General features: G+C 36.1%; 5 protein-coding genes across 5 annotated transcripts in view; 4 read left to right on the top strand and 1 right to left on the bottom strand.

Annotated features, from left to right (window-relative positions):
* Nucleotides 1–10,217: 10,217 nt before the first annotated feature.
* Nucleotides 10,218–11,618, top strand: LOC140828518 (F-box/kelch-repeat protein At3g23880-like). Its single transcript, XM_073191454.1, has one exon. The coding sequence runs from the start codon at nt 10,252–10,254 to the stop codon at nt 11,359–11,361; it is 1,110 nt and encodes a 369-aa protein (XP_073047555.1). The 5' UTR covers nt 10,218–10,251; the 3' UTR covers nt 11,362–11,618.
* A 2,021-nt stretch (nt 11,619–13,639) lies between these two features.
* Nucleotides 13,640–15,996, top strand: LOC140827719 (F-box/kelch-repeat protein At3g23880-like). The gene is made up of 2 exons (XM_073190503.1): nt 13,640–15,677; nt 15,882–15,996. The coding sequence occupies exon 1, from the start codon at nt 14,532–14,534 to the stop codon at nt 15,537–15,539; it is 1,008 nt and encodes a 335-aa protein (XP_073046604.1). The 5' UTR covers nt 13,640–14,531; the 3' UTR covers nt 15,540–15,677; nt 15,882–15,996.
* On the top strand, nt 13,802–14,356 carry LOC140827407 (uncharacterized). The gene has a single exon (XM_073190072.1). The coding sequence runs from the start codon at nt 13,802–13,804 to the stop codon at nt 14,354–14,356; it is 555 nt and encodes a 184-aa protein (XP_073046173.1).
* A 311-nt stretch (nt 15,997–16,307) lies between the features above and the next one.
* On the bottom strand, nt 16,308–19,319 carry LOC140827718 (putative late blight resistance protein homolog R1A-3). The gene has a single exon (XM_073190502.1). The coding sequence runs from the start codon at nt 19,229–19,231 to the stop codon at nt 16,538–16,540; it is 2,694 nt and encodes an 897-aa protein (XP_073046603.1). The 5' UTR covers nt 19,232–19,319; the 3' UTR covers nt 16,308–16,537.
* A 49,202-nt stretch (nt 19,320–68,521) lies between these two features.
* LOC140827717 (putative late blight resistance protein homolog R1A-3) overlaps nt 68,522–69,156 on the top strand; it is a 3,284-nt gene continuing 2,649 nt past the window's right edge. Inside the window, exon 1 of the mRNA XM_073190501.1 lies at nt 68,522–69,156. This exon is cut by the window's right edge and continues 713 nt beyond it. Within this exon, the coding sequence (XP_073046602.1) occupies nt 69,095–69,156 (62 nt within the window). The 5' untranslated portion in view covers nt 68,522–69,094.

Here is a 69,156-nt window from a genome sequence, read left to right as displayed (position 1 = left end):
CCTGGTATGACGAGACCTGCTGTTCCTGTTCCATCTTTTCAGCAGTCGAGTGTCCCACGATATCGAGGACCGGGTGGTCAGAGTGCCCATGTTCCTCCTCAAGTGAGAGTGTATGCCATGACTGAGGATCAGGCGAGAAAAGCTCCTGGAGGCGTGATTGCAGGTATTTGCACGCTTTTCGATTATCCTACACGTGTATTATTTGATACAGGAGCATCTCATTCATTCATATCTCATGTATTTGTTGCATCTCACGATATTGAGTGTACCCCGTTGTATGATACTTTGTTGATAGCCACACCAGCAGGGAAGATTATTATGTCTGAGCAAGTTGTGCATAATTGTGTATTGATATATGAGGATAATGTGGTATTTCTGAATTTGATTGTCCTCCTAATGCACGACTTTGATTGTATTGTTGGCATGGATATCTTGACGACAAATCGAGCTACTGTTGATTGTTTTCATGAAGTGATTCGATTTCGACCAATTGATGGACCCAAGTGGAATTTTTATGGCAAGGGTTCCCAAGCCAAAATTCCATTGGTATCTTCCTTGGAAATGTCCCGATTGTTGACTAGCGGAGATGAAGGTTATCTTATCTACGCTATTGATATTTCGAAGAAGGAGTCTTCTTTATCTGAGATTCCTGTTGTGAAAGAATTCCCAGATGTATTTCCCGATGAGATTCCTGATTTTCCTCCTCATCGAGAAGTTGAGTTTTGTATTGATCTTGTGCCAGGGACTGCGCCTATTTCTAAAGCTCCTTATCGCATGGCACCATGGAAATTGAAAGAACTGAAAGAACAATTACAAGATCTTCTCGATAAGGGATATATTCGACCGAGTGTATCACCTTGGGGAGCTCCAGTTTTATTTGTTCGAAAGAAAGATGGTACTATGTGAATGTGTATTGATTATAGGCAGCTGAATAGGGCTATTGTGAAAAATAAGTACCCACTTCCTCGTATTGACGACTTGTTTGATCAGCTTCAGGGTACTTCTGTATACTCGAAGATTGATCTTCGTTCTGGGTATCATCAAGTACGAGTTCGAGATGAATCGGGTCTTTCGAGATTATCTAGACCGATTCGTTATTGTATTTATCGATGATATTCTTGTCTATTCGAAATCGAAGAAGGAGCATGCTGAACATCTGAGACTGGTACTTCAAACTCTTCGTACTAGTCATTTATACACTAAATTGTCCAAATGTGAATTTTGGATGGACAAAGTGGTATTTTTAGGCCACGTCATTTCGAGACATGGCATGTCTGTTGATCCTGCGAAGGTCGAAGCTGTATTGAATTGGCCGAGACCTACAAATGTTCCTGAGATCCGTAGCTTCATGGGTTTAGCGGGATATTATCGTCGTTTTATTGAAGGATTTTCGAAGATAGCTAAACCTATCACCCAACTGACACAGAAGAATCAGCGATTCATTTGGTCAGATGAATGTGAAGCTAGTTTTCTTGAATTGAAGACGAGATTGACCACATCACATGTGCTTACTATTCCTTCAGGTACCGGAGGATTTGTGGTGTGTACAGATGCGTCTGGTAAAGGTTTGGGCTGTGTTCTTATGCAACATGGCAAGGTGGTTGCTTATGCGTCTCGTCAATTGAAATCTCATGAAATACGTTATCTTGTTCATGATCTCGAATTGGCCGCCATTGTATTTGCTTTGAAGATTTGGCGCCATTATTTGTACGGAGAAAAGTTTGTTATCTATTCGGACCATAAGAGTCTGAAATATATCTTTTCTCAATCTGATTTGAATATGAGGCAACGCAGGTGGATGGATCTCCTGAAGGACTTTGATTGTGAGATTCAATATCACCCTGGATCGGTGAATGTTAATGCGGATGACTTGAGCCGTAACGTTTATGATTCTGTTTAGCTTCTCTCAGTGTCGCCAAGGTACATGAGGATATATGTACTTCTGGCTGGACTTTTCACTCGAATTGGAATTCTGTCACTGTCTCAGCATTGCAAATTGAGCCAAATTTGATATCGAAAATACGAAAGGCCCAACGAAGCGATGCTCAGATCCAAAATTCGAAAGAACTTGTATCTGCAGGACATCAGTCGGGATTTCAGATTTCTTCTGATGGTTCCTTAGACTTAATGGTCGGCTGATAGTTCCTGATGATTCTGATTTGAAATATGCCCTTCTTCGTGAAGCACATTGTAGCAAATACAGTATTCACCCTGGAGGTCGAAAGATGTATTTGACATTGAGACCTCAATTTTGGTGGAGACATATGAAGAAGAACATTGCTGAGTTTATTTCGAAATGTCTTGTCTGCCAGCAAGTGAAAGCCGAGAGAATGAAACCTGGAGGATTACTCCATTGTCTCGAAATCCCGAAATGGAATTGGGAACATATTGCTATGGATTTTGTGACTCATTTACCTCGTTCGCCCAAGGGCTGTGATGCTATTTGGGTTATTATTGATCGGCTTTCGAAATCTGCGCATTTCATTCCGTATGAGCGAACTTATCCTTATAAGAGAATGGCCCGTTTATACATTGAGAATATTGTGAGACTGCATGGTGTGCCAGTCTCAATTGTATCTGATCGTGATCCCATGTTTGCTTCTAAATTCTGGGGTAGTTTCCAAGAAGCTATGGGTACGCGTTTGGCTATGAGTACTGCTTATCACCCTCAAAGTGATGGCCAAACTGAGCGTACGATTCAAACGTTGGAAGATATGTTGCGTGCTGTTGTGATGGACTTCAGAATGAGATGGCAAGATGCCTTACCATTGGTTGAATTTTCGTATAATAATAGCTTTCAAACGAGTATCGGTATGGCACCGTTTGAAGCTCTACATGAGAGACGATGTAGATCACCGTTATTCTGGGATGAGATTGGTGAGAAACAATTGAATAGACCTTCAAATGATACAGGAAATGAATGATAAGGTTCAGTTAATTCGGCAGCGGATGAAAGCTGCTCAGGATCGTCAAACAAGTTATGCGAACAAACGAAGACGACCCTTGGAATTCCAGAAATGTGACAGGGTGTTCTTGAAAATATCTCCCTTTAGAGGCACTGTTCGATTCGGCATGCGAGGGAAGTTATCTCCTCGATATGTTGGTCTATACGAGATCCTTGATCGAGTTGGTGATCTTGCGTATCGATTGGCATTGCCACCAGCTCTATCTGCCATTCATGATGTATTTCATGTTTCTATGTTGAGGAAATATGAACCTGATCCATCACATGTACTTACACCTGATGAGGTTGAACTGGATCCTTCTCTTTCCTATGTGGAACAACCTGTTCGCATTATGGATCGAAAGGAAAAGATATTGAGAAACAAATCAATTCCTCTAGTTCGAGTGCAATGGACACGACATGGTGTGGATGAATCAACGTGGGAATTAGAGAGCAAAATATGAGATTCGTATCCGCATTTATTTGATGTTATTCCACCTGTTCCATTGTATTCAATGTATAATGATCTATTTACTGATTTTAGTTTTGATATGTACTATAACTGGTGACATATATATGTTTGCCAATGTTATGTTTATGGATATGTTTGAGATTTCGAGGACGAAATCTTTTAAGAGGGGGAGAAATATGAAACCCCGAGACTAAAATAACTTTGATGGCATTTTGGTAAATAAGTTGAAAAATATTCAATTTATTTTGATGGCATTTTCGTGAATAAGTTGAAAAATAATGAATTAATTTTAAGGGCAAAATGGTAAATAGTAACATATCTTTTTCATATGAAGTCCAAATGATTTGAAACTTGGATATGACATAGAAAACTCAAAGATATAGAAGTTTCATGTTTTGAGTTTTGAAAATTTTGATCGTTTGAGTGGTCTAAAGGGACGTACCGATGTTAAAATGTTAAATAGTATATATTATATTAATATTAATATTAAAAATTAAAAAAAAAAAAAAAGGAAAAAAGATAAAGATGAAACTCATGTTTCACGTGAGTCTCATAAGTCATTCTCGAAGAAGGCAAGAGAGAGAGATGAGAAATAATAGAGTTTGATTTTCTTTTCGATCGTGCGATTTATCGGTTTATCCAATCGACGAACCGATTTTAGTTTTGGGATCGTTGACACGAGGTCTTTGATTTGAGGTATAAATTTTATATTTTTGGTGATGTTTGAAATTCGTCGATTTTTGGATAAATCCGATAAATTGTTAAATCATACAGAAATTGAAGATTGTTGAATAGTGTATGATTTTAACGAAGAAGAGATGATTATAGTGATGTTATTTTGAATTATTCCTAATTTATTATTATTAGAGAATTTTAATCGTTAGATTGAGATTGAAGAATTGTTTGCCTGCTATATATGCGGTAGAATAACTGACAAGAAACTAAGTTTTGAAGTCGGAATGAAATTATGTTATGATTTGAATTTGATATGAATTTTCAAGTTTCAAAAGATATTTGAAACTTGTATTATTGAATTTGAATGGTGTTATTGATTGGAATTAGTATGTTATTGATGTAGATAAAGTATTATACTGATATCTTCAAGTTACATCAACTGGAACGAAGAATTGAGGTATGTTGCGACCGGGTAACATACGACAAGTATCTGTATTATATGATATATGTCGGATTGATTTGATTGATTGGAATGAGAATACGTGTCTATATGCCTTATTCGCTGATTGACGTGGCATACATGACATTATGATTGGAATATCGATGTATAAAATAAATGTTTTGTTAACACACATCATTTGATGCATACATCGATACATGACATGCACGTTGAGCTATGATCCTTGGATACCCTGATATGATTTGATTGGATTCTGGGGTTCGTGAACACAATTGCTATGCTGGTATTATATGACCCGTAAAGCATAGACATTTGTGGTCCCGATGATTGGATATGAAATTTGGGATTTGATGGCGCTTTGTCGACGCTATCATACGAGTATCCTTTATTAAGGTCGGTGTGCCAGCTCGAGTTTATATATTAAAAAAAATTATTTTTCTTAAATAAAAAGTCAATCCAATCGTCCAAATATACTTGATGTCCAAATAAAAAAAGTAAAAAAAATCTCCTAAATTCCGCAAAACTCACTCATCATTCAACCGATAAATATTTTCTCCAACCATTGAAAGAGCTGCAGCCTGCAGTAAAAAAGATAGAAAAATATTTTGTATCTTAAAACATAAATTATATATAGTTATTAAAAATATAATAAGTTTAAACCTAATCTTTTACGTTGGGAATTCATTTGGCCAAATTATGTTCTATTATGTAACCAAATCCGTAGTAATACCAAGCATAACAATAATGTGTGGGATCATATGAGCATTCAACTTAATTTACTCATGCAATGTATTGTCGCTCCTGTCCGCACTGTGATTGGAATTCATAATAATTATCTTCCTTGTTCTAGGCACACATTTCAACAAAATCCAATCGTCGAGAAGATGAAAGGGGATCGAAATCAGCTTGGCCTTTACCCAATGAAACTATTGGCGACTCAATATATTCTGCTCTTGCATATTGCATCAAATTTTCTATGTTGCTTCGCCCGCCCTCGTTGAATGCACGCAAAACTAGCAGGTGGAATTTGAGGTCATCAATGGCACGTCCTGTGAAAAGAAATACGGGTAAGTCTTCGCAATTCAATCAATCTCTGTGATTGTTCTTGGATATTATTAAAAAACATAAAGGTAAATATGTTAATTTCTAAATCCATGTGTAATAAGCCAAAAAACAAAAAAATTCACATAATTACACAACCAACTACCGGGTGATCTAAGTCAAGGAATCGTTTCTTATTGTAAGATGATATCCACTCAGATTTCGTCGTTATTTCTGTAGCATGATTAATCTCAGCCTTACATCATGCCCATGATCTATGATGAATCGTCGTATTCTTTTCTCCAAGGACATTGACAACATATCTCTCAAAACAATCTCATGTACCTCCTATAGTCTCTCAAACGGCTCTTCCCTCTCTTCATGTACTGTGACTAATGTCTCATTACCACCTGCTGTTTATGCACCTCTATATCTTACTGTTGTATCCACCTCCTCATCTACTCTCTCAACCCTCTCTACCGACATTTCCCTCTCAAAAAGCTCTTCCCCCTCTTCATGTATTGTAAAAAATCTCATCAACAACAGTTATATTTGCACCTCTGTCTCTCAATGTCGTATCCACATCCTCCTCTATTCTCTCAGCCCTTTCAAATGGCCCCCCTCTTTATGTACTCTAAACGACATCTCGACACCATTTGACAAAAAAAACTGTTACCGAATTAAACATATACAATATAGACTCCAACAATATTTGTAAAATATTTTAAGCTAAACATATAGTTAAAAATTATACCAATATTGGTAAAACTTATCACTGACAAATCTCAATCTTGGGCTCCCTCTAAGGGGATTTTGTCCTTCACAGGCTTTCACATGCGCCATTACACATAGGACTTCTTCAGCCCAGGCACTTGAGTTTTTATCTTCCCAAGATTCAAACTCAATACCTCCTGGACATATATAGTTCTTGGAAAAATCCTTGTACCAGTTGAGCTACTTATACCGACCATGAGCTATCCCGATCTTAGGCATTTTTCCCTCACGGGCTTTCCCATGCGCTATTATTCATAGGATTTATCCAGCCCAGGCACTGGAGCTTTTACCTTACCAAGATTTCTTTGCCAAGATCTATATGTCTAGAAGGTCTTGGATTCGAATCCTGAGAGGTAAAAGCTCCAGTACCTAGGCTGAAGAAGTCCTATGAGTAATGGCACATGGGAAAGCCTGTGAGGGAAAATGGCCTAAGATCGGGATAGCCCATAGCAGTCTCCCCATCATCTGTTTTAAGATCGATATATCTCTCTGGATGTGTCTCAGTACATCCATGATATGTGAAAATCCATCGGCTTGATCCTTTTGTAGCACCATAAGTCTATCCTCCAAAATTGTGAGCAGACTTCACACATATATGTACGAAATGGACGAGTTTTGTCTGTGGGTAGGGGAAATACACGAGTTTTATGTGTGCCAAATGAAAACAGAGTAAGCTCTATTAGTCTGTGCGAGCGAGTCAATACTCTATGTCACCGAGAATATGTATGAGACCTATTTGTAGATGGCCGACGAGATGTATGACCCTTGTCTCTAGAGATAGATGGCCGGGGAGATGGTCGATCCTCATCCACATCATCGCTCTCTGAATTGACCAATGAATATTGGCTACACATGACTTTGACACCTTGACTCATCAACTCCGTGGTGCGAATGGTCAATACATCAGGAGTCGAATCGACCAAATCTCCAAAAAAATAGTGCACAGACAACAGCTCTGCCGGAGTGGAAGTAAGCATGCCCATGATAGCCTACATTATTTATTAAATATTTTAGCTAATGCAACAGTAAATAAATTGGATTCTTCATACTTACCTCGTCTGGAACACTGCTGAATGATTTAATGACATCATCAATCGAAGGGAAACGATTCTTACTCCATTTCTTTGTCATCCAATGATACATCAGAGATATCGGGATATTTGCACCCTCTCTAGGAGTTACAAATGTTTCACCAACAGATGTAAAACAATCATATTCAAAATCTAAAAAAAAAAAAACACCTTACACAAGTATATTAGTATGATTCCAGCCTTAGAAGTAACTTAAAAAAAATACAATATTTATTCATCTGCAAATGATGAATAAATACATTAATGTAGAAGCTACAAAATCACTAAAGTCTGGATCATTCTTACGTCATTCGGCCAAATTTTCATAACTTTTAAACTTATTAAGTCATCAACTAATCTAATCCACTCCGGTCCAATATATCATACTTGCTTTTATGTTGAGGACCCAATATAGCTGCCACAAAATAGAAGTTGGCCAGTTTCAACAACATTCACTTCTTCACCTTCACCATTTTCGTACTTATCAATCTTAGTCTTCAAATTACGCAAACATAGGTTTATTCCCCCACAAAAATTCTTAAGCCTAAATCCATCTTCCTCATATATGGTGGGATAAGTTTTCGAGCAATTGAGGCCAGTGAGCAAACAATAATCCAACTATGAAAAGCGTCTAGGTTTCTTGCGATACACCATCCAAAATTCATCATTCCCACTATCATAGCTAATTGATATTAAAAAACTGGGTCGTGTGTTTATTCTGAGTCTAGTACGATACACCATCCATGTAGTGACCCGTTCCAGAATCACCTACTAATGAAGAACTAAGCATGCAATTAACTTAATTAATAATAATCAGAGATAACAGCGGAAAACTGACACCAAACGATAGTTATACAACCCAATCGAAAATCCAGAACAACTCAACTAAACTGAAATATACGGTACAACCATATCGAATCAAAAAGATACCGAAGAACTAAACCAACCAGCTACTCAACGTCCTCCTCCTCCTCCTCCTGAGCTGTCCAACCTGAGGCCTGCCCCGTGGGAATGGGGTGTCCAAGATAAACAAAACCGAGGACGTGAGCGATAAGAACGCCCAGTACAAAAGCATGAGTATACAAACCTATATGAAATGCACATGCTATGATATGATACCAGGGTAGTCAAGAAATAGGAGTCACAAAGGATCTCAAAATGCTCAGTCTAGAGGCGCCAAGTGGATAGTGCCGCGCGGTACTCCTCTGGGTCACTGCATCCACTACAAGAACAGACGTGGACCTAAAATGTCCCGGATCACCGAAGCCCTCCCGACCCGTCGGCCACTGTGTACTCTCGGTGTCCATGCGTCCACAAGATATAGCTTATCTCGAAAGAGATACAGCTCAACAGTAAAGGCTATCTCGAAGGAGATACGGCTCAACATGAAATGCAACATGCATCATAAAACGTGACATAATAGCATGCATCATATGACATATATCAATGCACCACATAATCATGCAACACATATAAGGATGTATACTCGACCAGGATATCTCGGATAGTACTTTCGTACCTCTATCACAGCAAGCCTAGCCTTACGCAACACCGCTAATCAGGTCTAGAACAAGCCTACGCATCAAAAGCATACCCAATGAACAATACTACCATGCTCGACTAGCAAAACCAGTACTACCAAAGGTTTAGGGTTTACCTTCGTCCGTCGACAGCCCTTTGATGTCGATTGCCTCGTAACTCAGGCGTCGCTACGCTACCAATCCTGGCAGCTCTTGGCTATCGCTCGACCAACAACTAACCCTAGAAACCTTCCAAACCTCTCAACTAGGAGACACAACTTCAAGAATTTGCAATCCAAAATGAGGAATTCCGAGCACTATTTATAGGCTATGTTCGGATCCACCGAACACACTTCGGAACGTCCGAACTCCTACGTGTCCATCGGCTCTTGACACCTCATGATCGGATCCACCGAACCTACACTTCGGATCATCCGAACTTGCATGTAAACTGACGTGTCGATCAACTCTTGACACCTCATGATCGGATCCACCGAACCCACTTCGGATCGTCCGAACTCTTCGGTGCTACCGAACCATCTTCGGTCCGTCCGATCATGACCACGGTCAAAATTACACATTAAACCTTCTTAATCACCATTAATCCGTTAATTACCCAATTTGGAATTCAGGCTACTACAATCCAAAATTCATCATTTCAAAAATGTGTCGGTTGTTTGTAATATCTGGTCGAGTGTTTATGAATCTAAAACACGAACATATTCATGAAATCTAGACCCAGATTCATAAAATATCGTCCCCACACACAATCAAAACACAAATCAAAACACGACCCAACATGCTAGGGATTTCTTGGGTTTCGATAATCTAGGAGTACACGATCAATTTAAAAAAAAAATAAATCTACTATAATAAGAACAACAAATTGAAATGTTTGAGGTTGTACCAATACTTTATCCCTCATCGTATTATCTTCCAACTCAATCTCGAAAAATTTCCTCTTCGTTATTCTCCAAGTAATTAGTTCATATTGGACTCGAAAATGATGCTTCGTGGAGGTGAAGAACATACAACATATGATGATTATTTTGGAATACAATAGATTTTAAGAATGATAATAAACTGAAAAATACTCTAAGAAAATAACCTTTGATTCATATTTGTAAATTTTTTAATGTTATGAATAAATTGAAATTCTGTTTTAATTGTCTCTAATCATATTATTATGATTAAAATGAGTTTTAATAGTTGGGCAAAACGATAAAATTCACACGCTCTTTTTTTTTTTAATAATATTTATGGAGTCCTCCCCTGAACAATTCAGTCTTTCTCCCATGGAGACCCAAAAATCAACTCGGCAAAGTGCAAATCCATGGACAAATCTCCCGCAAGAAATCATCACAGAAGTCTTTTTGAGGTTGCCGGTGAAATCCCTTCTCAGATTCAGGTGCGTTTCGAAATCTTGGCATTCCGTCATTTCCAGCCCCCAATTCAGAAAGACCCATCTCGAAATTTCAACTAGAAACAACATATATTCCCATAAAAATCTCATCTTTGGCTCAGGTGCCCCTCCCACAGTTTTCTACACTTGTTCACTGTACCCTAAGGTAGATGAAGATCACTCTATGGATACTGTGTCTTTTGATTATCCTTCGAGTGACCCAGATGATGAGATTCGGATTGTGGGTTCTTGTAATGGGTTGATTTGTGTAGCTTTAGACCCATGTAATGTCATTCTTTGGAATCCAGCTACCAGAAAATATAGGGAGTTGCCTTTTTCTGGTGTTACTATGTTTAACAGGAGCTATGGGTTTGGTTACGATGTCTTTAATGATGATTACAAAGTGACTTGTATCGATCATAATCCAGCAGCAGATCCAGCTCAGGTTCATATTTATAGTTTGAGAAATGATTTGTGGACGTCTAAGGATTGGTCCCATGGTAAAGTATATGATGATCCAGGTGTATTTTTTCATGGGGCTGTCCATTGGAAAGTTTACTACGATGATTTTAGGGGTGACTGGGATGTAATCGCTCAAAATTTGACTACGGAGACTTGTTCAAATGTTGCACTTCCTGTACCTAGAATTGGCTCAGGAGTTGAGGTCAAGTTGGGAGTTTCTCGGGGGCTTTTATGTGCGTTCCATGACCGTGGTTCTTACATGGATATTTGGGTATTGAAAGAGTATGGTGTTCAAGGATCTTGGATCATAATGGTTTCGCTCCCCTACTCTTTCCTAACGAGGCATCCTCGTCATATTAGGCCGAAAATTCTCTTTGTTTCGGAGAATGGAGGTATCTTGGCGCAACTTGGTTCCAACTTGATCATGCATAAGCATCATCATTGTCTTGAGACTTATCCCTTAATCGACAATATCGAAGTTGAAGCTACAACCTACATCGAGAGCTTTATTTCCCCTGATTTTGACCATATGTGGAGCTGAACATCAGGTTAAAGGAATAATGATAGTTTGTCCTATCGATAGATCAATAATCCCTTTAAAGAATTTTTTCTTCATTGTGCTTATGGTGGAGCTTTATCAAAATTTAGATAATATTGTCTCTTTGTATATCAATGCCGTTGGAGTCTTTTGTTGTAGCTGTCTGTATGAAATTGGTCAAATCTTGGTTATTGATCAATCCTTCTGTAGGATCGAATTTCCCAGAAAATTTGTGTCGAAATGGTACTCTTTTGTCTATACATGATTTTTGTTATTTTCAAATTATCAAATCAATAATTTATATATATATATACACACACGGCAAAAACTTGTGTGAGACGGTCTCATGGGTCGTAGTTTGTGAGACGAATATCTTATTTGGATCATCCATGAAAAAAATATTATTTTTTATGTTAAGAGCATTATTTTTTGAGTGAGTCTTATGTGAGACCGTCTCACGGATCATAATCTGTGAGACGGGTCAACCCTACTCATATTCACAATAAAAAGTAATACTCTTAGCATAAAAAGTTATATTTTTGCATGGGTGACCCAAATAAGAGATACGTCTCACAAATAAGATCCGTGAGACCGTCTCACACAAGTTTTTGCCTTATTTTTTTTATTGTGAATATAGGTAGGGTTGATTCGTCTCACAGATAAAGATTCGTGAGACCGTATCACAAGAGACCTACTATATATATATATATATTATTAAGTATGCGGACATGATAATAACTACATAGAGAGGAAATCAACTTTTTTTTTTCAATTTTACCCTTATATGATATTAATATTATACTTTTTTTGTTTTTTTTTTTTAAATTTCAATACACACTTTTATTTTTATTTTTTTTTATTTCAATCATTCAAATATTTATTTAGTTCCTCCATAATTTGTCAGATTTCACTTTAGTTCATCAATAATGATAAAAAAATATTGTACACACACGCATCGTGTGTGCAAAGTAATTAGTATATATTATAAGTGATATAGTAATCTAAAATTTAAAAAATATCGATAAAATATAATCGAATTTAAGAAATTGATAAAGATATGATTGAAAGATTTAAAAAAAATGTTATTTTAGAAAATATTAAAAAAAGTTCTCCAATTAGTCAGAAAGACAGTGGGATTTAGTCCCTGGTGATTATTTTACTGTGTTTATATTCATTTAATTTTTTACAAAATAATAAAATCTAAATATCGAAAAAGAAAAGTACAAGAAAAGAAGATTTCAAGGGGACAAGTAGGGGTGATCAAAATTTTTTACTAACCGCTAGAATCGTCCGAATCGAATTGTACCATTTTTCATAATATTTTATAAAAACCGTGATTAAAAATATTAATCATAAATTGCACCACATACGCGATTCAGTTTTTTTTTTTTTGCCAAGAACCGCACCAAACCGCACCGTCTAAACCACGGGTCTCTTATTTGGGTCCATGAAAAAGTAATATTTTTTATGCTAAGAGTATTACTTTTTATTGTGAATATCCATAGGGTTGATCCGTCTCACAGATTAAGATCCGTGAGACGGTCTCACATGAGACACACTCCCATAATATTAGGCTTAGAATTATAATAATTTGTAAATAACATATTCGAATAAATAAGTCATCATTCATTATATCACAACTCTCTTCAAAATTATTATTCTTACAAATAAAACTTATCTTTTTCTTAATTATTCTTCATATTAGTCTTTATTAAAGTATTTATTTCTTTTGGTACAATATTTTGTTTGAAGTTTGAAAGTCAAAAAAAGATAAAATAGTGTAAATATCATTTTTGTTGTGAATGTGTTATGTTGTTGAGTGAGTCTAATGTGAGACGGGTCAACAATACCCATATTCATAATAAAAAATAATACTCTTAGCATAAAAAGTAATACTCTTTTATGAGTGACCCAAATAAGAGATTCGTCTCACAAATAATACCCGTGAGACCGTTTCACATAAATTTTTACCTATATTGTTAAATTGTTAAGTTAGTTTTGAATCTTGATTATTGTTTTATCTATTTTGATTTTCATATGCTTTCAATTATATTTTATATTTGAAGACAATATATTGTTGTTGTTTTTAAATAAATTAGAATACATGTTCTAATATTTTTCATTAAAAAAACTGTAAACCGACCGCAATCGCTTGAAACCGTTCAAAACTACAAGACTAATTTTCCATATAAAACCGTAATTAATTTTTCAAAATACTAACCGATCAACAATTTTTTAAAATAATCACAAAACCCCACGTCATCACTCTGGTAACAAAGATTAATTCTTCCACTCCCCTACACCCAAAAAAAGGACTCGGCGAATACGAGTATCTCTCTGCGTGAGGTTTTTCTTTTAAGGTGCAGCGGGTAATTGTTTTCGCGGGTTCTGCATCGATTGACGCTGAGGTACGTTAGTTGTTTGTGGTTTTGTTTTGTGGGTAATGGATGAAATCTTGGGTAGATCCCCCACTTCGGCTGAACGGGAGGTGGTCGTGATTAGTGATGAGCCAGTGGGCAAGGGACTTCGGCTTATGCCTTTAGGTTTTCAGGGTAAACTCTTAACTGATAAATTATTGAGCAGACCTGCATTTACGGATACAATCAAGAAGCTCTGGGGGTTGAATCAGGGGCTGGAGATTAAGTTCCTGCCCGACAATGAGTTCCTTTTTATATTTGACGAAGAAGGGGGAATTCATCGTTTCTTGTCTATGGAGCCATGGATTTTCAGTAGGGCGCTGCTGGCTTTGAAGAGGTTTACCGGGTTTACTATGGGTGCAGTGGGCTCGTTCCAGACAACCCATCTTTGGATTCGTGCGTTCGACGTTCCGCAGGAGGGTATGCTTAATGACATTGGGACTCTTATTGGTAATGCGGTGGGACAGATAGTCAGCGTGGAGGCTGATGATAGGGGGCGCTGTCTAGGACTTTTTATGAGGATCCGCGTGTTAATGGATATTTCTAAACCGCTTCGGAGCGTGGTCAGCGGTGGGTTCTGAAGGGGCGTCGGTGGCCGTGGCCCTGCGATATGAACGTCTTCCTGATTATTGCTATAACTGTGGTTTGATTGGTCATGTAGCCAGGAAATGTGAGACTGCTAAGTTTGATCCGAACCAGGACGATTTTGACTATCCATATGGGCCTTGGCTTAGAGCAGAGATAGAAGTGTCTCCTATGCCGTCATCCAGCAGCTCTTCTCGGCGAAGTTCAAGCCCTCAGACGAATCTCCCTCAAGAACTCATCAGAGAAGTCCTATTGAGGTTGCCAGTGAAATCCCTTCTTAAATTCATGTGCGTGTCCAAATCTTGGCTTTCCACAATCTCTAGCACTGAATTCAGAGAGACCCATCTCAATATTTCATCTGAAAATAACATGCATTCCCATAAACATCTCATCTTTGGCTCAGGTGCCCTTCCCAGAGTTTTCTACACTTGTTCGAATTACTCTAAATTAGATGAAGATCATTTTATGGATACTATGTCGTTTGATTATCCTTTGATTGGACTGCCTGATAAGATTCAGATCACGGGTTCTTGTAATGGGTTGATTTGTGTGGTTTTCTACTCATCTAATGTTGTTATTCTTTGGAATCCAGCTACCAGAAAATATAGGGAGTTGCCTTTTTTTGGTGCTAATATGTTTTCCAGGAGGTCTGGATTTGGTTATGATCTGTTTAATGATGATTACAAAGTCAGTTGTATTGATCTCAATCCAGCGGCACACCGAGCTCAAGTTCATACCTATAGTTTGAGAAATGATTCGTGGACGAGTACGGATTGGTCCCATGGTAAGGTATTCCATGATCCAGGTGTATATGTTAATGGGGCAATCCATTGGAAAGTTTATTGCAATGGTGATACTAGGGGTAACTGGGATGTAGTTGCTCAAAATTTGACAACAGGGACATGTTCGAATGTTGCACTTCCTGTGCCTAGAATTAGCTCCGGGGTTGAGGTCATGTTGGGAGTTTCTCGGGGGCTTTTATGTGCAATCCATGATCGCGGTTCTCACATTGATATTTGGGTGTTGAAAGAGTATGGTGTTGAAGAATCTTGGAACATAATGGTTTCCTTCCCCTACTTTTTCCCAAAGAGTCATCTTCATCATGTTAGACCAAAACTTCTCTGTTTCAGAGGATGGAGGAGTCTTTCTGCATTTTGGTTCGAACTTGATTATGTATAAGTCATCTCAGGACCACGAGATTTATCCCTTAACTGACAATATTGTAGTTGAAGCTACAACCTACGGTGACAGCTTTGTTTGCCCTGATTCTGTCCATATGTGGAGCTGATCGAGCATCCGGTTAAAGGAAAAATAATGGTAAGTACCAATAATAAATTGATAATCCCTTTAAAGAATCTTTTTGTTTTTTGTGCTTGTTGAGCTTTTTCAACTTTTATTAATATTCTCTATATCATGCCATTTAAATTTTGATCTCGCCAAGCTTCCATGTGTTCTTCGTTGGATCTTTAACTAAGGTCGTGTGGTACTCGTATATGGCTCATCATCAATGTGTTTTCTCAGTAGATGGGAGTACTGTGATATGGTTTGATAGTGGAAATGGTTTCTTCTGATTCTTGCACCAAATCCGACCGAGTGAATGGATCGAGGTTATGTCGAATGCTTGGTTGCAGTTGTATGTCAGGTTTGATCGAATCACCCGAAATCGTGTCGTAAGGATTAAAAGAAACCAAACCGAACAGTTTGTTTGGATTAGTTTTTCGTCAATCACGATTTAAATTGATTTAAAAAAAAAAATGGCTGGTTTCAAAGTTTCTTATGTATAATTTGATTTTTAATATGTATCATATAATTAATACTATCAGTTAATAAACTATTGTATGATTTAATTCAATAATATAAATTGTTAGTATAATTACATTTTTTTTAGTTTTGTTATAATTGACTCCTTGGTGATTATTTTAAATCTTATATTCAAATATGTGTAATAAAAAATAAATATTATCTACGAACATTTCTTCCAAAAAAATTATTATTGGATTCAAAATTAAAAATAGATTTAACTTTAAAAGAAGATTTGAAGTAGTCATAGAACACACAGGAATGAGAAAAACACAGATGAAGTTGAAACAGTTGAGTAACACAGTGTTTGATCTGGTTGAAATTTTTAGTAAAATCAAGAATTCATTTGGCCTCCTCTAGGAATCCATCTAGTATGATCAGGCAGTGCCAGTCCGGCCTCGTCCGCGTGCAACTCTCTGGGTGGTTCCATCTCCCGAATGCCGCTGCGGCGCCACCCGAGCCCCACCACTATTCTGGTTCCGTCTTGGCTGTTCCGATGTAGTTTCTGCACATTTTGACGGATACAATATCCGAACTTGAAGCGCATCATTTCCCAGGCTTTGCTGTTCCTCTTGTATTCGCCTCAGAGAGTCCTCCGCTTCCACATTGCAACTTTGCATTGTTAATCTCTGAAGTGTTGGTATGTCCCCCACGCTGGATGGAACCTCCTTCAGTTTGTAGCACCATCGAATAATCAGCCTCTCGAGGCAGGGAAAATGGTCGCTTTCGACCCTCCATTCACTCAGGTTTGTACTCTCAATCTCCAAGTATCTTAGTACAAGAAACTCCCCTTCGGCTGGTTCCCACTCCTCACCCACAAACGAGTCTTTCATCAGTTTGAGAACTTCAAGATTCGGCAAGGAACCGACCATCGACATCTTCTCCCATGGGATTCCAGAGCGCGTCAAAGTGAGCTTCCTAAGCCTCTGGGGAAAGGTAAGATTTGTAGCCAAAGGTTTGCTATCCACCCTTGCGGAACCAGCGTGGAACCGGAAATTGAGCTCCTCTAGTTCTTGCAGGTAGACAAGATTGCCAAGGCCAAACTTTGCCCACTGTTTAGGTTCAATGCTATTGTATTGGAACCTCAGTTTCTTTAGATTCGGAAAGCCTTCGACCACCTCCTTGGTGAATTTGAAATTCATTACATTAGAAAGGGTTTGCAAGTTTTCAAGAACAGGATAAGTTCCTCCGATTCCATCGCGATAGGGAAAGCATAAGAAAGTATTCCTCATCAGGACAAGATGCCTTAGTTGTGGCATTTTCCAAATTTCCAGTGGCAGAATTACTCTACACATATAGTCGGTGGGAAGACTGCCCCGCTTGATGATCAAAGTTTGGAGATTCTGGAGCTTGGAGATGGATGGAGAAATCACGCATTCACCGCTGTGGTTATAGGTGAAAGCAAGGTACCTCAAGTTAACTAGTTGGAAGATTTTATCCGGGAAAAACTTGGAATCTACGAGTAGTTTATCCACCACCCTGAGAGACTTAAACTGCAAAGCAAACGATGATAGTTGATTGGTTTGTGAGGCAAAATATAGAAGAGAATGAATGGATGAGTTCCGAATATTGGTTTTCAGGAAGTCCCAATCGTAAGTATAAATACCCAGGCGGTGTTGGCCCTCAACCAGTTTCGAAAAAGTGCTTCTATCTTCCTCGATGAAATGCTGAAGAAACCTTTCTTCTCGACCTTTCCTTATGCTTAGGTCCCTTAACACATCATGGATCTTGCAAAATCTGATTCTGCCATTAGATCTCTCATTCATGATCAAAACGAGGTTTCTCTCGACAAGATCCGCCAGGCACTCCTCCGCCAACTCTTCCAAGCTTTTGGGCTCTACTGGTTCTAGAAAACCATCAGCAACCCATAATTTAATCAGTTTTTTGACAGGAATCTCGTAATCCTCCGGAAAAACTCCCATATACAGAAAACACGACTTCAACTGATGAGACAAGTTACTATAACTCAAAGAAAAGATTCCCGAGTACCGATCATCATCATTTACGGTGGATGCTACATTGACATTTTCTGCGATGTTCTCCCAATACTCTCTCGTCTTGTTAGCTTTCAGAAGTCCAGCCATCACGACAACTGCAAGCGGGAGTCCTTTGCAGTTTCTTGCAATAGATTTACCAATTTCTTCCATATGGCTAGGAGGACACTCGTCTGCAAAAGCCTTTCTACAAAACAGAGCCCAACTTTGATCCTCGTCCAAGAGTCGCATCCGATGAAGGTGGCTGTCAGAATCGATTTTCAAGGCCACCTCCGACAACCTCGTCGTAATAATCACACGACTGCCGTTACAGTCGTCGGGGAATGCCCTTCGGACTTTATCCCAAACTTCTGCGTTCCACATATCATCCATCACGATAAGATATCTCCTACCCTTTAAACTTTTGTACACGAGTTCAATGAAAAACTCAGCATTCGACCCTTCAACAGAAAGGATCCCTCCGAGAATATGTTGCACGTTATACTCTTGGGATACCGTCACCCAATGACGAGTGTCGAAGTAGTCGACGATCGTATGATCTTCGTAAACACTTTTAGCTAGAGTTGTCTTGCCAATACCTCCCATCCCGGTAATCGGGATGATCTGTAGATTCTGCTCATCTCCCATGACTCGATCTTTTATTTGAGTCAAGTCTTCATGCACTCCCACCATGGATTCTTTGTCAACCGATGCACGGGTTGAAGTTTCGACACTACTGTCAGGCAAATGATCTTCGTTCTCCGGAATTTCCTTCATTTTCGTCGCCTCTACCACGATGGCATCAACTTCATTGATGCAGCGTTGGAGTGCATCAAACTGATCTTCGTCTCGAGCTGCGTCTTTCTTTGAGACGTGGGATTGGATTATATCTTTCGCTTGATACACAACATCCCGGATTCGAACATCCCAGTCGCCAATGGTTTGGCCACTGTTTCTTTGAAGAAAAGCTTTCAAGAAAACGAGGTTGTCATGGAGAGATGCCATCTTTTTTCTGGAACAGAGAAGGAAATAGGATTGAAGATTGGGTAAGATCTGGTTTATGAGTTGGGCAAGAGAAGCTAGAGCTGCAGATGCCATAACTGAAGGACTTGAAGAAACAAGATGATTGAATCAGGCAGAGCGGTGTGGAACTTATAGCAAAAACTTGTGTGAGACGGTCTCACGGGTTATATTTGTGAGACGAATCTCTTATTTGGGTAATCCATGAAAAAGTATTACTTTTTATGCTAAGAGTATTACTTTTTATTGTGAATATGGGTAGGGTTGACCCGTCTCACGGATTAAGATCCGTGAGACGGTCTCACATGAGACCTACTCGGAACTTATATATTAGTGAAGTCACCTTTTGAATTTTATTTTCTAATAATAAATTATTATTATAATTTACTAGTATTTTTTATTATTATTAAATTATTATTATTATTTAAAACTTGTCTCTATATATTCTTTTATACAAGACTTGGTGAAGTTAAAATTATGTTTCTAGAAGTAATTTATTTATATTTTCTTACTAGTCCTGCTCTTGTTCGCGTGATGCGTATATGTCTAGTCGATTTTTTTAGAAGTACTCTTGTTAAAATAAATGAAATTAAAATTGAAAATATTTAATTTTTTTATTTTTAATAAGTTTTTTAGACATTTTTTAAAATGAATGTAACTTTACATAAAAAAAAAAAAAAAGAAATAGGAGGCTGAAAAACGAGAGAGGAGTATTTTGGGATTCAAAAAAATTATACCAAAATACTATGTTATTTCTATTATGGCCCAAATATCATGTATAGTATAAAATTAATACTATATATATTATAGTCTATAGATTTAAAAGAAAATGGAACGTCACTTTAAGCAACTAGATATAAAATAATAGGTGGGAAAAAATGTTTGTCTCCTGTTAGATGATCTCGTGGATCTTTTTTGTGAAATGGATCAATTTTATTCATATTTACCACAAAAGTTATATTTTTAACATAAAAAAGAATATTTTTTGATGAATGATCTAAATAGAATATTTGTCTCCCAAATTGACTCGTGACACTGTCTAACATGAGTTTTTGTGGGGAAAAAATGTAACTATGATCAAGTAACTTATTTTTGTTCATAATAATTTGTACTAATAAAATTATTGTCATCAAAAAGTGTATAATGTAAACTGCAGTTCAAAAGCTGAGCAGATCATCCAAAATAGATAGTACTAAATATCAAATAATATTGAGTTAATATTTAAAATTTAAAGAGAGATTAAAGAGAGACCACATGATTAACAAGAAAGTAAAAAATGATGTGAGACGACCTCATATGTCGTATTTTGTGAGATATATATCTTATTTGAGTCACCAATGAAAAAATATTATTTTTTATGCTAAGAGTATTATTTTTTATTTTGAATATCGGTATGTTGACTCGTCTCATGGATAAATACTCATGAAATCGTTTCACAAGAGACTTATTCTAAAAAAAAATTAAATAGCTAAACTCTTTCTAAAAGATCGCGTGAGTTCAAAATATTAGAAAATTTGCATTGTACATGTTCTAAAATAAAATATATAGGATTATTTTATTATATAATTTATTTTATTGGTTGAATGATCAATATATTTATCCGTATAATTTATCATATTTTAATGAATTATTTAATTCCTCAAAGCAAGTGGCTAATATAAAAATAATATAAACTAGAATATGTATGTATGTATGTATGTATTATGGTACAGTTCACATTGGCTGCGGTTGACGTTCAATTTTGTCTTGCTTTATAGTTTAATTTTTGTTTCTTGAGCAAATATCACTTCTTGTTTGTGTAAAGGAAAGATTGTGGGTTTTTTTGTTTGTTTTAAATCTGTAATTTGCTATATCCATTAATTTGATTTTTGTTTTGGTTTTTTTTTATTCCCGAAATCATTCAATTTATCAAATATTATTTATTCGACATCGATATCGAAAACAGAATTTACATTATACACATCAAAATATATTTAAACAAAAATAAATGTGAAGGACAAACTTTTCTACTTCAATTTTGAAATATTTGGTATTTTTTTGTATTTTTTCCTTTTGTTTTTATTTATATTTATTTTAATGTGTGTAATATAAATTTATTCTTGTTATATGAACTACATAGAAAAATATCAATATTAAATAAATAATATTTGATGAAATAACAGACTTTTGGCAAAAAAAATAGACCGCAACAAAAAAAACATATTGACAATGTACATAACAAATAAAATACAAAACATGCAGCCAATTTATCGGAATAAAATTGTTATTTTTTCTTGGCATAAAACATGTTTAATATTACATACTAATATATATTATTTATATATTATCCACTTGCTTCTAGGATTAAAAAATTCATTAAAATATGATAAATTATACAGATAAATAAATTGATCATTCAAGAAGTAAAATAAATGGGAAAAAAATTTGTGCGAGACGGTCTCACGAGTCGTATTTTTTGATACAAATCTCTTATTTGGGTCATCCATGAAAAATTATTACTTTTTATGCTAAGAGTATTACTTTTTATTGTGAATATCGGTATGGTTTATCCGTCTCACATATAAAAATTCGTGAGATTTGTGGGGACCCGGACGCTAATCATCTTTGGGATTTAATTATCAATTAAGATAAAACAGGGTCTAAAAATTTTTCGTTTTAAGATATAACTGCGGAAGGTAATAGAATCTAAATACTATACATGTCTGTATAAAATACATTTCAGTATTAAAGTACAACAAGCTAATTTAAGGTTCAACTACTAAAGTCCAGTAATAAAACCAAGTCTACTGTAAGTCCGGAATCACCACGCTACACTCGTCTTCTCTCCTCATCATCTTGACCCTGATCCAGCCCCACCTGTTGTCATGCACACATACAAAACAAGACAACAGCCGGATAACTCCGGTGAGAATAAATCCCAGTATAAAACATGGTAAGCATGTATGTAAACAAACTAATTCATAAACCATGCGATCATGTATAAACACAATATATTTCATAATCTATGAAATTAATCAAATAAGCATGTAACTCAAATCAGATAAACATACATATAAACGATCTAAATCTTAAAACATGCTAGCACAACTGGAAGCAATAACGATGGGTCCCATGATCTAGGAGCCACATCCATATAAGCATGAAGTCCTAATCAAATCATGTCTAGACTTGACTCGATCTATAACTCTAGGGATCCCGGTGTGAATAAGACGTCACTACCTACCCTCCAATCGGGGTAATGTACGTCTCATTCCTAGACTTCGGTCTGAGCTGTATCAACGGCGGCAATAAGAGTAATACCCACTCCTATGCTGAGATACACCGAAACGTCTAGCTATTTGACAATGTCTGTCAAAGACTTTCCTATCTTAAATGCAATGAATAACAATCTGTAAATAAGCATAATCATATTCATAACTGAATATCACAATTATCTTACCTGCTTGAATACAATTCTATAATCAAAGCATAATCAGGTAACAATATAAACAATAATCTAGTATGTGATTTTATTGGGGAACTCAAATTAATCTAATTTGAGTTATACTTCCCGAATATCACATGAATTATACATTTGTCGTCCCCGTCTGATGAAGACGAAGTCTCGAAGTCGAATTTGTCCATATCTGATCTGAAATGACAATAACCAATACACTGTATCAATGTGTAATCCAATTCAACATCTGTCTGGTTAATATCTGAATAAACTATAATCTGATTCGTATCAACCATATTACAAGATAACAGAAACCAATACTGAATCTGATCAATCTGTACCCACTGATGTTTAGACGGCATAACAATACAGTCTTGTAACCCCGTCAGTCTTAACATCACAATTATAATACCAGAATTCCTAATAAATCTCAGTACATTCTATAACTTCAGTACCTGTACACTTTAAAATGAATAACAGCATCATTCTGATAGCAATCTCAATCAAATCAACTCTCAAATTCATAACAATGCCATAACCAGTCTATTTCTAAATCTGACTTCGATTCTACAATATCTACGGTAGTAGAAACACCATATCTGAATCATATTCAATTCTAACAACATCATAAATTCAAATCTTGTCTAAACGTAATAAAACTTACGTCCTTGTGTAGCCTGCGTTGATAGGAACACAGTACCGAAGTCGGATTTCAATTCAGATAGACGGTTTACTCGCAAATCGGTTTCGAAGAAAAGAACAAAGCTTTTCCCTAACCCTCGATTTCTTTCCCCTTTTTCTGAAGATTTTGCATGCTGATATATATATATATATACATCTCACGCATTCCAAGAGACAAATGGCGATTCGACCAAATGCATGCCGCGCGCATATGCGCGACGCTTTCCGCGCATATGCGCCCATGGCTCGGGACGCTACGCGCATATGCGCGCAATCCGTCCGCGCATGTGCGCGCATGCCTCGGCCACCTCCGCGCATGTGCGCGACTTCATCCGCGCATGTGCGCGAAAGGTGCTGCCAATCTCGCGCAAGACTCCACGCGCATGTGCGCCCTCTCACTTCTTGCACACACATTTCACACCTTTATCATGTGTCCTAGTCCGATCCGTTCCGTCTATAATCATCTCGATTAATTTTTATAAATCATTTCAGATTAATCTCAATTTACAGTAATCATATCCAAATCATTTCAGATTACGGTAATTAAATTTCTGGGCATTACATTTCTCCCCCTCTTAGATCTGAGTTCGTCCTCGAATTCAACAATCATCAAACCACATCTATCCGAAAATCTGTATGACAGAGTTTCACATCCAAACTCATTTCACTAGCCAACTCAATCCCATATTACTGGCTATACAACACCCATATACGCCAATTGCAATCCATAACAAAGCAATACTACCTGTAGTTGCTATTCCATCTTTTTATCCCAATCAAGGACCTATTCCATCTTCGGTTTCAAATACCAATCGTCATCATCCGACATTGGTTTCCTACATCTATCCATTCTGAATTATCTTGAGAACTAGTGCTAACATTCAGCACTAGAGTTCTACCAATATCTTTCAATATCTGAACAAGACACTCCGACTACTTGTCAATTTGTGAACAATCTGCCAGAGAGAGCTTATGATATAATCTACCACAAGTACACACTTAATCGTAATCATAGTCTGATATACTCTATTCGAAATCATCATTCTAGTCAATCTGACTATTTCTTTGACAGGGATCTCTGTCACCTAGTTCTGTTTGTACATCATCTTTACAAACTACTAGATATAGATTGAACAATCTATCAATCACAATCATACCATATCCCAATCTGAAGAAAATGGCGGTAATTTCATTACATCAGTCCGAGAAATGTACTTCCATTTCTATTCAGGATTATACTAAGTCGGTAATAATCTTCTAATTCCTAGCTTTCTGGCTTCTTTTGTTAGCGATCCAGACATATCAGTACCATTTTTTACCAACCTTTCGGTACAAATTCTGTTAAAACTGATCAAATCTGTCTATACCAACACTATTTGTTCGAGTATCATACATTCTGAAATCTCTGAATGAAAACTGAATCCCCTGCGGTGCGTTTCTGACACTACTTGTGACTTCAGATTCGAACTATCCGGTATAAACAATCAGTTAATAATATAAAATAATGAAAAAATACCTACCTGGCATTCGGCTCTGACTACCCATATCAAAAGCTATAAATAATTCTGAAACATTCTGACATCACACAGTAGAAGTAGTCTGTCTGATACAAACACAAAGTCACATATCTGTTACTGTAAACGATACTCTGCTCTGATTTCAACTGTTTACAATAAACTGTATTATACTGATTCACAATAACGGTAATATCACATCGAATTCTGAATAGAAAAAACTTATACAGATCTAGTGAGTGTAAGAAACTCATAACATAATAAATTCTGGCTGGCTGACCAAATCTTCATACTGCCCAGATCAACTGCTATATCTCATCTGCAAATAGAATATACTCCCAACCAATATAAAATGTCTCAAATACTGATTTAGAACAATAACAATACTCAGCAGATATACAGCAATACGAGAATAAGAAAATCAGAAGAAGACAATCTGCTCAAACCAGCTAATAAAATTCTGACATCTTTGACATTCTGCTAATTTTGATATTCCTGATACCGCATAGTCTGAATATAAACCTGTATCAATAACTGCATTCGGATCCCTACCTGACCCATTGCTGTATACAATAATCACAGTTCTCGGAATATTCAATATAAACAATCAGATGCTGTGGATATATCCCGGAATCATAGATATAACAAGCATAATTCTTCAAAATACCCCTGAACACATAATCTGTCAATCTAGAAACAGAACTAAAATGTCTTCAAGAGAAATACACAATCAACTGGATTCTTTAGCCCATACTTTAATCTGTCAATTCTTTCAATTCTCTCTGATAGAGAACCCATCTGACATCTTATCTAAGCAAACACCAGTTAACTATTATCTTACTATCAAATTTTAGACTCGATTTCAGTGGATCTACTGGATACATAAGGATGCCATCTGTTCCTTTCTGTAATAATCGAGTCCTAAACCCTAAAATTTTCTAAGGACTTCTGGATCGAAAATCCTCATTTATCACCTAGATCTGGTCTTAATCTTACTATTTCTGGAACACATGCTACAATATTTCGGTACTTGTTCAGCATATTCATGTCAATAATGCAATCCAATCAGATAGTTACAAGTACATCATAATCTAATCCAGTCCCATCCTCATCTAACTGTAGTATATAATATGTCACAGAAATTTTTGATATCAACATATTCCTCAACAGCCAAGGAATCAATACTACAGTATACACAAACCCAACAGATACAGCATATCTCCATACTACTCATTCACAGATACTCATAACGAATGCATTAGTATATATCAGTACGTATGCAATATAATCATAAAGAATGGTACTTGTTGTAACTACTGGGTCTGTTTTTCACGCATTGCCACCCGATGGTCCTGCTCCTCAGAATCTTTGGGAACCCTTCTGAGGACACACTCTAGCAAAATGCCCATGCTGTCCGCAGATATTGCATCTACCAGTCATTCCCTGGCATTGTTCGGTGGGATGTCTCCCTCCACACCTAGCGCAATAGACTCCAATATAACTCGGACTGGAACCACTGGAACTGGAGGAACCACTGCCTAACTTCCTGAACTGTTTCTTCCGAGCTTTCAGCAATTCTTGCTTTCCACTCGTGCTGCCACGTTCAAATCTCGAAGGGGATTGTGGTGTCTGGGGTTGCCTCACACACAACCACGTTAATTGTAGAAACAGACTCTCTTCTGCTCTCTTTGCTTTACTCAAGACATCAGCAAAGTGATAGGGTCGCTGTAGATTCATGAATGCAACTATCTCCGAATTCAATCCTCTAATGAATTGATTCACTACAGCTTCATCATCCCTAGCCATATGAGGAGCAAAACGCAACATAGTAGAAAATTTAGCAGCATAATCATCAATATTCAATGGACCTTGACTTAAATTCTCAAACTCTGCTTTCTTGTCTTCTCGGTACGAGGCGGAGAAAAATCTTTGATAGAATTCAGTCTTGAAGACTTCCCACGTGATCACAGTACCACGTAGTGCTAATACTCTTTTGATTGTAATCCACCAACTTCTGGCAGCCTCTTGTAATTGGTGAAATACCAATTTAACTCTTTGGTCATCTGTACAATCCAGTAGATCAAACAATATCTCTATGTCCTCAACCCAGTGCTGACACGTTTCAGGCGTCTCTGTACCACTCAGAATCGGCGGCTGAAATAACTGAAATTCTGCCAACTTGGTTTCCATCGGAGTCGCTGACACATCTATCTGCGGTTCTGGTATATATGGCTGCTCATACGAAGTACTGTCTGTTTCCAAAATCCTTCGGGGAGGTACATCTGATTACCACAAACATTAATAACCCAAAAATACAATGCTGTGCCATTCCTTTCTGATCATGATCATCTTACTGCTGATCATGAATCCGATCTGATTCATATTTAAGAATACATAATACCAATTCAAATCATATAATCAGGTAAACATGTATCTTTAAGCAGTAACACATAGTCTCATGCTAGCACACAATGTAAGTCAACATTAAAATCAATCTCATGTTAGCACACACATGCAAGGAAAGAAAATTCATCTACCCCGCTCATTCTCTTCTATCTCAATCTAAGTCCATCAAAAAAAATCTATCAGTTCTGACTATCTCAATCTAAAGATCTATCTCTAAGGGATCTTCGCTCTGATACCACCTGTTGTGGGGACCCGGACGCTAATCATCTTTGGGATTTAATTATCAATTAAGATAAAACAGGGTCTAAAAATTTTTCGTTTTAAGATATAACTGCGGAAGGTAATGGAATCTAAATACTATACATGTCTGTATAAAATACATTTCAGTATTAAAGTACAACAAGCTAATTTAAGGTTCAACTACTAAAGTCCAGTAATAAAACCAAGTCTACTGTAAGTCCGGAATCACCACGCTACACTCGTCTTCTCTCCTCATCATCTTGACCCTGATCCAGCCCCACCTGTTGTCATGCACACATACAAAACAAGACAACAGCCGGATAACTCCGGTGAGAATAAATCCCAGTATAAAACATGGTAAGCATGTATGTAAACAAACTAATTCATAAACCATGCGATCATGTATAAACACAATATATTTCATAATCTATGAAATTAATCAAATAAGCATGTAACTCAAATCAGATAAACATGCATATAAACGATCTAAATCTTAAAACATGCTAGCACAACTGGAAGCAATAACGATGGGTCCCATGATCTAGGAGCCACATCCATATAAGCATGAAGTCCTAATCAAATCATGTCTAGACTTGACTCGATCTATAACTCTAGGGATCCCGGTGTGAATAAGACGTCACTACCTACCCTCCAATCGGGGTAATGTACGTCTCATTCCTAGACTTCGGTCTGAGCTGTATCAACGGCGGCAATAAGAGTAATACTCACTCCTATGCTGAGATACACCGAAACGTCTAGCTATTTGACAATGTCTGTCAAAGACTTTCCTATCTTAAATGCAATGAATAACAATCTGTAAATAAGCATAATCATATTCATAACTGAATATCACAATTATCTTACCTGCTTGAATACAATTCTATAATCAAAGCATAATCAGGTAACAATATAAACAATAATCTAGTATGTGATTTTATTGGGGAACTCAAATTAATCTAATTTGAGTTATACTTCCCGAATATCACATGAATTATACATTTGTCGTCCCCGTCTGATGAAGACGAAGTCTCGAAGTCGAATTTGTCCATATCTGATCTGAAATGACAATAACCAATACACTGTATCAATGTGTAATCCAATTCAACATCTGTCTGGTTAATATCTGAATAAACTATAATCTGATTCGTATCAACCATATTACAAGATAACAGAAACCAATACTGAATCTGATCAATCTGTACCCACTGATGTTTAGACGGCATAACAATACAGTCTTGTAACCCCGTCAGTCTTAACATCACAATTATAATACCAGAATTCCTAATAAATCTCAGTACATTCTATAACTTCAGTACCTGTACACTTTAAAATGAATAACAGCATCATTCTGATAGCAATCTCAATCAAATCAACTCTCAAATTCATAACAATGCCATAACCAGTCTATTTCTAAATCTGACTTCGATTCTACAATATCTACGGTAGTAGAAACACCATATCTGAATCATATTCAATTCTAACAACATCATAAATTCAAATCTTGTCTAAACGTAATAAAACTTACGTCCTTGTGTAGCCTGCGTTGATAGGAACACAGTACCGAAGTCGGATTTCAATTCAGATAGACGGTTTACTCGCAAATCGATTTCGAAGAAAAGAACAAAGCTTTTCCCTAACCCTCGATTTCTTTCCCCTTTTTCTGAAGATTTTGCATGCTGATATATATATATATATACATCTCACGCATTCCAAGAGACAAATGGCGATTCGACCAAATGCATGCCGCGCGCATATGCGCGACGCTTTCCGCGCATATGCGCCCATGGCTCGGGACGCTACGCGCATATGCGCGCAATCCGTCCGCGCATGTGCGCGCATGCCTCGGCCACCTCCGCGCATGTGCGCGACTTCATCCGTGCATGTGCGCGAAAGGTGCTGCCAATCTCGCGCAAGACTCCACGCGCATGTGCGCCCTCTCACTTCTTGCACACACATTTCACACCTTTATCATGTGTCCTAGTCCGATCCGTTCCGTCTATAATCATCTCGATTAATTTTTATAAATCATTTCAGATTAATCTCAATTTACAGTAATCATATCCAAATCATTTCAGATTACGGTAATTAAATTTCCGGGCATTACAAGATTGCTCACAAGAGACATACTCAAAATAAATTATGTATTAAATAATCCAGGATCGTAGCATATATTTGATCATTTTGAACAAGACAACTAAGTTAATCTTTCTTAATTATGGCGGCCTAGCCCTAAAATACTATAAAACCATGTGAATGCTCAATTTGATTTTAATTATCGCAATTATTTTTCCTCTGAGTCGTTGAATTTTTAGTGGCGGGTTGTTTGTTATTCTTCTCAAAATATATATAAAAAATTATGATTATAACTATAATATATGAAAAAAAATATTAGTTTTAATGCAAACAAATAATTGATAAATCGTATGCCAGTTTTGAGCAATCCACAAGATCAAACAAGTTAGAACCGATGACCAATGCAATGTTAATATAGTCGTTGACAATAGAGACAAAAATATTTAATGCGGCTTTAGTGAAAAACGAAGTACAACAAGGTTTTTCAAACAAAGATACAGAGTCTCGAGAAGATTGAATAAAACTATTGGAGAAGTTATATAAAAGAGAAATTTCAAAGATCTTAGGGCGACAAAAGAGTGATTGGGAACACAAAGAGGGCTTATCAGCATTATGTAAAATACACCAAAGTTCTCATATCATCGTGGATGTACTTCTTCTGAGATAGAGAAGCTTCCATATCCTTGCTCACAGTCATTTCTCATATCAACCCAGTCAAGGAGCAATTACGAGCCTCGGAGCACATCTTCATCATCAGATCATATCATCAAAGATAAAGAGTGGTTGCTACACATCCTCTCAACCTCGACATCAGTTCACCCGGAGTAGATAAAGTTGAATTATTGTAGAAGTTAGAGTTGATCTACATGCTTATTGTCTAAATGATTAGTTGCAGATCAGTTTACACTACAAAAAAACGGAAGGTTTAGCGACGGTTTTTACAAAAACCGTCGCCATATAGCGACGGTTTGTTACACAACCGTCGCGAAATAAAAAAAGCGACGGTTTAATAAATAATGTCGCTTTTTTAGCCACGGTTTACTATAAACCGTCGCTTTTTTAGCCACGATTGAATAAACCGTCGTAATATATTGCCACGGTTTTCATAAACCGTCGTAATATATTGCGACGGTGTTAATAACCCGTCGCTAAAATAAACAGGCGACCGTATAAACAAAACCGTCGTTTCTAAAGCCACGGTTTAAAAACAACCGTCGCTTTTTTAGCCATTGTTTTTTAAAAAACCGTCGCTTTTTTAGCCACGGTTTATTAAACCGTCGTAATATATTGACGCGTTTTGATATATGGCGAAACGTCTTCCTATATATAGCGACGGTTTACTACAAACCGTCGCCGATCTACATCGGCGACGGTTTTATGAAACTAAATCGGCGACGGCTTTTATTAAACCGTCGCCGATCTGAATCGGCGACGGTGTACATACACCGTCGCCGATCTACATCGGCGACGGTTTATGGAAAAGCTGTCGCTACCGGCGACGGTTTTATCCTAGACCGTCGCTATGATTCTATTTATACCGAGGTTCTCGAACAATTTTCTTCAGCGATTTTCACCTATCTTTGGTAGTAACCAAACTCTCTAAATTTTTCGAAGTTTCGGTTTTTTATTTTGTACTAACTATTTCATATTTATTTTGTAGATTTGCTACGCAGGCGATTTTCCAGCGTCACGTGGAAGCAGCTATATCTTCGCGCAACATCAGGTTTTAAAGTTTTTTTTTGTACAGAAAATTTAATACATGATTTAATTTTTACGTATTAATTTATTTGTGTAAATTTAATACATTAATTTTTGCTTAAATTTATTATCGTCGCGGTGCATCAGGTGGATTTTTGTTGCATACCGTCGCTATATTAAACAAAACCGCCGATTAATATAGCGACGGTTTTACATATACCGTCGCTATAAATAGCGACGGTGTTTGTACAACCGTCGCTTTTTATAGCGACGGTGTTGTGATAACGGTCGCTATATTAAGCGACGGTAATGTAAAAACCGTCACTTTTATAGCGACCGTGTTCAAATAACCGTCGCTTTTTTTAGCGACGGTGTGGTAGAACCGTCGCTAATAAGCGACGGTCTTCTTTAAATAAACCGTCGCTATTAAGCGACGTGTGTTCATAAACCGTCGCTTTGAGAAGGCGACGCGCACTTCTGTGTCGGACTTTCAAACCGTCGCTTTACCCTTTTAGCGACGGTTTGACGGTCGCTATATTTTTTTTTTTTGTAGTGTTAAAGTGTGACGTCGGTTGAGATGGGTTTGTACAAAATAATATAAATTAAAATCTTTTAATGAAATCCTTCCGACAATGTATAAAAATGGAGAAGTAGAAAAATTTGGTCCTCAAACTTACATAATTAAATTTGTGTCTTTATTAATTTTCTTTGTGTATTCAATTATGACACGCATGTATATCGGTTTACATGCTTTGTGTTGATGGAAATGGGGATAATTTTGAAATATTTATTATGGATAAAATAGTGTTACAATTGTAAATTACAATAATAAAATAAAATAGACTTCATATAATAATTGAACCAATGTATACCGATACTGTAAAAATAAAGTTAAAAGAAAACAAAACAAAAACGAGGCATGTAATATCGTACAGTTTCCTTAAAATATATTTGTCTTTTCCTACGGTGCTTTGAGGTTCACTGTGAACGATCGTTTCACAGGATACAATGGTGATAACTACAACAACTTAGCACAAAGTCTGATACAAGTGAAATGAACAATACCAGAATTTTATCACGATTTAGAACAAATAGCACTGATAGAAGTCGAGATAATAAAAAAGTTTGGAAAGAAAGTTCTTAAAGATATTCATTTGAAAATGAGGATAATGTATATATTGGACAAAAGTTGGCCTTTCGGAATGTCCAATGTTATTTGACCTTTCAGAAAAGTAAATGTTATTTAACCTTTCAGAAAAGATTAACTTTCAGTCGACTAAATGTTATCCTTTCAGAAAATATCATTTGACCTTTCAGAAAACTAAATGTCATTTGACATTTCAGAAAAAAGAAAGGTCATTTAATTTTTCAAATAAGTAAAAGATATTTGACCTTTTAGAATATCAAATGTCATTTGACGAAAAACAAATTTCATTTGAAACTTACTTTTTATATATATATATATATATATATATATATATATATATATATATATATATCATTTAATTAAAATTGAAATGGTTCAAAGCCTAGTACATGGGCTAATTAATTTTTCATTCACTATTTAAAAAAATTCAACATTTTGTATCAGCTTGACCAAAATATCTGCTGCATCAGCACGAGTTATTTTCGCAATTTTATACACAGTTACTCAGCTGATAAATTTAAGTCAAACACAATTTCATCGTTTGTTAACTCAACCTTAAAACACTTTTAAAGAGTCTCACACACTATCTGTAATGCCCCGAAAAAAATTTAAAGGTCCACGCAAACCACATGCGCAAATTATTAAATTCCTTGTGCTTTTCAATTAATGGTTTTAATTGCATGAATTAATTAAGTTTTGCATATTTGCATGTTTAAAAAAATATATTTTCTGCATGATTGCATTAAAATATATTTTTAAAAGGTTATTCGAGTTGCGATCGAGGAACGGGGACCGAGGGCCGAAAAAGAGAAAATGTTTTTATTAAATATTTGTTTTAATTATTTAAATTAAGGGTGATGCTTTTTCTTATTTTTGAAAATATGGGGTTTTGAAGTGATTTTATACGCCGGGACGTAATTTTTATCGGTGTTGGTTTTTCAACAAAAATACGAGCTTTTTAACAACCCGGCTAATAAATTCACAAACTCATTTTTAACAAAATTAATTTTTATATTTTAATTAAACACTAATGGGCTAATTGGGCCTAATTAATTTGATTAATGGGCTTAACTAGTAATTAGTGTTTGATTAGTATTTTATTTACTATTTAATATTCAAAAATCCTACCCCAACAACCACAAACACACGGCCACACACTTTTTAAAATCAAAAACTCTCCCAAACCACACACCACCACATACAGTACACTTTTGGGAGAATTTCGAAGAAGATTTGGAGGATTCAAGCCTAGTTCGCGTCCCGTTCTTCGTCGTCATCGGTTGTTCGTGCGTTTAAAACGCAAAGGCACGCCATACATCTCCTTTTCTCATCCATCATATCATATTAATGTTTGAATTATTACATGCATGAAGAACATGAAGGATTTTTTCAGAATTTTCGTAACCTCATGCTTATGGGTTCTAAAGTGGTGTTTTCAATCTCCAAAATCATGTTTATTATGTGTTTAAGGGGCTGCCATGATTAGGACATGTTTAGGCAACGTTTTTCATGAATTACAGAGTCCTAAGAACCACCTAAACACCACACACACGCTGCACCAAAGTAACGAGGAGGGAAAAACGTTTTCTGTACCATATATGCATGGGGGTTCGGTCTTGTTGTTGCATGGGCTAGGGCTCAGTTGGTTGGTTCCAGAGGCTAGCCATGGTCGAGGGTGAGTCAGGGGGAGAGTCCTAGCCACGCTAGGACTCGATACCATGGGCTGGGAAGAGTCCTTGTTGGGAAGGACTCTACCCGAGAGTGGCATGTGGGGCGCGCAGGTTCTGTCATCTGTGCAGAGTCTGTGGCTCGGCTTGGGGTTCAAGGGCTGGGCTAGAGTGTGTCCTAAGGGTCCTAGGCAAGTGCTGGAGAGGCTGGTTAGAGGGCCAAGTCGTTGGCTAGAGTCCTAGGCACTTAAATAAGAGTCCTTGTCCATAAGGGAGTCTCGGCCAGCTTATGCTAGGTGTTGGGGGCTCACGTTTTTGTTGTTGGGCATGGGTTGTTAGTGAAGTAAGGGTCCAGTGGGATATATTAACATGTTGGGCACCTTTTGGCTTGATATGGTTCGGGGTGAACTCGATAAAATTAAGAGATGGCTCGGGGTCGAAGTTTAGGGGTCCAAATGAGTTTTAAAATAGAGAATTTTTTTGGAAAACGACTCACGGGGGTCGAGTCGTGGTCCATAAGGGCTAAAATAATATAAAAAGACTAAATTTAGAATTTAGGAATTTTATATTGAAGTTTGGTATTTTTCGGGATTAAAACACCGTTAAAATAATTAAGAAAGGATAATTGAAAAAGTCTAACATTTAAGCCAAATAAAATTACGAAAAAATTCACGTAAGCTTAAATAATTATTTGGGACATGTTAGAGTCGTGAAATCAAGAAAATAATCGAAAACGAAAAATGTCGTAGCCAGGGGTAAAACGGTCTTTTTACACCTAGAAATTAGTAAACGTCATGGCAGTGCCCTAAATGCTATTTTACATGCTCATATGATTATTTTCATGGTTATGGATGTTTTTATGATTTAATATGTCAAAAATGTATTTTTAATTGATTGAGGATTTAATATGTTAAAATGTTTATGTTTACGGATTTTTTTAGGATTTAATATGTTAAAACGTTTGTTTAAAAATGTTTATGGAATTTTTATACGTTAAAACATTTATCTTAAATGTTATGAATTTTTATATGTTAAATTATGATTTTTAAATGTTTAAGGATTTTTATGGTTTAATCTTTGACATTTAAAAGATATGTTGCATGCTTGGTTTCAAAAATAAAAACGATACGTATATGCATGATTTTTATTAAGTGATGATAACATGTTGAAGGATGTGAAGAGATTGTGACTGCTGAATATGTTGGAAATATCGTGAGGGTTATGGTCCCAGTGGGAGCCCAACGATCGTGTTTCCGTTGATACGAATACGATAATATGATTGGAGATGTCGTGAGGGGAGAAGGCCCCAGAGGGAGCCCATTTATGGGAAAAGGCCCCAGAGGGAGCCCCGACGATCGTATTTCCAATGACACGAATATGTTAATACGTTGGCCAGGGCCCAGTTGACCGGTGAGAGTGTTGCTGGTGTCCCCCGCCGCCCAGTACTGTGGTTTTCTTTAGATGGATCCATCGCCCATTAAGATTAAGAATACGAGTCACAATCACGATCTGAATTCAACAAACACGAACATGAACATGAATACGAATATGAATATGGATACGAATATGGACATGAATATGAATATGTTTAAGTGATATGTTTATGTCTTTTGAAAATGTTTTTATGCATCATGAAAATGTTTACGAAAACGTTTATGTTTAAAGTTTTATGCATCATGAAAATATTTATGAAAATTTTTATGTTCAAGTTTATGCATCTTCATGAAAATGATATTTTAAGTATAAGTATTTTTCACTGTTATGTGTTGACTGTATTACGTATTACTCGTTATCAAGATTATGATGTGTTGAGTCTTTAGACTCACTAGGTGTGATGGATGCAGGTGACATTGAGGGAGGACTTGACGGATGATCCGACTGGACTGAAGGTGCACATGACCCGAGGACCGACGCTAGTTTCCGCATATATGTTTATGATTTCTGTTAAAAGATTGTACGACTTTTATTTATTGATTGAGAGATTTTTGAGAGATTATAGTATGGGCTGTATTTCTCAAATATATAGTTGGTGGTTTTAATTTTAAAAGGACTCTATAATATTTTATGAAATTTTATGGTTCGGCCGAATGCTATGTGAGGTTTAAAAAAAAAAAAAAAAAAAATTTCTAGTACTTTTAAAGCATATAAAAGATGAGGACGTTTCAGTTGGTATCAGAGCAATGGTTCTGTAAAGGGTTGTGCCACCATCAGCGCCGGGAAGATCAGTCGTCAAGCCTCAAACTTGTAAGTTTACATGCTTTATATTGTTTAATATGATGTTACTTGCATGATGACATGAATAATATGTTTAGTTACATGTTTACTAGCTTGTTGGGTGTATGATATATATGATTTTGAATTTTTATACGTGATACGTTATGAAATAAAAAATTATTTTATTTCAACGCATGTTGGCTTTGTGGTGGAATTAGACTATATTGTTTTTTGGGTAATTAAGGATAAGCGAATTTCGAGGACGAAATTCAATTTAAGGGGGGAAGATTGTAATGCCCCGAAAAAAATTTAAAGGTCCACGCAAACCACATGCGCAAATTATTAAATTCCTTGTGCTTTTCAATTAATGGTTTTAATTGCATGAATTAATTAAGTTTTGCATATTTGCATGTTTAAAAAAATATATTTTCTGCATGATTGCATTAAAATATATTTTTAAAAGGTTATTCGAGTTGCGATCGAGGAACGGGGACCGAGGGCCGAAAAAGAGAAAATGTTTTTATTAAATATTTGTTTTAATTATTTAAATTAAGGGTGATGCTTTTTCTTATTTTTGAAAATATGGGGTTTTGAAGTGATTTTATACGCCGGGACGTAATTTTTATCGGTGTTGGTTTTTCAACAAAAATACGAGCTTTTTAACAACCCGGCTAATAAATTCACAAACTCATTTTTAACAAAATTAATTTTTATATTTTAATTAAACACTAATGGGCTAATTGGGCCTAATTAATTTGATTAATGGGCTTAACTAGTAATTAGTGTTTGATTAGTATTTTATTTACTATTTAATATTCAAAAATCCTACCCCAACAACCACAAACACACGGCCACACACTTTTTAAAATCAAAAACTCTCCCAAACCACACACCACCACATACAGTACACTTTTGGGAGAATTTCGAAGAAGATTTGGAGGATTCAAGCCTAGTTCGCGTCCCGTTCTTCGTCGTCATCGGTTGTTCGTGCGTTTAAAACGCAAAGGCACGCCATACATCTCCTTTTCTCATCCATCATATCATATTAATGTTTGAATTATTACATGCATGAAGAACATGAAGGATTTTTTCAGAATTTTCGTAACCTCATGCTTATGGGTTCTAAAGTGGTGTTTTCAATCTCCAAAATCATGTTTATTATGTGTTTAAGGGGCTGCCATGATTAGGACATGTTTAGGCAACGTTTTTCATGAATTACAGAGTCCTAAGAACCACCTAAACACCACACACACGCTGCACCAAAGTAACGAGGAGGGAAAAACGTTTTCTGTACCATATATGCATGGGGGTTCGGTCTTGTTGTTGCATGGGCTAGGGCTCAGTTGGTTGGTTCCAGAGGCTAGCCATGGTCGAGGGTGAGTCAGGGGGAGAGTCCTAGCCACGCTAGGACTCGATACCATGGGCTGGGAAGAGTCCTTGTTGGGAAGGACTCTACCCGAGAGTGGCATGTGGGGCGCGCAGGTTCTGTCATCTGTGCAGAGTCTGTGGCTCGGCTTGGGGTTCAAGGGCTGGGCTAGAGTGTGTCCTAAGGGTCCTAGGCAAGTGCTGGAGAGGCTGGTTAGAGGGCCAAGTCGTTGGCTAGAGTCCTAGGCACTTAAATAAGAGTCCTTGTCCATAAGGGAGTCTCGGCCAGCTTATGCTAGGTGTTGGGGGCTCACGTTTTTGTTGTTGGGCATGGGTTGTTAGTGAAGTAAGGGTCCAGTGGGATATATTAACATGTTGGGCACCTTTTGGCTTGATATGGTTCGGGGTGAACTCGATAAAATTAAGAGATGGCTCGGGGTCGAAGTTTAGGGGTCCAAATGAGTTTTAAAATAGAGAATTTTTTTGGAAAACGACTCACGGGGGTCGAGTCGTGGTCCATAAGGGCTAAAATAATATAAAAAGACTAAATTTAGAATTTAGGAATTTTATATTGAAGTTTGGTATTTTTCGGGATTAAAACACCGTTAAAATAATTAAGAAAGGATAATTGAAAAAGTCTAACATTTAAGCCAAATAAAATTACGAAAAAATTCACGTAAGCTTAAATAATTATTTGGGACATGTTAGAGTCGTGAAATCAAGAAAATAATCGAAAACGAAAAATGTCGTAGCCAGGGGTAAAACGGTCTTTTTACACCTAGAAATTAGTAAACGTCATGGCAGTGCCCTAAATGCTATTTTACATGCTCATATGATTATTTTCATGGTTATGGATGTTTTTATGATTTAATATGTCAAAAATGTATTTTTAATTGATTGAGGATTTAATATGTTAAAATGTTTATGTTTACGGATTTTTTTAGGATTTAATATGTTAAAACGTTTGTTTAAAAATGTTTATGGAATTTTTATACGTTAAAACATTTATCTTAAATGTTATGAATTTTTATATGTTAAATTATGATTTTTAAATGTTTAAGGATTTTTATGGTTTAATCTTTGACATTTAAAAGATATGTTGCATGCTTGGTTTCAAAAATAAAAACGATACGTATATGCATGATTTTTATTAAGTGATGATAACATGTTGAAGGATGTGAAGAGATTGTGACTGCTGAATATGTTGGAAATATCGTGAGGGTTATGGTCCCAGTGGGAGCCCAACGATCGTGTTTCCGTTGATACGAATACGATAATATGATTGGAGATGTCGTGAGGGGAGAAGGCCCCAGAGGGAGCCCATTTATGGGAAAAGGCCCCAGAGGGAGCCCCGACGATCGTATTTCCAATGACACGAATATGTTAATACGTTGGCCAGGGCCCAGTTGACCGGTGAGAGTGTTGCTGGTGTCCCCCGCCGCCCAGTACTGTGGTTTTCTTTAGATGGATCCATCGCCCATTAAGATTAAGAATACGAGTCACAATCACGATCTGAATTCAACAAACACGAACATGAACATGAATACGAATATGAATATGGATACGAATATGGACATGAATATGAATATGTTTAAGTGATATGTTTATGTCTTTTGAAAATGTTTTTATGCATCATGAAAATGTTTACGAAAACGTTTATGTTTAAAGTTTTATGCATCATGAAAATATTTATGAAAATTTTTATGTTCAAGTTTATGCATCTTCATGAAAATGATATTTTAAGTATAAGTATTTTTCACTGTTATGTGTTGACTGTATTACGTATTACTCGTTATCAAGATTATGATGTGTTGAGTCTTTAGACTCACTAGGTGTGATGGATGCAGGTGACATTGAGGGAGGACTTGACGGATGATCCGACTGGACTGAAGGTGCACATGACCCGAGGACCGACGCTAGTTTCCGCATATATGTTTATGATTTCTGTTAAAAGATTGTACGACTTTTATTTATTGATTGAGAGATTTTTGAGAGATTATAGTATGGGCTGTATTTCTCAAATATATAGTTGGTGGTTTTAATTTTAAAAGGGCTCTATAATATTTTATGAAATTTTATGGTTCGGCCGAATGCTATGTGAGGTTTAAAAAAAAAAAAAAAAAAAATTTCTAGTACTTTTAAAGCATATAAAAGATGAGGACGTTTCACTATCCTAACAATATAAAATAATATTTCGAACACAATTCGAAAAATTACATTATATTGATACCAAGTGAAAATGATCATATGTTCTATTTTTTTTTTTTTTGAGGATAAAACTGATACATTCATATATTATATATAAAGTCACTTCTTACAAATGGACTTAAATAAAAAGGACTACAATCTTTGTAATCAACATATACCAAATTTTTTATACCAAAGGATGCAAGTTCATGAGTTGCTTTGTTGGCGGAACATCGACAAAAAGTGACGGTGAGTCCAGATGTTTGCAGCATAAGTTTTCTAATAAAAGAGATAATGGAAGCTTCAGGTGCAAAAGCAGTAGGATGGCGAGCAACCGCCTTGATTAAGATCTCACGACCGCCAACAAAAAACAGATTCCGTTTCCAAGCCTGTAATTTGCGCCAAACCCTTTGTTTAATGCCATCAAAATCCTGGTTTCTGTTGCGACAAATGAAAGTTGGAAGGCCCAAATAAATTTCATAGGATTCATTCGGTGGCATATTAAGAGCAGTATAAACCTGTGATTTGTGTTCTATAGAAAGATTTGGACTAAAAGTAATTGATGTTTTTGAAGATTGAATACTTGTCCAGATGATCTGCATAGATAGACAACACCTCCCTAATATTAGCACAATTAAGCACATCAGTACTACCCAAAATCAGACTATCATCGGCAAAAAAAAGATGCCTGATAACAGGAGCCATTCTTGCACATTTGATACCCTTATCCAACCAGCCCCCACTAGACAGTTCAAAAGATTAGATAAACCTTCAGAGCAAATCAAAAACAAATAAGGAGAGAGGGGACACCCTTGACGAAGACCACGACTCAGCATAAAGTTACCCACTGGATCACCATTCAAAAGTACAGAAAAACTCGAAGAGGTAATATATCGTAGAATCAACTCCACCCATTTATCTGAAAAACCCATCTTCTTCATGATAATACGAAGAAACTCCCATTCCACTCGATCATAAGCTTTGCTAATATCCAACTCTATGGCCATTAACCCTGAGTTGCCTTTTTGACGCAAAGTATGAAGGCACTCAAAAGCGACCAGGATATTGTCTGTGATTAAACGACCTGATATGAAAGCACTTTGTTCTTCAGAGATAATGATTGGTAAAATATTCATAAGTCGGTTTGCCAAAGCTTTACCAATTATCTTTGCAATAACATTACATAAACTGATTGGCCAAAAATGTGAAACTACAATGGGTTTCTGAACTTTTGGTATGAGAATTAAATTAGTAGAATTCAGATCACCAAAAAGGGAACCATTATTAAAAATTTCCAAGGAAACCTGAGTTATATGCGCACCAATCAGATTCCATTGATCTTGGAAAAAACCCGCATGAAACCCATCTGGACCCGGAGCTTTCCAAGGCTTCATGTTAAAAAGTGTTGTCTTAATTTCATCATGAGAGAAAGGCTCTTCCAGTTGATTGACCATCTCAGAGGAGAGTCGTTGTTGCATCCCTGTTAGAGCATGTTCTATAACCACAGTACCTGGACTCGAGGTAGTGTATAGCTGTTGGAAATAATCCTGAAATATAGATGCGACTGAATTTGAATCCGAGAACCAATGATTATCTGACCACAGATTACTCCACATTGTCTTACAAAATATGTTCTATTTGATACAACAAAAAAATAATATTACCTAAAATAAGAATACTTGAGTAGTTCACCAATTCCGCTAATCACATCATACTCAAAACACTTCCAAACAATGAATTCAATGGAGTGTCACATGCGTCACAAAAACAGTCAAAGACGAAAACAGTTAAAACTCTCAAGTTAGTAGTTCTTGATAAAAGTCTCAGGAAACTTGTAATGCTCGAGATTTATTTTGCCGTTAATCTGTGATTATATATTTTGAATTGATATGATTATGAAGGACCCCTCCGAGACTTGATTTGAGGTTGCATGTTATATTCAATGTGCGAGGACAGAACACCTCTCACATAAGCGCGGCACCGATGCGCGCATGCGAGCTGTGTGGGAAGATTTGTGCCGAGTCCAGAGAGTGTCGTGCATGTGCGCGGAGGTGGTGCGCGCATATGCACGAGCTGCCGAGAAAGATATGTACCGAGGAGGGTCGCGCATATACGCGAGACGTGCTGCACCTAGAGAAATCCACATGTACTTTACCATGCAATATAATATGTAAAAGGTTTCATTTCCTTCAGAACCTTAGGAAATAACGAAGCAAATTCCGTGAAAATCCTTACGCCTTTTCATATTTTAGATTTGTGATTGTGCAAGATCCTTCCATCAGAATTTCAATCCGAGTTCAGTACCGTACTCCTCCCGTTACAGGCTTCACAAAGACGTAATTTTTCGTATATTTTGTTATGATTTGAAAATATGATATTGAAGGAATCAGATATGATTCATATATGGTGTTCTTGCGATATTAGACATCGTATAATCGAAATCGGATTAAATAACAGATACCGTATGAAATTGTTATGTTTTTTAGAATGGATTTGGTTGAGATTTGATATCAGATTTGTATTGTTATCGATTATGAAATATGGGAATTGATATCTGTGATTTGTATTGCTGGGTATATGGAGATTGTGCAGTTATGCCGTTGAAACAGAATTAGATTGAGTTCTGATTATATCCAGTATTGATTTGAGTGGTGTATTGATATTGTACTCCTCGATATTGTCATTGTCAGATTGAGTATTGACAGGCTTCGAATTAAAGACTTCGACAGAGCCAGAAACCGACAAAAGAAATGTATAAATCAATGTTAACCTGGAGATTGACTCGAGTTAGATTTGACATGAGTTTCTCTAAATCACATACTTATTTGTTATTGTTTTAATACCTTTGTATTATTTGAATGTATATGCCTACTCTATTAACTTATAGAATAGCAGAGAATAGAAGATAGATTACGAGAATGAGTCATTGGCAGAGGTGCCTAGACATTGGATGTTTGGTTTATATCGATGTTGCTTAGAAGTAGATCGACTTCTATTGCTAAGATTCGATATAATATGCCGACGTCCGGGAACCGGGATCCCTAGACTATACTAGATCAGAGTCGAGTCAGAGATATGAGTTTGAGTTACAGTTTATATCATTTCATGTTTCAGATTGATACATGTTATTGATGATTGTTATGCTTTCTTATATTTTTTTATATGATTGCATGTATACGTTGTTTATACTAGGAATATTATATTCTCACCGGAGTTATCCGGCTGTTGTTATGTTTATATGTGTGTATGACAACAGGTGGGACAGGATCATGGTCAAGACGAGGATGAGAGATTATATTTTAGCGTGGAGAACCGGACCCAAAAGTAGAGTTATTTTCATTACTTGATATGTAGTGAAAGAACAGTAGTTTGTTATGACATATTGTTGTACAAGACATGTACTTTTACTTTTGATATGTATATCAGATTGATTATGTTATGTTCCGCATTTGTATTTTTTTTAAAAAAAATTAGACTCAATTTATTTAATTGATCCCATTATTCCCAAGAATGAATAAGAAATGAATTAGCGTCTGAGTCTCCACAAAACTAGAGGACTTGAATAGTTATGAACATAATTTGAGACACCGTTTGAATTTAAAGATAGAATAATAATATGTAAATTAATAATCTAATAAAATAAATACATAAAATATAGTTAATATAATATTTGATATGATTGATAAATAATATTTTATTTTATCCGGTTGATTAAATTTGAGATGAGATGATAAATTATTATTTTGTCATTTTAATAATTAATAAGTATTTATATTGTAATTTAAATTAATTATTTGATTGATGTAAGATAAATAATATGATAAATTATCAAACGAGAGATTTTTAAAATATGTAATGGTGTTGGACAAGTAAATTCATATTTAGGCCTAAAATAGACATAAACTTTGAAATTCTTTTATTCGAAAATATAGACATTTATTTTATTTTTAGTCAAAATTAGCAACGGTAATTTCGGGGGGAAAAAAACCATCCGCGTAATTTATTTAATTTTTTTTTAACAAAGGGTGATTTCGGTTTAAATTTTTAAAATCCAAATTCTTACAGCTAGAGGTCGCCTTAATGAATTCACATTTGACTCAAATGGCATGAAACAAACCGAATGGAACCAAATATTAGTAAAAATTTCTTCTAGCACTTGCCAATGAGGCTCTATCAATTAGTACTACACAGAAAAAATCAATTCTAGACACTAATACAATTAGATCCACTCTTCACAGACAAACTTGGGATTTGTGATCTCAATTTTTCGCGCTCTTGCTACAGTTAAACGATCATCTTCGGATAATTCGTCCCTTACTGACCTCTCAATAGATATTATATTAGTCTTGAATTAGGCTCGAATTAAGTATATTAAGAGTCGAGCTCGATTCGAAGCTCGAAATTTTTTATTTGTTTGGTTCGAGTTCAGCTCGAAAGAAAGTTCGATTTAAAGTTTGGCTCGAAATCTTCAAAATTATCCGCGAGCTATTAGACCTATTGTTTAGATTGTAAGGTTCGACAATGAATATTCGAAACTCAAAATATCTGAAAGATCGAAATGTATATATAATTATAATATATAACATTAATAAAATATTAAGACTTACAAAATATTTAATATATAATTAAATTATATTATATTAATAAAATATTAAGACTTACAAACTGCTTGCGAACTATCGAACAAATATAATTTCTGCTAGAGTTCGGATCGAAAAAAGTTCGAACATGTTCGAGTTTGATAAATTCAAATATGAATCAAATATTTATTGAAATGGCTCGAAAATTTAATGAACCAGCTCGATTCATTTACGGTCCTAATCAAAGCAACAAAAAAAACAGTTAAACTAGTATTCGGTGTAGCTTAAGTTTAAAAAAAAAAAATTAAACTTCCATTATGTCTTGAACATGAGAAAATTGTGTCCCAACAAAATGATGGCCTTCAAGTTGATAATGTCACATTGATTCTCAAGACAGGACCTGGGCCGAGGCGCAAGAGGTCGTTGGCTCAGGCCCAGCCTGGTTTGGGTTACCAAAACAAAAATCCCGCTAATACCTTTTTGTCTGGTTTGGCTCAGGCCCAGCCTGCTTCTTCTTGTTTCCACGAAATAAATGCTATTATTCTATGCTTTTGTCTCGACCCCATCTTGTATAACTTTTTAGTCATGAAAACGACTCAATCATGTTTATATTTATAATAGAAAATGATATTTTTAGTATAAAAAATATTTTTTTTATTAAATAAAATATTCGTCTCACAAAATTGATTTATGTCATTTTTCTTTCGATTTTCTCGTGTTCAATGAAACATGACTAGCTGGAATTCATTATTTCTTTTCTTTCTTTCTTTCTTTCTTAGTCAAGTCCATTAAAGTTAGTTCTCTAAGTTTATATAAATTACAGTATCTGACGTTCAACTCTATACAAGAAACCTTTCTTTTCCTTTTGAATTTCATTTTTAAAAAAAAAAATAATTTTCGAGCTCAAAAATTGGCAAAAACTTGTGTGAAACGGTCTCACGGGTCATATTTGTGAGACGGATCTCTTATTTGGGTTATCCATTGAAAATTATTACTTTTTATGCTAAGAGTATTACTTTTTATTGTGAATATGAGTATGTTTGGCCCGTATCACAGATTAAGATCCGTGAGACGGTCTCACATGAGACCCACTCTTAAGAGTTTTATGTTTGATTTAAAATTACTTTATAGATATATTTAATTTTTAACAAGGTCAAAATCGAACTCAATTGTATATTTTACAAGTTCTAACCTCTGTCAATATTAAGCAAATCAAATTAAAATCAGATAGTGTTTAACTTGATTTTGATAGTTTAGTACCTGTAAGTTGGAAAAACAACCCACCAGTTCACCAGAGTCACAAACAATTCAGTGGCCCAAGGAAAAAAAATCAAATTGTAGGCCCCACATGCTTTTCAATGATTAGTTATATTGTGAGATCCAACGGCCCAGAGTGAATCAAGCGCATGAAATTCACGTGGTGTAAATTGTGGACCTCATTTTTATACACCTTTCTTTCCAAGGTTTTTTTAATTGATTTTTTTTCTGCTCGAGTATAGATACTAGAGTTGACTGTATATTTCTAACAAATAAAAGATGTGATATTTATATTTGCGAAAAAAATTTTGTGAGTCAGAAGTTTTATTTGTGTCATATATATAAAAAATATTATTTTTTATTTCATAAATATTACTGTAAATATAAACAGAATTGATTTATCTCATAGATCAAATAAATAACTATGAATAGGTCTCTTTCTTGTGAGACGGTCTCACGAATCTTTATCTGTGAGACGAGTCACCTCACCGATATTCACAATCTGTGAGACGGGTCAATCCTCACGAAATAACTTTATCTATATGTCTCACAAAATACGATCCGTGAAACTGTCTCACACAAGTTTTTGTAGATAACTATTATTATCGTTATATTGAGATAGACTTGGTGTGTGTGTGTGTATATATATATATACACACAGTTTTGATATGCTTCACATCTTCCGTGCACATTTATGTGAGCATCGATGAGTTGTCACTCACCCATTGGATGCGTAATTTTTCTATATTTTATCACATCCAATGGGTGAGTGACACATCATCGGTACTCACATAGATGTACACGATAGATATACAGAATACCAAAACTATATATATATATATATATATATATATATATATATATATATATATATATATTAACAGCTGTCGTTGTCTTCGTTCAAGGAACGAGAATCAAATAATTAATGAGGCCATTGAATAAATGTCATATTTTAGACGGGCAATGCGGGGGAGAAAATTGTAAGTGAAATGCCGTATAAAAAGTTAAATTTTAGAAGGTTCCGTAGATTAGCCTAAATCGAATGAGAATTATTTTAATTGAATAACATTAGAAATTATTCCATGAAACGTATTTTTTAAAATTTTCAAAAAAATTAAAAATATAATATATAATTTTTTTCGTCTATCGGCCATGAAATTTATTTCGTATCCAGTTATGGAGAAAATTTAGATGATTCTATGTTATACCGAGTATTAATATTTTGGTTTGTTTTATTATACTAGATATTCGTGCGAACATCTCATTTAAAAACAAAAAAAATACTGGTGGGCTACAAATATTTGTTTTGAATTGAAATGTTCTCGTGGACATCTTACACAAAAATGCACCGGAAACTTTTCTCATTGTGTCCTATAGAATTAAACAAAAAAGAATTAGATCTTTTATAGATAAACTAAAATAACAAATAAAAAATTGATTATTGAATATCAAAATAATGTCAAATTAAATAACAATGTTTCCCAATCATGTGGTATCTACTTGAATTAGCTTTTCGATATTTTTAATGGTAAGATGGAGTTAAATCCTCAAACCAAATAATAGATTTACTGTAATTCTCTACACCTAAATAACTTTGTTCAATCTCTCTAAAACACATAAAAAGGAAAAAAATACTTTTATTTGTTAATTTTAATTGATTGATTTACTGGGTCCAAAAATAGTATTAGAGTTTAGGCAAAATTATTTTAAACATGCAAAATTATTATTCTTGTATAATTAAATGTTTGAGGGGGAGAATTTTATCAAATAATATAGATCCGAATCTAGGTTTGAGATTAAATATTGCAGGACTTATTCCAATACTTTGGAATATTTAAAATAAAAAGATCTAAATGATGTTAGATATCAGGAGCAAAGTGGAACTTGTCATAATCCAAAAGTAAAATTATGATTCAATCTAATAAGTTCCTGGAAATAGTATCAGATTCTTCAAAAATCTCCGGAGGTCTTAAAGAATTCCAAAATATGGTACATAATTACGGCAATATGTTATATTATGTACCAGAAAGGTGGAAAAAATCCTTAAAAGACAAGAAGAACTTTTTTTAACACTAAATGATATTCAAACAAGAATCCAAACTCTATAAAAACGAAAAAGCAAAAGGACTTCGATAGAAGGTTACCATCATTCTTTGATACGGAACCATTGTTACATCAAAGATAAACGACCAAAGTAATGCCAAAACATTTAAACAACGAAAAAAAATGAACAATCTAGTTAAAAATGTCTCATTGAAGAAATTAATCTGATTACAACTTTAGAAATGATTGATACAGAGGATCTCTAAGACCTTGCATAATCTTTCGCAAATCTTAAGGTCTTAGATCTAAAGATGAACACATCTAGGGGTGAACAACCCGCAATAACCTGATCATCTTTTCATGAACTACCAAAGGAAAGTGGGAGATCTCATGATACAAAAATGAGAGGACTCAAAACAGATTTTCATGTTGGTGGAGAAGCACACCCAGCGGGATCCAGGTCAAGGCAAATTCAAACTCTCTTGGACCAAATACCCTATTGAAAATCTTTTTTAGAACTTATAAATCTTTATGGGGTTATGCTCAACCTTGATATACTAGACTTTAAAAATAGATAAGATCTCATAGATTATTGGACATCGACTATGAGATTCGCAGCAGGAACACTTGATCTCAACGAAGAATGATAACTCTTAGAAATGAGTCTTATGTGATCAGTGAAAATTACATAGGACATGACTTCGGTAGAAACCAAAGAATCAGTCATAGTCGGAGAATCTCTCAGTAAGATAGCCGAAAGAATGGTTACTCTATTAAAAGCGCAATTTATAGGGTAGACTATTTCAACAGTCAAAACACAGAGAAGAAAAAAAATATACTCAAAACTATGTATAGCCTTGAATTACATGACATATGTTTAGTGGATGAATATATTATGTTATTTACTAAATATAGATAGAATTCAGGGGTCGAAAAAATATAGCAATGTAATTTTTTTTTTTTTGCCAAAATGTCAAGTCCCTGGAGAGAAATGTTAATTAGGGAATATGTCCATGGCAATCTGGATACTTTGGCGCGAAGAGCATTTTTTATCAAAGGAAAATTGACATAATAGTGTCATATTGCAGCTTTACAAAGGAATTACAAATAATTAGAGGGTATTAACAAACGTACTCCTTTATTATGTAAATAAAATGATCTTCCAACAATTATTGGAACTAATCTACAAAGGAAGAAAAGAAAGAACTTTAAATCTCATCCTTATTCAAGAAGTGAAAGAAGTTCTTGAAAACCAAAAGCAGTATAGTCTAGAAAAAAGTCCAGATCTTAAAAATTGGGAAAAAAAGTGGACCATCAAGAAGTAGGATGTCATCCAAAGCATAGAGCACATCTTGAAGCACGAGAAGAACACCTACAAAAAAAAACTTTCAGAAAAGCTCACACTTGATCTAATGAAGGTTTTAAAGATTGTAATTGTTGGACATGTGGAGCAAGAGGTCACATCTCGACCAAATGTCCAGAAAATGAAAAAAAAAAACAGATAATAAAATACTTCGATCCGACCCCATGTATTGAAGACGCACAGTATTACCAAGATCTTGTTCAAGTATATCAGTTTGAAGATATTGCATCAGATGAAAGTATATATGAAGAAAAAGAAATCTTGAGTCGGGAAGAATATGATGGAACATAATTAGAATCTGAATCTGACTGAATACTAGGTGTTTTGACACGAAACACGTGAAGGCTTGTCTAGTTTCTTTAGCCAAACAACAATATCCCATAACATAGTCCAAAAGATCATGAGAGAAAATCATAGCCAACTTAGATATGAAGGATTTTTTGCAGGACATGTAGAAAAGTTCTTAAGAAATCTAGCCTAAAAACAAAAAGCATCATCTAATCTATAAAATTTCTATAAGGAAAATAGCAATCTCAATTGTATTTAGGGGAACTAGAATGGGGTTGCAATTCTTTCTAAAGAATTAAGAAAAAATTACAAAAACACAAGATAGAAGTAGCACGAACCATATCTGTAAAAGCCCGAAAATCCTTACTTTGAAAATTTGCGGAAAATTAAAAATTTTCTTTTTTAAAAATAAATGGAGTGCCTCATCCATAAAATCAACTGATAACTCAAGTTCAATGTTTAAAATATAGCAGCGGAAGAAAATAAATTTTGCCGAAAATAACAATTTAAAAATATTCAACAGCTGATAAAATGTCTGAGCATAAAAAGTGGCAAGTGCTGAAACTGAGGTCCTCGGGTGCCACTACTGCCGACCCAAGCTGGCTCACTGATCCCCGCCCTCGGCCCTGACCTCATCGGTACCTACAACAATCAAGTCTAGTGAGCCTAAAGACTCGGCATGTAAATATCGTAGGTAACGAGTAAATACTGAAGTAAAATGTGCATGGGATAAAATATCATGTCATGAGGCATACTGAAAATAACTTGTACTGAGCAATTATAATACGTGCATAACTGAACTGAAATCATAGTAAAAATGTTTGCTCCTTGGAGCCCTTTACTGAAATAACTGGTAGAAATTTTCTGTTGAGATTATGGTCTACGCCTGTGGCCCCTGCACTGAACTGAACTGATCGGTAACTGGCTACCGGGGAGTATAAAATTGAACTGAGCTGGCCGGTCACTGGCGACCGGGTGGTACCAAACTGAACTGATCGGTCACTGGCGACCGTGTAAAATAATGCTCCCATAATAGTGAATTGACCACAAGCAATATCGCATAAATCTCAAAAATAATCATTTTCTAATTTCATGCACGTAATATAATTAAATGACATAATGAAAATATCCTGTATATTTTACCAACTGGATTGGATCGCTCCCAGGCTCTCTGCAACCTAAATACGTCATAAAATATGCAATAGATTTACTTGACCAAACTATGCAATTAAGTTTGAAAATGCGACAATTACGTCTAACGACTTCGTATTTAATCATGACTCCGAACCAACCCGAAACAACACTGAATCTACGTATAGTCATGATTAAAATACGCTTAAAATTATGAACTAATGCTCCTAAAATGATGAGGGTCGAAATCTAGGTGAAATGGAGGCCAAAACAAGAAACGCTCTTTCGAGAGTCAATTTGGCACATCGCACCGTAAATTCTCGTACGACCTCAAAAATAATCCGAATGAAGAACGGCCAAAAACATGACCTTCCTAACTTGATTACACATTGTCCAGTTCAAGGCCATGGGCTAAAATCCAACCGAGAACTCGAACAACGCCTCTGAACCGCGAAATGCTTGCTGTCAATAAAATTACAGCAGCTGCGTCTCTCTTTTGTTGCGTCGTTTTCGAGACTACCGGCCATTGGGGCTTGAACCACCGACCAGAGACCCTTACCAACATCCCAAGGAATGATTTGAACCATGTCTAAGGGCCCTAGGCCAGCCACAATTCGAAATATTCCAGCAACCACTCGAAGGGTCCAACCGAGAACACAAAATCTGCTCGTCGGGCATTGTTCTTGTTTTTCTGTCCCGGATCCTTCCAGTGGCCATTTGATTGACCATGACACGATCTAGGCATCTAGGGCATGGTATGAACCGTGGATAAAGGCCCTAGGCCAACCAAGATCCATACCACTCCACAAACTCGAAACACAAGTGCTGAAAAATGGAAGGGGCGAAGGGGAGTAGGGGCTGCTCTTGCGTGTTAATTAAAAACCGATTCACCATGGATCAAGCCACCAAAAAGGGCGACTTAGTCACATCTTAGACATGCTAGGGAAGTGATCTAACCATGGCTGTAGGCCTTTAGGGCAGCCAAGATCAGATCCTTTCCTCTTGACAGAAAACAGAATTTTCGAAGCACAAAAATGGCAACGATGGTGAGTTGCTGTCATCTTCGGTTTCTGTCATGAATGAGGGCTGAAATAATGGACCAAAGTGGTCCTAATCCATCCTAGAACATGTATGGATGTAGCCTTGGGAGACTGGGATCCAACCAATTCCTGAAACTCCCAAAACCAATGAAACCGTGAAGCTTGTCATGAAACCGAAATCTGCATGTTTTTGTTTTTCTGAAAATTTCTTGCCATGTTTCGGTTTTTGCATATAAAAGATGATCATGGAATGTTAAATAAATGATAATAGGACTTGATTGAGGTTTGAAAGAAATATAGACATGCCTGGTTTCGTTTTGAAATAAAACGAACGAAACGACGACGCGGCACGGAGGAGTGGAACGTTTCTCTTGTTTTCTTTCTTGCTCTCGGTTTTTTTTCTTCCTTTCTCTCTAGCTAAGACTCACGATTTTCTACTGAAATGCTCTCTGAATTTCGATGGTGAGGGAGAGGGGAGAGGGTTGTTAAGATAGTGAGGGGAGATCCACATTTAAAGGGATACAAAGGGGTGACCAGATCTCCACAAATTTGAAATTTGAATTTGGTTTGCTTAGCAATTGATTCTTGGATGAATCTAGAATTGAGGTGGCCGAATTCTACCTTGTTAATCTAGACTAGGATAAGCTCTTTAATTAATTAAATGGTGCTAAACAAATTGGAGAGATTATCCTACTAATTAAATATAAAGAAGGGGTCAAAGTTGATGAGTTGGCAAGTGAAGCATCTAGTAACTAAGGTGGGGCCGAAAATTCCCTAATAAAAATGTAGGGGAAATTGTTTTCTAGCTAGTAAATTTATAATCCTTAAAAACCTCACTAATCCTTAATTAATTTATTGAATTAATTCCCTTAATTAAGTAACTCAAATGAGCTTATTTTCTACTCACCTCAAGTAACTTAAATGAAATACTCAAACCTCCTTTTTAACTTAAATTAACTTGCTAGCTAAAATAAAGTCTGGAAATATTTATCGAATCTTAAATTCTATCTCAAAACTCCAACTCCAGTCCGGCCTCACTGAAATAACTGAAAAATCAAACTACTGCAATGAAATAATAAAATAATTAACTTCAAAGAAATGCATTAAAATAATCATGCAATGAAGTCAATTTAAATTTAAAAAAAATCTAGAATTATGCTTGGCTTATACGTAGACTGATTTACGGGTTCTACAATCCTTCCCCCCTTAAAAGAAATTTCGTCCTCGAAATTAGAACTCACCGAATAACTCGGGGTATCGATCTCTCATCTCCGGCTCAGACGTCCACGTAGCTTCCTCCTCAGAATGGTTGAGCCATTTGACTTTGACTAGCTTAACAAGCTTGTTCCGAAGCTTCTTCTCCTGCCTGTCTAAGATCTTCACTGGTCTCTCCTCATAAGATAAGTTCGGAGTAAGCTGCAATGGCTCGAAATTCAGCACATGCGAAGGATTTGCCATGTACTTCCTCAGCATGGAGACGTGAAAGACATTGTGTACTCCGGCCAGATTCGGCGGAAGAGCTACACGATAAGCTAGCGTCCCAACTCTGTCGAGGATCTCAAACGGTCCAATGAATCTCGGACTGAGCTTCCCTTTCTTCCCAAATCGCATGACACCCTTCATAGGTGCCACTTTCACAAAGACATGATCGCCCACTGCGAACTCTAGGTCTCTCCTTCTCTGATCTGCATAGCTTTTCTGTCGACTCTGAACAGTCCTCATCCTATCACGGATCTTGACTACTACCTCTGCCGCCTGCTGAACAATCTCTGGACCCAACTCTGCTCTCTCTCCTACTTCATCCCAATGAACAGGAGATCTGTACTTGCGGCCATACAGTGCTTCATACGGAGCCATACCTATAGATGACTGGAAACTGTTGTTATAGGTGAACTCTACCAATGGTAAGTTCGACTCCCAACTCCCAGAGAAATCAATGACGCAAGCGCGAAGAAGATCCTCCAAAATCTGAATAACTCGCTCCGACTGCCCATCTGTCTGCGGATGGAAAGCTGTGCTAAACAGCAACTTCGTACCCAAAGTCGAATGCAAACTCTTCCAAAATGAGGAAGTGAATCTGGGATCTCTATCGGATACGATCGAAACTGGAACACCATGAAGTCGGACTATCTCCCGGTTATACAGCTCTGCATACTGAATCATGGTGAATGTCGTCTTAATAGGCAAGAAGTGCGCTGATTTGGTAAGACGATCTACAATCACCCAAATAGCATTCGATCCCCCTGGCTGACTTCGGCAATCCGGTCACAAAATCCATGGTAATGTTCTCCCACTTCCACTCAGGAATAGGAAGAGGCTTGAGCAAACCTGCTGGTCTCTGATGCTCGGCCTTCACTAACTGACAGGTCAGACACTCGGACACAAATCGTCTGATGTCCTTCTTCTTACCAGGCCACCAATACAATAGCTGCAGATCTTTGTACATCTTCGTACTCCCAGGGTGAATGGAGTACGGGGACATATGGGCGTCTGATAAGATGTCTGCTCGGATAGAATCACTGCTAGGAATCCATATCCTGTCTCGGTATCTCACAATACCGTCGCTGACTATATACAAGACACTGCCCTTTGGCTTCATCTCTCTTCTTCCACAGTGCCAATTGCTCATCTGCTGACTGTCCACTGCGAATACGGTCCATAAGGGAAGACTGAATGGTCAGGGTATATAGACGAGGAACTCTACCTCGAGGATAAGTCTCAAGATCAAACCTCTGCATCTCAAACTGAAGAGGTTTCTGAATCGTCAAATGGGCCATCACTGCGACTTTTCTGCTCAAAGCATCCGCAACTACATTAGCTTTACCTGGGTGGTAGCTAATGTCACAATCGTAGTCTTTCACAAGCTCCAACCAACGCCTCTGACGCATGTTCAGCTCCTTCTGCGTAAAGAAATACTTGAGGCTCTTGTGGTCGGTAAAGATCTGGCACTTCTCCCCATACAAATAGTGCCTCAAAATCTTCAAGGCAAAAACTACTGCTGCCAACTCTAGATCATGGGTGGGGTAGTTCTTCTCGTGGATTTTCAGCTGTCGAGAAGCATATGCTATCACTCTCCCATGCTGCATCAATACTGCGCCAAGACCGAGCTTCGAAACATCGGTATACAGAACAAACTCGCCGGGTCCGGACGGTGTGGCCAAAACTGGTGCTGAAATAAGAGCTTGCTTCAAAGTATCGAAGCTCTTCTGACAGTCATCGCTCCACACAAACTTCACATTTTTCTTGTCAGTGCTGTGAGTGAAACGGCAATGGAGGAGAATCCTTGAATGAACTTTCGGTAATATCCTGCTAGCCCAAGAAAACTGCGGATCTCGGATGCATTCTGAGGCACAACCCAATCTCTGACTGCTGCAACTTTTGCTGGGTCTACCTCAATACCACTGCTAGAAACAATGTGGCCTAAGAACGCCACCTTCTCTAACCAGAATTCGCATTTACTGAATTTTGCGAATAGTTTGTGCTTCTGTAATTTCTGCAACACTGTGGTCCGATGTCTGCTGTGCTTCTCCCGACTCTTGGAGTAGACGAGAATGTCATCTATGAACACTATCACAAACTGATCAAGATACGGCTGAAATACGCGATTCATGAGATCCATGAAGATCGCTGGCGCATTCGTCAGACCGAACGGCATCACAAGGAACTCGTAGTGACCATAACGAGTCCTGAAAGCTGTCTTCGAGACATCATCATCTCTCACCCTCAACTGGTGATAACCGGAACGCAGATCTATCTTGGAGAAAATCGAAGCTCCCTGCAACTGGTCAAACAGATCCTCAATCCTCGGTAGTGGGTATTTATTCTTCACTGTAACCCTGTTCAACTCCCGATAGTCAATGTAAAGCCTCATCGAGCCATCCTTCTTCTTCACAAATAAGACCGGCGCGCCCCATGGTGAAAAGCTCGGGCGAATGAACTCCTTGTCGAGAAGTTCCTGAATCTGCTTCTTAAGCTCTGCCATCTCTGTCGGTGCTAATCGGTACGGCGCTTTGGATATCAGAGCCGTACCTGGCATAAGCTCAATGGAAAACTCCACCTCTCTCTCAGGTGGCATACCAGAGACGTCTACGGGAAAAACGTCTAAGAAATCTCTGACAATCGGAACATCTTTGGCTGACTGGCTGGGTTCCTCGGGGACAGATAAAAAGGTCGCTAGAAATGCCCGACACCCTCTATGCATGAGCTTCCTGGCCTGAACATAAGGAATAATGCGCGGTAAAGGAAAGTACCTGTCTGGCTCAAATAAGAACTGCTCCATCCCAGGCGGTCGGACAAGGACAGACCTCCGCTGGAAGTCTATCAACACTCTGTTCTTCAATAGCCAGTCCATCCCTAGGACGATGCCAAATTCCGGCATCGGTAGCACAATCAGATCCGCATAAACAAGATTAATGTGCAGCTCCATGTCTATAACTCGGATAACATTGGTAGCTGCCATCTCCTCGCCTGACGGCAACACTACTGAAAAGGATATGTCTAGCCCAATGGTCTTGATCTTGAGAAAATTTGCAAAGACCTCCGAAATAAACGAGTGAGTGGCCCCTGAATATATCAAGGCCTTGGTAGCGGAACCAGATATAAAAATTATCCCTGAAAGATCGGAACTCTAAGTTGAATCCAATAGCTACAAGAACTAAACTTATAGACATGCTAAGGTCAAAGTTCTTCTAACTTAAATCCCCAAACTAATACTGAGTAGAGCATGCAATCCTATCGCGGTTCTAAGTTCAAATCTAAATCCCGATTCCCAAAACACGGAAATTCAAGTAATAACTTAAAGCTTAAAGGTACCTGTCAATAACATAGTCTCCGGGTTGGTTTCCGCGGCATGGAGAGCAAAAACTCTGCCTTGAGTAGGCAGATTCCTCTGGGGCACTGCAGCAACATGTGGTCTGGACTGCCACACTTAAAACACTTTCCTGAGCCAGACATACATGCCCCATGATGGCGACGTGAGCACCTGGGACAGACTGGGTGCTCATAAGTCCTCGGGTCTGGGCATCCCCGCTGCTGCTGCTGCTGCGAGCCTCTGTTTCTCGGCGGTCCGTGAAAAGGCCTCTTGTTTTGCTGCTGATGCTGATGAGGAGGAGGGCGGTGTGGTGCCTGGACTGGGCGCTTGCCCTGGCGATCCCTCTCGATATCCCGCAGGTCCTGCTCTGCGGCTAGGGCTTTGGAGACAGCAATCTCATAAGTAGCAGGGTCAGACACCCTAACATCCCGACGCAAAATCGGCCGTTAACCCACCAGGAAATGCATCAACTTGGCCTTGGCATCATTCGCGATCAGGGTCACAAAGTGGCAGCCCCTCTCGAACTTACGGATGAACTCCGTAGCCGTCATATGCCCCTGTCTCAGACTCATGAACTCGGTGGTCAACTTGGTGCGAACTTCCTCCGCAAAATACTTGGAGTAGAAAACCTCCGTAAATCGTGTCCATGAAAGTGTAGCCAAGGTCAGGGCTACCGACGCTCCTTCCCACCATAAGCGGGCGTCTCCAGTGAACAGATAGGTGGCACATCGGACTCGGTCTGCGTCTCCCAGCTCCATAAACTCGAAGATGACCTCGAGGGATTTGATCCATCTCTCGGCAATCATGGGTCAGACGTCCCAGAAAACTCCTTTGGACGCATTTTCATGAATCGCTCGTAAACAGCCTCTGGCCCTGTCGGCCTAGTCACCACAGCATTGTTCCCCGCAAACTGTGCGAAGAACTGTGTCATCCCAGCTAGCATCTGGGCACTCATGTCAGGTGGGGGCGGTGGTGGAGGTGGAGGAGGAGGAGGAGGTGTCTGCCTCTCTTGTCTCTGATCGTCATTGTCCTCGCGACGGTGCTCGCCACCACCTCTCGGGCGTCCTACTTGACGTCTAGGGGGCATACTATTCCAACATAACCCATACGTAACTAACATGCATAATTCCATAATTTATTTTAAATGAACACTGAAATACTGAAAATCTGGTCGAAATTAGTTCATGGAAGCATGCTGTCAAAATAATTCATGCTTTAAATAAAATGCTGAAATGTAAAACTTACAGACCGAATGCGTGGCTTCGTGAGCTTCTCGTGGTCAATAGTAGTGTAACCCTATACAGAACCACCGCTCTGATACCAACTGTAAAAGCCCGAAAATCCTTACTTTGAAAATTTGCGGAAAATTAAAAATTTTCTTTTTTAAAAATAAATGGAGTGCCTCATCCATAAAATCAACTGATAACTCAAGTTCAATGTTTAAAATATAGCAGCGGAAGAAAAATAAAGTTTGCCGAAAATAACAATTTAAAAATATTCAACAGCTGATAAAATGTCTGAGCATAAAAAGTGGCAAGTGCTGAAACTGAGGTCCTCGGGTGCCACTACTGCCGACCCAAGCTGGCTCACTGGTCTCCGCCCTCGACCCTGACCTCATCGGTACCTACAACAATCAAGTCTAGTGAGCCTAAAGACACAGCATGCAAATATCGTAGGTAACGAGTAAATACTGAAGTAAAATGTGCATGGGATAAAATATCATGTCATGAGGCATACTGAAAATAACTTGTACTGAGCAATTATAATACGTGCATAACTGAACTGAATCATAGTAAAAATGTTTGCTCCTTGGAGCCCTGTACTGAAATAACTGGTAGAAATTTTCTGTTGAGATTATGGTCTACGCCTGTGGCCCCTGCACTGAACTGAACTGATCGGTAACTGGCTACCGGGGAGTATAAAACTGAACTGAGCTGGCCGGTCACTGGCGACCGGGTGGTACCAAACTGAACTGATCGGTCACTGGCGACCGTGTAAAATAATGCTCCCATAATAGTGAATTGAGCACAAGCAAAATCGCATCAATCTCAAAAATAATCATTTTCTAATTTCATGCACGTAATATAATTAAATGGCATAATGAAAATATCCTGTATATTTTACCAACTGGACTAGATCGCTCTCAGGCTCTTTGCAACCTAAATACGTCATAAAAATATGCAATAGATTTTACTTGACCAAACTATGCAATTAAGTTTGAAAATGCGACAATTACGTCTAACGACTTCGTATTTAATCATGACTCCGAACCAACCCGAACCAACACTGAATCTACGTATAGTCATGATTAAAATACGCTTAAAATTATGAACTAATGCTCCTAAAATGATGAGGGTCGAAATCTAGGTGAAATGGAGGCCAAAACAAGAAACGCTCTTTCGAGAGTCAATTTGGCACATCGCACCGTAAATTCTCGTACGACCTCAAAAATGATCCGAATGACGAACGGCCAAAAACATGACCTTCCTAACTTGATTACACACTGTCCAGTCCAAGGCCATGGGCTAAAAGCCAACCGAGAACTCGAACAACGCCTCTGAACCGCGACATGCTTGCTGTCAATAAAATTACAGCAGCTGCATCTCTCTTTTGTTGCGTCGTTTTCGAGACTACCGGCCATTGGGGCTTGAACCACCGACTAGAGACTCTTACCAACATCCCAAGGAATGATTTGAATCATGGCTAAGGGCCCTAGGCCAGCCACAATTCGAAATATTCCAGCAACCACTCGAAGGGTCCAACCGAGAACACAAAATCTGCTCGTCGGGCATTGTTCTTGTTTTTCTGTCCCGGATCGTTACAGTGGCCATTTGATTGACCATGACACGATCTATTCATCTAGGGGCATGGTATGAACCGTGGATAAAGGCCCTAGGCCAACCAAGATCCATACCACTCCACAAACTCGAAACACAAGTGCTGAAAAATGGAAGGGGCGAAGGGGAGTAGGGGCTGCTCTTGCGTGTTAATTAAAAACCGATTCACCGTGGATCAAGCCACCAAAAAAGGCGACTTAGTCACATCTTAGACATGCTAGGGAAGTGATCTAACCATGGCTATAGGCCCTTAGGGCAGCCAAGATCAGATCCTTTCCTCTTGACAGAAAACAGAATTTTCGAAGCACAAAAATGGCAACGATGGTGATTTGCTGTCATCTTCGGTTTCTGTCATGAATGGGGGCTGAAATAATGGACCAAAGTGGTCCTAATCCATCCTAGAACATGTCTGGATGTAGCCTTGGGAGCCTGGGACCGAACCAATTCCTGAAACTCACAAAACCAATGAAATCGTGAAGCTTGTCATGAAACCGAAATCTACATGTTTTTGTTTTTCTGAAAATTTCTTGCCATGTTTCGGTTTTTGCATATAAAAGATGATCATGTAATGTTAAATAAATGATAATAGGACTTGATTGAGGTTTGAAAGAAATATAGACATGCCTGGTTTCGTTTTGAAATGAAACGAACGAAACGACGACGACGCGGCACGGAGGAGTGGAACGTTTCTCTTGTTTTCTTTCTTGCTCTCAGTTTTTTTTTCTTCCTTTCTCTCTAGCTAAGACTCACAATTTTCTACTGAAATGCTCTCTGAATTTCGATGGTGAGGGAGAGGGGAGAGGGTTGTTAAGATAGTGAGGGGAGATCCACATTTAAAGGGATACAAAGGGGTGACCAAGTCTCCACAAATTTGAAATTTGAATTTGGTTTGCTTAGCAACTGATTCTTGGATGAATCTAGAATTGAGGTGGCCGAATTCTACCTTGTTAATCTAGACTAGGATAAGCTCTTTAATTAATTAAATGGTGCTAAACAAATTGGAGAGATTATCCTACTAATTAAATATCAAGAAGGGGTCAAAGTTGATGAGTTGGCAAATGAATCATCTAGTAACTAAGGTGGGGCCGAAAATTCCCTAATAAAAATGTAGGGGAAATTGTTTTCTAGCTAGTAAATTTATAATCCTTAAAAGCCTCACTAATCCTTAATTAATTTATTGAATTAATTCCCTTAATTAAGTAACTCAAATGAGATTATTTTCTACTCACCTCAAGTAACTTAAATTAAATCCTCAAACCTCCTTTTTAACTTAAATTAACTTACTTGCTAGTTAAAATAAGGTCTGGAAATATTTATCGAATCTTAAATTCTATCTCAAAACTCCAACTCCAGTCCGGCCTCACTGAAATAACTGAAAAATCAAACTACTGCAATGAAATAATAAAATAATTAACTTCAAAGAAATGCATTAAAATAATCATGCAATGAAGTCAGTTTAAATTTTAAAAAAAATCTAGAATTATGCATGGCTTATACGTAGACTGATTTACGGGTTCTACAATATCATTGATTTACATCGAAGCAAACTAGATTATAATAAAAGCTACTTTTAAAAAAATAATTGATTCACTCATTGATATTGTCATTTACGATAAACGAATGAGTAATCTCCAAGATTCAATAGTGTGAATAATCCCAGAAAATCTCTATCCGGGGAATGTTATAGGAGTAATTTATCCACGAATTTTCTACAACCAAGCAGACCGAGATTTCACCAGAGATTTGACGTTATGTCAGAACTTCAAAGAAAAAAGGCTGATAAAAGAGGGTAATAGACCATATTTTATTACATATCAAATTTTATATATCTATCTAATACACATCCAGAATTTTTTATTATAAATGAATTTATTGAAATACCAGAAATATTTATAAAAAAAATGTTTATGTAATTTATCCAAAAAGAGTCGAGTTTTCTTTAATAAAGAAACGGATATCCAAACCCAAGACAAACTCATTCTACAAAGGAGGCAAAGTCTTATACTTGAACAAAGAAGATATCCTTTCAGGGAGACAAAATAACGAGTTACATGTGGAAAAAGACCCTGTCCAAGAATTCCTACCTAGAACAAAAAAAAAATTCAACAATAGGAAAACTTATATGTCTAGGAGGATAGAGGGAAGTCGAAATAGTATTTGATATTACAAGACAAAGAAATCAATTTTTTTGAAATACTATATACTATATGAAACAATATATGATAGGAATTTACCAATATATGATCAATATCGGAGAATTGAAAATTCACGTCAAAAAAATCTTTGAAAAAGAACCAAATCAATTGGTTATTGGGTTAGAGTTTCTCGAGGAACACAAACCTTGAAACGGCTGGAGAATGGAATAGAATTCATGCAGATGATAGAAAGTGGAAAACCCAATGACCACGAGCTCATTCCGATATACATGCCAGTAGAGATGTTATATGAATAATATAAGGCATTATATTTCACTACTTATATTGATTCAGGAACTGGAGTCTATACAGCAAAAAGATGAGTTTTTCCAAAAAAAAAAAATTGAAAGAAGAATTACATCAGATTGTTGGACGAGATTTTTCCAAGAGAATCTTAATATTATGTAAAAGAATTAAGATGACAGAAATACTAATCGAAGAGGCTGGACAAACACCTGGGTACAAGGTAAAACACCGTCGATTGATTTTCATAATACAGGAGCTGACATTCTGTTTGGAAACAATTTCCTACAAATGTTTAAATTTTATAAAAAATAAAATGAGATTAGACTATTAATGTTCACAATATCAAGTGATCAGAATGTCATGGTGCAGAGACTAAAAGATATATTTTATAGAAAATTGTCAATTTAATTTCGCAGCAAGCGTGGTGATTAAGAAAAAATTATAAACCAAAAAACCTCCAAACAGAAAAAATAGAATTACTCAAGATAGCTTTACACCAGAATAAGGTAGAGTTTGAATCAAAAGTATCCGTAGAAGATGTCAAGAAAAAGATAAAAAAAAATATAATGAAGATTCATTGACAATGTAGTATAAAAATCAACTCAATTCCAGCCTTGAAATCAAGGAAAACAAAGAGTTTGAATTTGTTTGATACAAGCATATCCCGATGAACATAATTGATCAAAAGGATATACATATTATTATCAAGGGACATTTGGACATCGGACTAATAAAGCAAAAATACCATCATACATCAGTCTAAATTTTCTGGTAAAAATCATGGTGAGATCAAAAGAAACAAAAACGGGTTGTTATTAATTATCAAGAAATTAATAAAATATTGGAATATGATGGGTATTTAATAACTAATTGAGAAAATTTAATCAGTTGTATATACAATGAGAAAATTTAATCAGTTGCATATGCAACTCCAAAATATTCTTTAAATTCAATTGTAAATATGGTTTTTTATCAAATCCAAATGCAGGAAGAAAACAAGAAATTCACAGCTTTCTCCATACGATAAAGACATTATATTTGAGAAGTTTTTCCAATGAGATTGGTCAATTCATCCTATATATTTCAAAAGAATATGGATAATATATAAGAACTTATAGTAGAAAATGTGTAAAATTGTAAGGAAAAAAACAAGTTCAAAGTTTCTTACGAGTTTTTAATTTTGCTTGAATGTTCATTAAGAACCTAGCAAAACACATGAAAATATTTAGTCCGTTACTGAAAATTGCAATATATAGACAGTGGAACACACAAAAGAGTTTAGCCAACTAAAAGAGATTTGGAAAAAACTTCCAAAAATAGTTATCCCTCAAGACGAAGATAATCTGGTATTATACAGTGATCACTAGTGAGCATCAGTTTTAACAAAGCTCACACAGGAAGAAGAAAAACCATGAATGTATTGCAATGGTCTATTCTCATAAGCAGAAGTCATAATATGACATAACAATGAAAAAGAATTTTATGTAGTAAAAATAGCTTTTGAAAAATAGTCATTATTTTTACTAGCAAAGAAATTTACTTTGAATGTTCTTAATACCGAAGTAAAAGTTTTCTTAAAGAATAAAATCAAATACAAACTTGAGAAGGCTAAACTCTTGAGGTGGCAAGCTTTATGTCAGAATTATATTTATGATATTATGATTATTAAATCTCATGAAAACAATATTACAGACTTCTTGACAATAGATGGATATCGGTGATATCGGTGTCATTATAAAAGTGTAGAGATATTTGAGGGAACACCATGAAATGCTTCAATACGAGTTCAACAAGCTTGCCTTAAATGCAGAAGTTGTGGGCATGCTACAGTAAGCCGATAATAATATTTTCTATGATAGAATTACAAGATTTTTATAGACTTGTACCCACTATAGTCTGTAATGCAAAGGCATATCTTCAAATGCATTGAGAAGCCACTGGTTTCCCAAATGGAGAGTTTTAGAGTACAAGACTCTATATCTAGAGTAAGGGATTCAAATACCCCTAGCACAAGTGTTAAGTTGGAATTATCTCCAGATGAGTCGGCCAAAACAAAATATGAGACTTCAGATCTTTATATCGAGTCTTCAAGTCAACCTTTCACTTCGGAGATTGAAGAGGGAGAGATCAACCTTAAAACTCATAAAGAAAAGGGTAAATCTAAGGTTGGTACTAATAAATCTGCAGTTTTTTCATTCCATATATATCAACAGAACTGAGAGAAATTGAAAACAAGAACATACATTAATCCAGCCACAATTCGGGTTGATATAGCAGAAAAATATCTCAAGATATGGATGAAATCAAATTCATATCCGAAAGAGGTCAAGTCATGGTAAGAATCCAGGACTCTTGCCTCAGATTATACTACATCACCCAACTTTCCAGAAATTTCAGGATTACCTAAGTGGATTCAGAAAATAGTTCCGAGACATGGACAAAAAATTATTATTTGTTTAGATGAGATATTCTGGAACTGTATTTTTACAATGCAGCATTAGAACTAGCCAAAAAAGTCTCATACGAAGTCTTTCATTTTATCGAGCTAAGGAGGACATATACGAATGTTCAAAAATCTATAAAGGATCCTCCAGTATAATAAACATCCCTGGTTGCTTCAATAACTGAAGATGAAATATCTACCAAAAGAGCATGAGGTCTATGGGTCTGTCTAAACGAAATGGACAAAGCCAAGTTTCTATTTAAGTTTTATCATAATTCTGTAAATAGATATTTCTTGTTAAACACCATGATAAGAAAAACAATAAGTTTAGCAGAAGACCAATTTGAAAAGAGAAGAAATCTTCTGTGTAATAGTAAGCTGTCGGGCAGCAAAGAAACTCGTCAAAAATTCTGTAACATGGCTTATGTTGGAAGATGGTCAGCAAGCATCTGTCTAGATTGCCCGAACCAAAAAAAGCTAGAATTAGGGAAAGGTTTTTGGTCAAGTTCTGACCGAAAGCATTTTGCAGAAACATGACCAAGTGATGAAAGACGATACAAAAATAATTTCATTGGGGATCATACAAAAGCAGAAGATTCTCCAACAAAGATTAAGTAGGCATGTGATACAACCATTCCTTTGGTAGAGGATAGACCACCACTAAAAGAAGACTGCGCTAACTAGTTGAAAAATATATCATTCAACCACCCATAAGGATAAGTTACCAACTAGTGGTTGAAGAGACCATCACTCACAAGATGTTATCGCCCACAACTGACAGAATAATTTACAAGATTTAAAGTCCAGATTTCAAATCCACCAACATTTTTATAAATATCAAGGCAAAAGAAAGATAAAGACATCATCCAACCTATTCATTTTCTTTCAAATAAATTGTAATATTTTTCTTTAGAAATTTATGTATTGTATTCCGACTACTATAAGTAGCTAAACAAATTCATCTCCCTCTACAGAAAGTTACTTTGTAATAATGATTTTTATATTTCAATAAAAAGACAAGGCTTATAGCTTTTCTCATGTATTATTTTCAAATTGAAATAATTTACTATATATTTTGATGAAGGAAACGAAATATAGTTGTGCTAGCTGTTGTTGAAGGAATCTACTTCAAAACCATCTGTTGCGGTTGTGTAGTTAAGCTATGAGGAACAGTCTGAAAAACCCCGTGGATACAACTCGACGGCACTCCAATCAAATAGGTAAGCTATTCAATTTATTTACGTAATCATGATGGGTCATATAAAAAAACCAATCATCTGAAATATGGTATAAAAGTTGAAAACCTTGTGTAGTTGCATGTCTTTAGACTATATGTCTTTAAGAACAGACTCGATAAGTATAACAATATCATGTACCATAATTATGAAATTTTATGGTATTTAAATTATTAGTGAGCTCAAACAAATATTTGAAGAAATTGAAGTAAGTAGAATATTATGTTGGAAAAGAGAGTTATTGTAAGTTTTTTATTTTTTTAAATCTAATATTATTATAAAAGTATGACTTTTCATTGTTTTTTTTTACCAAATTACCCTCATGTTTTATGTTTGTCTTTTGGTATGCCTTTTGTTTGTCTTTTTGTATCACTATGGTTATTTTGTCATTTGTCTATTTAAGTTTGACATTTCTTGATTTTTGTTTTTGGTTCTCGAGGTTCAATTTTGTATCGCCACTACCTTTGATAGCATCCAATAATTCGAAACTTAATTTGAAAGTCATATTTCGACTCGAATGTTTTCAAGATGCCACTAATAACCAACGAATGACAAATGTTTTTCTTTTTATGAATTTTAATTCAATCTTTGCATCGTCACTACCTTTGACATCATCCACTACTTCGAAACCTAATTTGAACGTCATATTTTGACTCGAACGTTTTAGGATGCCGCTAATAATCAACGAATGACAAATTTTTTCTTTGTATGGATTTTATTTCAATGGACAGTTGATGAGTTGTTCCACTTACATGTATTGCTTCATAAATTTGTCATTTTTCAAATATTTAACTTTAAATTTTGTATGCTTTATGTTTGTCTTTTGGTATCACTATAGTTATTTTGTCATTTGTCTACTTGACATTTCTTGATTTTTGTTTATGGTTGGGCGTTTTAATTCCAGAGTTACATCTCGATGTTCGATCTTTGCATCGCCACTATCTTTGATAGCATCCATTAATTCGAAACTTAATTTGAAAGTCATATTTCGACTCGAATGTTTTCAGGATGCTACGAATGACAAATGTTTTTCCTTGTATGTAGCCTATTTCAATGGGCATTTGATGAGTTGATCCACTTATATGTATTGCTTCTACTGCTATATTGTGTTTTTGTAATTTGTCATTTTTCAAATATTTAACTTTGAATTTTCTTCTTTCTTCAGTTTTTAGTACGATTTAATTACATCTCGAGTCTCGAGGTTTAATCTATTTATTAAATCTGTTGCTTTGGAGACATTGAAGTTCCCGACTTCGGTTATGTTAAAAAACAAAAACAAATTTAAATAAACAACCAAATTTAAATATGTATAGTTTCAATTTACAGTTTTAACTTAAAATATTTGTTGACAATGATTATTATTTTTATTCTCATGTGAAAGTGTGGAGTTTTTTTGAGTCAAATGAATTAATATACTTCGATTTAGCAATAATTGGACTATGATGTCGAAATGAATGTCATTTATTAAAAATAGAAACTTTACAAGCAAAAAATTTAATTTATATTTTAGATTTGTTATATAGATATACGTTCATCTTTCTCAACCTTTATTATTTGTATTTATTATTATAAAAGTATGAATTTTAATTGTTTTTTTATTAAATTATCCTAATGTTTTAATTTGTTTTTTGTATGTCTTATGTTTGTCTTTTGGTATCACTTCGGTTATTTTGTCATTTGTCTATTTAAATTTGAAATTTCTTGATTTTTGTTTTGGTTGGGTGGTTTAATTCCAGAGTTACATCTCGAGGTTCAATCTTTACATCGCCACTACCTTTGACATTATTCACTAATTCGAAACTTAATTTGAAAGTCATATTTCGACTTGAACGTTTTGAGGATGCCGCTAGTAACCAACGAATGACAAATTTTTTTCTTCGTATGGATCATATTTCAATGGAGATTTGATAAGTTGATCCACTTACATGTATTGTTTCTACTGCTATATTTTATTTTTTGTATTTTGTCATTTATCAAATATTTAACTTTGAAATTTCTTCTTTCTTCATTTTTTGGTTGGATGATTTAATTACATTTCGAGTTTAGGTTTTAATCTTTTTACTAAATCTGTTGTTTTGGAGACTTCGAAGTTTCGACTTCAGTTATGTTAAAAAAAACAACCAAATTTAAATATATATAGTTTCAATTTACAGTTTTAACTTAAAATCTTTGTTGATAATTATCATTATTTTCATTTTCGAGTGAAAGTGTTGAGTTTTTTTGAGTCAAATGAGTTAGTATACTTCGATTTCACAATAATTGGACTATGACGTCGAAGTGAATGTCATTTATTAAATATAAAAACTTTACAATTAAAAATTTTAATTTATAATTTAGATTTGTCATATAGATATGTGTTTATCTTTCTCATCCTTTATTATTTATATTTAGACGTGATAAGAGGACTTATATATTTGATTTTAAATAATTGATTCGTCTGTTTCATTTACCATGAATTATTATTTATTCATTGAAATTTTTATTATTTTGAGACATAATTATCCAACATCTTTGAAGGAAAAATTTAAATTACTGTTATTTGTTTTAGAGTGAAATATATAAATACGTTGAGATGTGATATAAATGAGAGTTGTGTGTATGTAATATTGGACTGAAATTTTTTTTTAAGATTGTAAATTGTCTATATGTGTTCAAAAGAGAGTCGAAAACATATCTTGAGTTGGTACGAAAATGATGTCTCTTATAGCTGGAGACAAAAGATTCATATGAGAAAACATATTATTTAAGTATGATTTTAGCTTGTTTACATTTAAAATATTTGTCTAAACTAAAGATAACATTAGATAATCAAACAAAAAACATCACAAGTTTCACTTCAAATTAGACAAATTAATTACTAAGAAAAATTATGTATTGTCGATGGTGGTTTGGAGAAACCCAGTGAAATTCAAAAAATTAAGAGGAACTAAAATGAAGTGAGACCTAAGTGTGAAGACTCGAATAAACAAAATAACGTCATAAGAAAAAATAAAGCAAATATCAAAAAAAAAATCAGTTTCAAATAGATAATGAAAAAGAAACATGAAAATAAGGTATTTAAACGAATAAAAAAAAAGAAAATTAAAAATAATTATAAAAAAGATGAAAAAAATCGAATGATTAAAAAATCAAAAAAAAAAAAAAACACGAATAATATTCATAATACATTCAAGTTAGTTAATTAATATAACATGTGTTTTGTAACTAGTTATATAAAAAAAAAAGTCAAATAATTATAAATAAAAAAAATCAAGAGGTGGACCCAAGTTGTACTCCATTTCATTGATGCTTTCTTGTCCATTATCAAAGTCTCTCCAGTTCAAGCTTTTCTGTAAGACCCTTTGCTCCAAATTTATCAGATCTTGTTATGTTATCTGCATCTCTAGCTTCACTTGCCTAATCTCCAATCCAATACTTTCTTCTGTGTCCCGGAAAAAAAGATGAGATCCCTCAATGGAACCTCACTTTCTTGCAAGATTAATTTTGTGGCCAGACTATCCGCGACTTGGAAGTTCGAATCCGGGGTGTTGCGTATCAAGCGAAAGATATAACTCAATCCCACGTCTCAAAACAAGAAGGTTCGACTCGAGATGATCGAAGAGCAGTTGCATGCATTCCAACATCGCATCGACCGAGTTAATTCCGTCGTGGTAGAGCCGTAGAGGTGAATTAGAAGAGGAAGGTGCTGGAACGTAGATCTAATTATTTGGCTTATGTGTAAATAATTCTGGTCAATGAAAACCTCTTTTTCTTGCAAGAATTCAAGCATTCCAACATTGCATCGACGAAGTTAATTCCTTCGTGGCAGCAGGTGAAGAAGTTTTAGGACCTAATGGTGGAAGGAGATGAGTTGCCTGCAGCCAGTACTGACGAATCTTCATCTGTGTCGGCTTCATCAAGACGTGCA

Source organism: Primulina eburnea, chromosome 3 (assembly GCF_022965805.1).
Source record: "Primulina eburnea isolate SZY01 chromosome 3, ASM2296580v1, whole genome shotgun sequence".
Classification (NCBI taxonomy): Eukaryota; Viridiplantae; Streptophyta; class Magnoliopsida; order Lamiales; family Gesneriaceae; genus Primulina; species Primulina eburnea.
Note: the sequence above shows the minus strand (reverse complement) of the source record. Positions and strands in the feature narration are given on the sequence as shown.

What these genes read in the sequence shown, in the direction of transcription:
- LOC140828518 (XM_073191454.1), top strand. Translation starts at nt 10,252, where the DNA reads ATGGAGACCCAAAAATCAACTCGGCAAAGTGCAAATCCATGGACAAAT.
- LOC140827407 (XM_073190072.1), top strand. Translation starts at nt 13,802, where the DNA reads ATGGATGAAATCTTGGGTAGATCCCCCACTTCGGCTGAACGGGAGGTG.
- LOC140827719 (XM_073190503.1), top strand. Translation starts at nt 14,532, where the DNA reads ATGCCGTCATCCAGCAGCTCTTCTCGGCGAAGTTCAAGCCCTCAGACG.
- LOC140827718 (XM_073190502.1), bottom strand. Translation starts at nt 19,231, where the DNA reads ATGGCATCTGCAGCTCTAGCTTCTCTTGCCCAACTCATAAACCAGATC.